Raw genomic sequence first — 72089 nt, forward strand, 5'->3', positions numbered from 1 at the left:
ATCATGCTTTATGTTACAAAATTTCAAAAACTTTGGATCATATTTGATATAGTTTTTTCCGGTTTGTAAACTCAGCTGTAGTACATTCGATAGTAGAAAAAACACTCTTTTTTTAGTGGTGATGCCGCATGATCGTGGTACAGATTTATCCTTTTCCCTTGTTTGATCTACTCCAGTTTCCTTTATTTTGCGGTGATGGAGGATGGATAGTTACTGTGGAAATGTTGTGAGATATAGCAATCAAAGTTCTGGGCTGGTTAGAGAAACACTCATTGTTTGAAACAAGTGAAGTGGTATGAGTTATAGTAGTCGAAGTTCTGGGCTGGTTAGTTACTGTGGAAGTGTTGTAAGATATAGTAGTCGAAGTTCTCAAAATATAGCATGTCAGAAAAAGATTCTAAAACCAGTGACATATCTATGGGCTGGTTAGGACAATGCTCATATTGTTTGAAAGTTTACTGTTTGATACTCGTTTTAATCTCAAGCGGGCTAGCCGATGGGTGCACTGTTGATAAAGAGAGCTAGAACGTAATAGAGCAGATATTGTTAGTAGTGTGCATGGGTTGAGGAGCTTCTCTGGGGAAGGGATGGACATCGAAACATCATCTTTGGAGACAACCTTAATCATTTCTTCGATTCATTTATATGCATTGTTGTCCGTAGCAACGCACATGCATTCTACTAGTAACCATTATGAAGCACTTATTAATTGTAATTTTTAGGAGAGGAAGTGACTAAGAAGGGTTTGAGAAAATTTGGCATGACCTTTGCTGAATATTGAACATATTTTGAGTACCAGAAATTTGATGAAACGAAAGTTAATCAATGTTTCAGCAAAATGTTGGCAGTCATTTTCAAAGTCCGTGCACTTGTCACATGTAAAAAAATTAGACAATATTGTCATACCAAATGAAATTCGGCATGCACTTTGCTTACAAAGTTGACGTATGGACTGACAGAAATTTGGGGAAACAGAAATGAATCAACGTTTCGCAAAAACTTTGTCACTCTTTTTCAAATCCCTATGAGTAACATGAAGCCCATGCACTTCTCGTATGTAATAAAATTCAAACATCATTGCCACTTGTGATATTTAGCGATGTTCCAAATATTCGGACACCTACCGGTACGAAAAAGAGCTATTTCATTTATCTAGTACTGATCCAACCGCTGTGCTGCTCGCTCTCTTATATGTTTTACAACTAGTTAATCTAGAAATTAATAAGATGCAAATTCTAAACCGTAGAGCGTGATTTAGTCATGGAGATATAGTATACCGTTGGCCGCTTTTCCAGCCGCGGACGTGACAACGGTCGAGGCAGAGGACGGCGGCGGTGATCGAGGTGGCGATCAAGGCGGAGGACGGGGCTGCGTGCGGTCGAGGCGGAAGACGGTGCGGCGACGGTCAAGGCGGACAAATCAATGGCGAGCAAATCCGGCGGCACTCGTGGCATCGGACACGTGGAAGGTGCCGACGGCTGGTCGGAGGGATGGTAGCGGCGGTCGAGGCACATGACGGCACAGAAGGAGGCAAGGGATAGGAAATGGCAGAGTGAAAGACGAAATGGTGGAAATGAAAAGTTTGGGGACGGTTGCTGGGTGGGCGCGGAAGGGGAAGTGTCCATCGAGAGCAATGTCGGGCAAGCACAAACACTCGCCACAACAAACATTTTGAAAATTTTGATTTTTAGGCGCGCTTGCCAAAATTTAGTTGTGGCGGGCGCCTGGCAGTGCACGCCACTGCTTAACGACAAGCCACTGGCGGGCAGTAGGTCGGTGCCCGCCACTACAGTTTCCATCCAGAGGGCATATTTGGAAGAGCCTAGCTGTGACAGGTTGCTGGCCAGTGTCCGCCACAGGCATGCCTGTAACTGTGATGGGCTTGACCAGATGCCTGCCACTGCTCTTTTGGAAAAGTAGCAGTGGTGGGTGACATGTCCTGCCCGCCACTATTTATAGTTCAACTATAGGCTTTTCCCAGTAGTGGATGTCAGGTGAAAAACTTGAGACTGAAGTCAGATCTAACCTTGGGGCCGCTTCCCCTGGCCCTGACTTTGGATCCTACGCAGGAGGTTGGCACAGAATCTGTTCCGAGGTCGATGTTAGATCCGATCTCGAGCCCACTCTCCCTATTTCCGGTGTGACACTAGGATCAGGCGGAAAATGAAAATCTCGTTCTAGACTAACTGATAGATCGGTTCCAGAAGCTTGCGACAACCCGATCTTGGTGTATGATTGGATCTGGGAGTTCCCAGAAAAAGTTGATGTTTTGACCCACCCACTGCCCATCTTGTTTCGAACGTCGAAGACCTAACCGACATCCTGGAAGGCACCGTGGATGAGACCAAGGACATGGATGAGGAGCTCGGCGAGTCTGCGGACCGCCTGCCAACAGCCACCACTCCATTGGACAATTGGACGGTGACCAAGACCTATGGCGTCTACATGGTCGACACGCCACGTTCCAAAGAAAACGATGGAACCAACAACAGCAACAATACCGGATGATGGCGCCAATGGCAACGACAACATCATGGATAGTGGCGGCGAGAACCCTGACGATCCTCCATGCGGCTAGGTACATGACCCTCAAAGCAACCTCAGTCCCAAAGAAGAGGATATATTAAATGAGTCGCTTAGTAGCCCGCAGCAAAACGTGTTAATGTAAAGCCTAGTCACGGAGGTGCTCATATGGATGGGTGTGAGAGTTCGTTCGTTCATAGCGGCCAGTGCATGTGCATATGTATGAGTGTCTGCGTCTGTACTGCCATAACCCCCCCCCCCTCCCCCCTATGTCACCAATTTCTTCTTCATGCATAAGTGAACTAGAAAGCCCTTTTGCGACAAATTAAAATAAACTAGTCGCGGTTATTTAATATTTTCTTTCAATCTATATTATGAACAAATATGATTTTCTAATAAGAACCACTATAACTAAGATTTTTTTTAAGCATATACATTTACAAACATGGAGATTTACAAAAGAAGTTATGCATATAAATTGGATGAAATCATTGTCTAACGCCATGAAATTAAAATGTTTTCCAGTTACATCTAATCACATTATATTGCTCAAAATTCAATATATGAAGATACAATCACGGTGAACAAATGCCCTAATCGTATGTTTGTTGGTCTCATTTGGGAAGGATGTAGATTGGCCAAACATGCTGCTTATTTTTCATATGCATATGGTGTGACCTTTTATACATGTAGTATCTATTTAAAATATGTTTAAACAACAAATTATCCAGATAGTGGAACAATTTGATGTTCTTTTCCCTGAATATTTTTCATGAATGCTCATATATCTTGAATGGAAATTTTGATACTCGAACAATAGAATAGTATAATTTTGATGTGACATCTTGTATTAAATGATGACACATATAAAACATGCCGGTAAACTTCTCTAAATTTCACTGTTAAAATATACATTCACATTTATAGCAACATAGAATTTCATGGAAAACTGTTTGATAACCTCGTAACTTTATAAGTTTTTGTGAACAATTATGTTACTAACATCAGATATCGAAGTAACATATTATTGATCGTGCCCATGTATGTAAAAAATGTCCATAAATATTAGCTGAAAAGATCATATTTTTCCATCTGTAGTAAATAATTAGCCTTTCGTCAAACTTCTCCTTAGAATGTATACATTTCATAAATTTATATATGCATTTATTCCCTTTTGAAAATATTTAATATTCGTAGTTTCTTCAACAAAACTTAGTTCTAGGAATTTGACAGTTAAATAGCAGATGTAGGCCTTGATAAAATTGTAGGGTTACGAAATGAATACACTATGAAACTTGATAAAACACACGTGTTGGCCTTTGGCAACATAAAAAATAAGACAATTGGAGCTGCTAGAAGTAGGTAAAAATGATTTACATGATTGATGAACTCTGTAGACATAATAAACCGATGGATTCCCTGAAAACCATAATAAACCATTAGAGGATGAAAGTGAAACAATATGGTAGTTTCATTTGTAGGGAACTACATATTTGCAATTTAAATTCAGCATCAAAATAATGTTGTGTCAGTTGCCAAAAATAATCTGCCTTCGTTAGGTGAAAGGTTCGTTCGAGCCAAGAGAAAAGGGAGATATTTATAAATCTCAGAATCAGTAGCCATGCAACAGGATACCAATAGGAAAAATGTGTGCTACCCAAAGGAAAATACTGACATATACCAGCTGAGCCACTTCTCACCCACATGTGAGAGAGCTTACTAAGGCACACATGAGTGGAAGTACGTTGAAACTCTATTGTCACAACATCAGAGTTCTATATCATGCTTCTTACGCTAAAGAGGTGCATGCAACGAATGTGTTCATATGTACCATTCCAGATCCGCTAGATTGGCAAACACACCATAAATAATATCAATCATGTTATTCCTACTGAAATTAAGAATGGCATAAGAGATTAACATAATTCATGTGATGTAAGATCAAAAGGAAGGAGGGAACCAAGTGCTTGTTAAGAAATTAGGTGTGACTTACTGCCGTCAAAACAAAACAAACTTCACCATGTCCCAGTTCACAAACTAATAGTGGTACATAAAAATATATCATCAGATAATTGAGTTTAGAATCATCTCCTAATGAAGTGATAATTGCACATGCCTGTGACACAGTTCGCAGGAAATTGTGCCTATACGTACATAAGCTAGAAGCAAATAACTCAAACTATTTACACATGATATATGTCCATGCACTCTGGTTTAAAAACCAAAAAAACAGAAGAGGTAATGCTAACGGAATGTGTTTTACTCCAAATATAAAAAGACCGGTGCTATAAAACAAACCTCCGGTTGGGTGAGCAGCAAGATTAACGGTATCCATTACTGGGAGGCTGATAAGAATAAACTTCTGAAGTTTGAAAAGATAACAACCATCATGTAGATAGCAAGCAAAGAAGCTGAACCATGCAATGCACTTCAGCAATAATTTTTCAATCATTGGTGCAGGTCCAATCATCTTTGGTAAATGAGTACTTTCCATTGAGAAGACGCTCACAGTTCCTCGAATGCTCCACGTTATTTTCCTGTCATACATGGCCACACACATATGCAACCAAGCACGTACGAAAAAGAAATTGTGTCCCCGCGCATGTGTGTGTGTGTGTGTGTGTGTGTGTGTGTTTTCCCGAACGGATCAAAGTGGTTATCTATGCATACCTGCGTCTCTTGGTGGAATTGATCCAGCAGCCTGGTAGCTTCTGTACATGCACGATTCTGCCATATATTTTCATCTCGTTCCAACACAGATCACGTAGAAAATAATCGGGCTAGTCTCAGACATGCGTATTGGCGGAAGGCACTCGCCTGCGAGTGCTCCACTGGTATCCTGCCATATAGGTTCATCTCCTCCCAAAACTGAACGGCTAGCACTAGTAGAAAAAGGGGCAATGGTCCAGGCCAGGTCAGCCCATTAGTCCCGGTTCAATCCAGAACCGGGACCAATGGGGGCATTGGACCCGGTTCGTGAGCCCCGGGGGCCTGCCGGGCCACGTGGGCCATTGGTCCTGGTTCGTCTGGACCTATTGGTTCCGGTTGGTGGGACGAACCGGGACCAATGCGCCTCGCTCCTGGCCCACCACCATTGGTCCCAGTTGGTGGCTTGAACTGGGACCAAAGGCTGCCCTTTAGTCCCGGTTCACGCCACCAACCGGGACTAAAGAGTAGGCCCTCGTTGCGGTCAGAGTTTAGTCCCACCTCGCCAACCGAAGGGAAATCAGACCGGTTTATAAGCCCCTCCCTCTCTCCCTTTGTTGAGCTCCTCTCAAAATGAAAATAGATGCCCTTATACAGGAAATTTAATCTAAATTCATATTGAATTTCTCTGAAATTAGTACAAATTTATTATGAATTTAGGTTGAATTTTCTCTATAAGCGCATCTATGCTCATTTCTGAGCAGTTTTTTATATAGTTCTTTTTCTGCTATATTTTTTATTATTATTTCTGAGTTATAATAAGTCATGAAAAATAAGCATCTATGCTCATTTTTTAGTTAAGTTAATCACAATTATTTTTTCTTCTATTTATTTCTGAATTGTAATAAGTCATTAAAAATAAGCATCTATGCTCATTTTTTAAGTAAAGTTAATCACAACTATTTTTGGTTCTATTTATTTCTGAGTAATTTCTTATATAGTTTTTTTTTCTTTTCTGCTATATTTATTTTTTTCTTTTTATTTCTGAGTTGTAATAAGTCATTAAAAATAAGCATCCATGCTCATTTTTTAGTTAAGTTAATCACAACTATTTTTTCTTCTATTTATTTCTGAATTGTAATAAGTCATTAAAAATAAGCATCTATGCTCATTTTTAAGTAAAGTTAATCACAACTATTTTTGCTTCTATTTATTTCTGAGTAGTTTTTTATATAGTTTTATTTCTTTTCTGCTATATTTATTTTTTTCTTTTTATTTCTGAATTGTAATAAATCATTAAAAATAAGCATCTATGCTTATTTTTTAGTTAAGTTAATCACAACTATTTTTTCTTCTATTTATTTCTGAATTGTAATAAGTCATTAAAAATAATCATCTATGCTCATTTTTTAAGTAAAGTTAATCAGAACTATTTTTGCTTCCATTCATTTCTGAGCAGTTTTTTATATAGTTTTTTTTCATTTCTGCTATATTTATTTTTTTTCTTTTTATTTCTGAGTTGCAATAAGTCATTAAAAATAAGCATCTATGCTCATTTTTTAGTTAAGTTAATCACAACTATTAAAAATAAGTCATTAAAAATAAAAAAGAGGCGCAATGCTCGTTAATTTGCTTCAAGCCTTTCGGAATAGTGTCAACTGCACTGCACATAGCTCTGTGCAGTCTACCCTATTCCTCAAGGCTTGAAGCTAACCAATGTGCAGGTGAGCATTGAGCCTCATCTTCATCGTCTCTGCACTCAGGGCTTATAAACAGCTGCGAGTGCCTCTCGCTTGGTGAGGTGGGACTAAAAAAACAGCTGCAGAAAGAATCCACTAAAAAACAGTTGCAGAAAGTAAAAAATTAGACGGGTCCATTGGTACCGGTTGGTGGCGCCAACCGGTACCAATGCCCCTCTTTGGTACCGGTTGGTGCCACCAACCTGTACTAATGCCCGCCTTTTGTCCCGGTTGGAGCCACCAACCGGGACCAAAGGTCCTTGTTTCCCGCCCTTTGGGCTGCCGAAAAGAGGCTTTTGGTCCCGGTTGGTGGCTCAAACCAGGACAAAAGGCGGGCATTGGTACCGGTTTGCCGTACGAACCGGGACCAAAGCCTTTGCTATATAAGTAGCACTGCCGCACCGCCCCGAGTTCGATCTCTCCCGACGCCGCGCGCCGTCCCCTACCGCCACCTCGCCGTCGCCGCCCCGCCCCGACGCCGTAGCCGCCCCGCCCCGACGCCGTCCCCTGCCTCCCCGACGCGCGCCGTCGCCGCCCCGCCCCGCTGCCGTCGCCGCCCGCCCTGCCGCCCCGACGCCGTCGCCGCCCCGCCCCGACGTCGCCGCCCGCCCTGCTGCACCTCGCCGTCGCCGTCGCCGGCCGTGAGCAACTTTATTTTATTTTTGTTAGATTTTTTTAGATTTTTTTGTTAGTTCATAGATTTATTTGTTAGATTAGATTTGTAGTAATTTAGATATGTAGTTCATATTGTGTAATTTAGATTGTATAATTAATTTGTTCATATTATGTTAGATTTTTTTGGATTTTTTTGTTAGTTCATAGATTTATTTGTTAGATTAGATGTGGTGTAATTTAAATATGTAGTTCATATTTTGTAATTTAGATTGTGTAATTAATTTGTTCATATTATGTTAGATTTTTTTTTCTGTTAGTAGATTTTTTTGTTAGATTTTGTTAGATTTTTTATGATTTTTGTTAGATTTTGTTAGATTTTTTTTAGATTTTTTTGTAGTTCATAGATTTTTTTGGTGGATGTGTAGTAATTTAGATGTGTAGTTCATAAATTTTTTATCGTATATATGCAAAGATCGAATATGTCAAATTTTTATGATTTTTTTGTTCATAGAATCTTTATGATTTTTTTCTGTTGTAATTTTGTTTATACAATTTTAATGATTTTTTTGTTCATAGTACGTATTTAGAAAAATGAAAAAATAAGAAGAGAAAGTGTTTAATATAATTAGTTAGAAAAATACTAGTTTATTTTTAGTAAGTACTACTTTATTTTATTTATAGTAAGTGCTTCATATATAGTTGAACTAGCTAGTTGATTTAATAAACTACTTTATTTTACTATATATCGAAGTAGTTGTATTAGTGATGCTATATTAGTGATAATATTCGACGATGTACGGACACCAAGAGATGATGTACTTTTGCTTATAATTATTGAATGCATGCTAATTTGAATATTACTTTATTTTATGATTTGGTTTTGCTTATTTTATGATTTGGTTTTGCTTATTGAATGCTCATATTGGATAAGTTCTCCTTCATTCCCGTGTGCTAGACAATTTGATGTAATAATGTACTCGGGAATGAAAGGAGGAGCTACGTACATCACCGATAGTCAACCCATGATTAATAATCTAGTTTAATATTTGAATTATGAACATAGGCCGGAAATGTCGTACTCGGACGACGAAAACCGCCCGGGGGAGTGCGACTGGTGCCACGACGACCGAGGTATCTGCGACAGGTTCATTGAGCTGGACGAAGATCGTCGCTTCAACTTTAAGCTCGAGGAGACCTTCGATGTTCATACGGTACGCAACCGACAACAATAGTTTTTTTTCGTAATTACTCATGACTTCAACTATTTTAATCATGACAATATTTTTCATCTTTTCCGATTCGACTAGCTTATCCCATGCTTTGCAAGACGCTATGTCTTGAAGAGGATGGGTTTTGAAGACCATGAAAGTTTCGAAACCAAAAAAATTTATCCTAAGTACCCATCATGGTGTGGATTTTCAAGTAAAGTTGTACAATGCTCAGAGTGTAACCCATTTTGGTTGCAAAAATTGGGAAGCACTTTGCAAGATGTATGGTCTTGATGAAGGTATGCTTGTCACCATGGATCTTGGTGATCCTACAATCGAGCAAGAGAGACCTTCAATTTGGGTCCTTGTGGATACACCTCCAATTCTTCCCCCATGTGAGCTTAACATAGTTATTAAGTAATTTATATTGTTTATTTCAAAATAGTTGACAACTTATCTCCATTGACAGCTTATTTTTATTCTTCAAAGAATGTGCGGAAGATGGTAGATAGAACCTACTACACCGAAGGCTCCGAATTAACTTATCAGGAGAAAAATCATCTGGTCGCATTTTGTATTGATCTTGAGAATTACAATATCTACAATCAAACTCCTCAACATTATGGTCAATACGTGCCACTAGTGCACGTGTTGAACTACGGTAACTACCATGGAGATACCCTGGTAAGATTTTTTTACAATTACGACATGCGTGATCTTTTTGCACACTTCTGAAACTAGTACATCATTGCTAACTACGAAGTTATTACTATGTTTTTCAACAAATAATCCCGAATGATTGTGTGCCTCATCTGATGTATACGCATGGTAGCCTTCATGTTTTGAACATACAACCAGGTCGTCCTACGAATCTCAACTATCCATACCGGTTTCTAAAAGAAGTGGAGACATAACAATCAAAGAATGGAAAAAATGTATGGATAGTCGTAAGGAGCTTCTTGGAAGCAACAAGCAGCGAAGGGCAAGAATTGGAGACAGGATGATCGCCATTCTTCATAATGGAGAGTCAGGGTCTATATTGTTTTATGCTATTTTACCTTAAGGGTGTTTAGGTCCTACCTGATACTGATGATCATGTGCTAAGAACAATTATGTAGGGTTGGGTTCGATGACTATGAGGATGATGATCGTATGACTTATTATTAATAACGAGTAGAAGTTATATGATGATGCATATGACTTGTTATTATATATGATGATGTATGATGCGCATGCATGAGCATGTTATTTCAGCGGGTGAAATGAACATAGCAGCAACGTTCATAAACCAAGGACGAAGATATAAGAGAGGACACTTCTCTGTATTAGCTAGCTAATAACAACCTAAAAATAACCCCCAAAACCCCTAAAGCAGCCACATTTGTAAAAAAAACATAAACTTTTGGTCCCGGTTAGAGCCACCAACCGGGACCAAAGGCCCCCCTGACTGGGCTCGGCGGACCGGCCACGTGGAGGCACATCTGTCCCGGTTCGAGTTTGAACCGGGACTAATGGGTGGAGGTATTAGTAACGACCCATTAGTCCCGGTTCATGAACCGGGACTAAAGGCCCTTACGAACCAGGACTAATGGGTATTTTTCTACCAGTGTAGGAAGTAATCTAGCTAGCCGCATACGTGCATATTGCCAAAAAGCACCCGGCTACGTAGTCCCAACCTGCTTGATTCAGCTTGAAAGTGATGACAGATTTTTTATCCATGGGAAGAGAGAAATGATGAATAATTTTCCCATGGAAGGAGAGATAATTGGATTTATTTTAATAATAGAAGGAATAAATCATGGATTATATTTAGAAACAGACCTGGAGTTGTACTATTGGCTCTAGATTGATATGTTTATTTTCTAATGGCGAGAGGCATAGGCCAGTGCTCTCTAGATAGATTGAGATTGAGTACGGTTACAACCATGAAAAGAGGCCTGGAGTTGTACGCTTTACCTAGGGGAGGCCGTGGAGCTGTAGATAGATTTAGATTGAGATTCAGTACGGTTAAAAATGTGAAAAGATGTGTGGAGTTGTACGCTTTAACTAGGAGTTTTTCTACTTGTATTTTTTGGTCGAGAAAATACTATGGGTCTTGGAAAGTTTTCTTGAGTTCTAGATTGATATGTTTATTTTCTAATGGTGAGAGGCATAGGCCAGTGCGCTGTAGATAGATTGAGATTGAGATTGAGATTGACAACCATGAAAAGAGGCCTGGAGTTGTACGCTTTCCCTAGGAGTGAGATTCTGTACGGTTAAAAACGTGAAAAGATGTGTGGAGTTGTACGCTTTAACTAGGAGTTTTTCTACTTGTATTTTTTGGTCGAGAAAATATTATGGGCCTTGGAAAGTTTTCTTTTGCACATGAATTTGTAGATTGATCTACACTGTAATAATTTGATCCCACTAGATGACGGCTCTTAATTCCTAATTGGTGTGCTAATTTCTTGGGAGTCTCTAATTAGCATAGGTATAGATATAGATAGATAAAGAGACAATGGACCCCCTTGTTTTGAACCCCTAATAGGTTGGAAGTTATCAGTTTCCTAATAATTATACCTGATAGTATATTGTACCAATGAGAAACTTCAAAAACTCCAATTCTCTTAGAATCCCAACCTTAACAAAATATTCCTCAAGAAAACCTACTCAACTCTGTCTTATGCCTTGCACAATATCCAACTTGTCCGCACATAAATCTTTCTTCCCCTTTCTCTTATTTTTTATCTTGTGTATGTACTCATAGGCAATAACCAAATTGTCTGTTATAAGTCTCTAGGGATGAAGGCACTTTCGGTTGGTGAAATAAGCTTTGGTAAAATTATATATACCTCTTGTAAGCCGCCACACGGGACAATTGATCAGTTGTAAATCCCTGGCGTTTGAAACCTCCCCCGATATAGTGAAGTTTGGCTGGCTGGCGCCCGTGGTTTTTTCCCCTTCGTGTTGGAGGGGTTTTCCACGTTAAAATCTCATGTCCCTTGCTTGTTTTCGTCCTTCATCATGTTCGATTGCGTGTCATATCTCTAAAGGAGTGTATGACTCGCAGAAATCTGTCCAGGGATTTTTCGTTCTTGCTAAATGCCTCCAGAGCATAGGCGCCAATCTTGGTGCAGCTGCTTTACATCCAGCAATGTAACCTAGTGAACTCTTTGTGCATGACATTGCTCCTCGAAATCTCCAAAGTATTGAGAGATTGCGCACCTGCAAAAGCAAACACTGTAGGGCTAGTAAGGTTTAACAAAGAAATTATTGATAGGGTAATCGGTAAACAAAGTATTATAAATATGATGCATAAACCATGTGCTAGTAGTCCCATAATTGGAATATAACAAAAATATTTCCAAATGGACAAATCATGCTCAATTAAGTACTATAATCGCGTCTATGAAATGAGTTTCTAACATCATCACAATCTGAAAATAGATCCGAGCCGGGAAGCACTACAGCATGGTAGGGATTGGAAATGGTTGGTAATATAATTTGAACATGTTCTTCTGCATGGATGTGCAGGATCTGGTACCATGTTCATAATATTTCTCACTATCGGAAAACAGTTAAGCCAGCAGAGCATTATTGTGCTAGCAACTTGAATAGACCACATAGCGAATTTGTCACAAGTACTACAAGTACAAAATGAATTTGTTAACTAAAAAGGAAAAATGTACCACTATACAGAGATTACAAAACTAAATTTCAACCTAAAATAGGAATTTCTTCGACATATAGAAGTTCTTTGCACGGACATAAAGATGCACAAAGTCACAAATACAGAACTTAGAATGGAATAAATTTATTTGCAACTCTGCAGCACATGTTAATTATTTTGACACAACAACCAGATTGGTAGGGAAGAGGATAAAGAGGGCATGGACACGGAGGGAGTCACCTCTGCATGGTGAGGGGGGGTGAATCTGGAAGCCGCCGACTAGGGAGGCGGATCCTGGAGTCGCCGATCAGGGAGGCGGATCTTGACATCACTGGCAAGAAGGGTGGCCCTCGACAACAGGGGGCGGGACGGCGCTCGACGGCGAGGTTGGCACCTCTATATTGGGATGGAGACGACATACCAAAACTTGACAGCCAGTACAGGGGAAGTGGCGGCGCTGGACTTGGGAGGTAGCGCCATCATGGGAGTGGGACGAGTACCATGATGCTGGGAAGACTTGATTGTGTTTTAGGTATTTTGACTGAACCCTCCCGATGAGAGCGCAAGTCGTGCGAAAAACACCGTGGCAGCGAAATATCCGCGAGCTTTTCACTCCCCAAACGAAAAAAACACGTGCCTCGGAAGCGAAAATTTCTTTGGGTCCCACATAATTGCTGATAGCCATGTACATATTCCTGAATTGTGCAAAGTGATTCGTGACCTGGATATACTAATGACACAATCATTCTACTCTGATCCTGAAGGTTATTCTCATTTCTGAAGATTATTACCGAGAACGTCAGGAACGTAACCACCATTTGCCTCGGCTTTAACATCCACGTCATAAACATGCACAAATTCCTGAAGGAGGCTTCGGGGCCATCACGAATGTATCTAAGCGTCACCAAATAGTTAGTTTAGAGTAGTGAATTAAGGTTGGTTAAATAATCTCTGGTAAAATCATCTTTCGGGTTTTAGCAATCATCTTTGGAATTAAGTCTGCTATGGTGTCATTGCACCCCCTCAGTTATCTGCCTCGAGTTTGTCACGTTGGGGGCTTCGTGTGTAATCTTTGGACCCACCAAATGCCAATATTTCTTGTAGAAAATTGCAAAAAACCGTCGGGCATGAGGCCTTGTAGAAAAATTTCATGAGTAGATGTAGTCATCATCTGAGTCATCAGTGCACTCCTCACTGACGCGATTCTCATAGCAGTCTCCACATGGGGGCCGAGGGTTTTTATCCCAAGATATTTCTCTTGTAAGAGCTTATCATCGACGTCCCAACAACCATGCAAAGCTAAGAACTTGAGGTCATGGCACTCGGAGGCGATCTTGACAACAACTCTAGTCTTAATGAGCATGTTTCCTATCTCGAGGTGGCAGAGCTTTGGCATTTTGCTGGGAGTAGCATGGGCCTCGTCATTCTTGCACACCTTCCCAGCGACATCTATAGGGTGCAGTACTCGCCAAAGTCTAACGGGGGTTTTGTAGTTCTTGCCAAATGCCTCTAGAGCACGGGCGCCAATTTTGGTGCAGCTGCATAAATCCAAGAATGTAACCGTGGGAAGTGTTCAAGATCTTCCACTATGCAGTCGCTGATCTCGCTTCTCATAATCTCCAAAGTGTTGAGAGATTGTGCACCTGCAAAAGCAAACACCGTAGGGTCAGTAAGGTTTATTAAAAAAATTGATTGGGTCATTGGTAAACAAAGTATTATCTATATGATGCATAACCCTTGTTCTAGTTGCATCCATGACTGGATTGTAACAAAAATATTTCAAATTGACACCGTGCTCAATAAAGTGCTATTAACTGCGGTTATGAAATGAGAGTCTAACATCATCCAATCAAAAAAAAGATCAGAGTCGGGAAGCACTAGAGCATTGTAGAGTTCAGAAATTGTCTGTAATATAATTTTGAACATGTTCTTCTTCACGGATGTGCAGGATCTAGTACCATGTTCGTAATATTTCTCACTATCGGAAAGCAGATTAAAGCCAGTGGAGCATTATTGTGCTAGGAACTTAAATAGACAACATAGAGAATTTATCACAAGTACTACATGCTTGATCAATGTCTCAATCAGCATCGTTTAAGTACTGTAGAAGGGAAAGAATAGGCTGACACAATGTATTGATCGGTGCACCAGGCACGTATATATGAGTACAGAAGGGGCCACAACCTCAACTATAAAGAGGAACTAGGAGGTGGGCCCAAGACACAATATACACGTACACAATATATTCAACACCCCCCCCCCCCCCCCCCGCAGTAGAAGCGGCGCCGGAGACGCAGAGACTGAAACGAAACTCCTCGAAGGTGGAAGTCGGCAGTGCCTTAGTCATCACATCGGCGAACTCTTGTGCAGTCGGAACATGGAGGACCCGAATACGTCCAAGGGCCACCTGCTCGCGCACAAAGTGAATGTCTAGCTCAATGTGCTTAGTCCGACGATGATGAACGGGGTTGGCGGAAAGGTACACCGCAGAAACGTTATCACAATAAACAACCGTAGCCTGGGAGACGTCATGATGCAACTCCTGAAGTAACTGTCGTAGCCAGGTGCACTCGGCGACGGCGTTAGCCACAGCTCGGTACTCAGACTCCATGCTAGAGCGCGAAACCATAGGTTGTTGCTTGGACGACCACGATACGAGTGAAGAACCGAGGTAAACGCAGTAGCCAGAGGTGGACCGACGGGTGTCGGGGCAGCCGACCCAGTCCGCGTCAGAGTAGGCCACCATCTCCAGAGAAGTGGACGCCGTGAGAGTAAGCCCAAGAGCCATCTTGCCGCGGATGTAACGGAGAATCCGCTTCACGAGGGTCCAATGGGAGTCATGAGGGGCGTGCATATGCAGACACACCTGCTGAACAGCGAACTGTAAATCCGGCCGGGTGAGAGTCAGATACTGAAGAGCACCAACAATGGACCAGCAGAACGGAGCATCCGACGCGGGAGAGCCCTCGAGAGCAGAAACCTTGGCCTTCGTGTCAACATGAGTAGCAACAGGGTGACAGTTGAGCATGCCGGCACGCTCAAGTAGCTTGTGTGCATACTTCTGTTGATGAAGAAAGAAGCCGTCGGGTCACCGAACGACCTCAATGCCAAGGAAATAATGTAGAGCGCCCAGGTCCTTGATGGCAAACTCATCACACAGCCGGAGAGTAATCTGCTGAAGAAGGGCTGCGGAGGAGGCCGTCAGGATGATGTCGTCGACGTAGAGGAGCAAATATGCAGTCGTGTCGCTGCGATGATAGACGAACAATGAGGCATCAAAGCGAGTGACGCTGAAGCCCAGTGTCTGAAGGAACCCGGCGATACGCTGGTACCAAGCGCGAGATGCTTGCTTGAGCCTGTAGAGAGACCGGGACAGCAAACACACATGCCCAGGAAGAGATGCATCGACGAAACCGGTCGGCTGCTCACAGTAAACCTGCTCCTCAAGATGGCTGTGAAGGAAGGCGTTGGAGACATCCATCTGATGAACTGGCCAGCCTCGGGAAACTGCCAGCTGGAGAACTGTGCGGATCATGACCGGTTTGACAATCGGGGCAAACGTCTCGGTGAAGTCGACTCCAGCGCGTTGGCGAAAACCACGGACCACCCATCAAGCCTTGTAGAGCTCAAGTGTACCATCCGAGCGGGTCTTATGGAGAAAGACCCACTTGCCGCTGATGACATTGGCGCGAGAAGGCCGAGGAACCAGTGTCCAGGGACGGTTCCGTTGAAGAGCGTCGAACTCTTCCTGTATCGCGGCAAGCCAGTGAGGATCACGAAGGGCTGCGCGAGCGGACGCAGGGATCGGTGATGGCTCAGTGGTGGAGGCGGTGAGAAGATACTCGTCGTTGGAGTACCGTAGACTCGGGTGATGAACGCCGGCTCGAGCCCGAGTGACAGGGCGATATGGCAACTCGGCGACTGGCGAGGCGGTCAGCGAGGCAGCCGGCGAGGCCGCCGGTGAGATGGCCGGTGAAGAAGAGTCGCCCAAGGCTGCCGAAGCGCCCGCGCCCGAGGCCGTAGAAGCGCCCGTGCCCGAGGCATAGGGGGCGGGCGAAGCGGGGGCGTCGCCTGAGGCACCTGAGGCGGCAGGGCCGACCGAGACAGCCGGCAACGGGGCGGCGCCTGAGGTAGCCTGTGAAGATACCGGCGACGGGGCTGCCGGCGAATATGCCAGCGAAGCAGCGGCTGCCGGCGAAGATGCTGCCGAGGCGGGCGATGCTGAGGCCCCTGAAGGAGTCGGCGAGGACATCGTGGAGGCGCGAGTCACGGCTCGTCCCACGACAGGAGGACCGCCGAAGCCCGGAGGTGGTCCAAGAATCGAGAGGGGCCGTCCACCTGGCGGGGTCGTTGGAGGGCCGCCGGTGGCCAGTGGCGACGGGGCGGCGGGAGGTACCTGCTGAAATGGAAACACCGTCTCATCAATGTAAACGTGCCGGGAGATGAATATACGATGTGAGACGGGATCGTAGCAGCGGTATCCTTTGGTGTTAGGTGGGTAGCCGAAGAAGATGCAAGCGACTGAATGAGGTGCAGTGGCGGCGAGGCTAGGATAGCAGAGACAACCAAAGATGCGAAGGCCATCATAAGATGGGGGCGCACCAAAGAGGAGATAGTGAGGGGCATAGTTCCAGCGTGGGCGACATGGGCGGATGTTAATGAGGAGGGTGGCAGTGGCGAGAGCGTCCGGCCAAAACCGGGGAGGCACGTTAGAGTGAAAGAGTAACGTGCGGACGCAGTCATTAAGAGTGCGAAGGATACGCTCGGCACGACCATTTTGTTGGGACGTGTAGGGGCAAGTGAGGCGGAAGATAGTGTCGTGGGAGGCTAGAAGGTTATGTACAGCGGCGTTGTCAAACTCTTTTCCGTTGTTAGTTTGTAAAGCAATGATAGGACGACCGAACTGTGTGGTGACGTAGGAATAAAATGCAGTGAGTGTGGCAAGAGCGTCGGAGTTGCGACGAAGAGGAAATGTCCACACATAATGAGAGAAATCATCTAAGATCACAAAATAGTATAGGTAGCCCGTGTTGCTTGCAACCGGGGATGTCCAAACATCACTATGCAATAACTGAAATGGAAAAGTGGAAATAGTGGTAGATGCGCTAAAGGGAAGATGAACGTGTTTGCCAAGACGACAAGCCTCACAAGTATGGTCGTCGATCTTATTGCATGAGAATGAAAAGCTCTTAAGTATTTGACGCAAAGTGGTGGAGTTCGGGTGTCCCAAACGAGCATCCCAAAGGTCGACACCTGCGGCGAGGGCGACTGGGGTGGTGGAGGCGGTGGTGGAGGAGTGCACCGGATAGAGCTCGTGAGGACTATTGCAACGGTGAAGGACCATCCGAGTACGGGTGTCCTTCACAGAAAAACCGACATCATCAAATTCAGCGGTAATGGGATTCTCACGGGCAAGACGACAAACAAATACAAGGTTCGTAACTAAATCAGGAGACACAAGAACATCAGACATAGTGATAGGTGAAGATGTGGAAGGAAACGAAGCACGACCAACATGTGTGATAGGTAAAGAGGAACCGTTGCCAACGGTGATGCAAGCACGAGGATGAACCGGAGTAGAGGAGGTGAGAGTATCAGGATGAGATGTCATGTGGGTGGTGGCGCCCGAGTCCATGTACCAAGCGCCGCCGGTGATGGGGCCGAGTGCAGGGCGGCCAAGTAAGTAGTGTCCCATGACGGTGAGACAGGCAGCGAGGCGAAGCCGCCGTAGGGCTGAACCGGGGCGGATGGAGCATGGCCCGGCCATCGGCATGGCGAGTAGAGCCGTAGGGCTGACACTGGCCGGCTGGTGCGGCACAACGTAGTAGGCCGGATGGCCAGCCGGAAAAACCTGCGGCGTGGTGTAGGGATCCAGCGCGTCCACGTACATGTAGCCGAAGAGAGATGACGCGGCAGAAGACATCGCAGCGGCGATGGTTATACCAGCGGAAGGCAAGGGACGGATGGAGTAGCAGCAGTGCGGAAACGAGAGAGGAGGGAGCGGCGGCTACCTGCGACGGCAGCGGCGGGTGGCGGCGGTGTCGGGTGAGGTGATGCGGGTGAGCGGGCAATCGCGCGAGGGCGGGCGAGCAAAGCGGCTTGCAGAATAGACTTGATCGGAAGCAGATAAACTAGAACATGCAGATATATGTATATGTGTGAAAGAACTTGGAATAGAAGGATCTGGTAGACGTGGCGTAGTAGTACTAGAGCTAGACTAGATGGATGGATTATGCTAATGATGATCAGCGGCGGCGGAGTAATTAGCAGTAAATAATGAGAACTAGTATAGAAGTGTTCCTTGCAGGCTACCAGACGAAGTAGAAGCTGGAGTACGGGCGATCGGAAAACCACCGTTGCCAGCCGGGCGTACGTGAGATCCTACTGAGCGGTGCTAGCGAGGCAGGACTTGGCGGGTGACGCGGAAGCTGGAGTACGGGCGACGCGGGAAGCAGCTACATGCGACGCGGGCGAGCTGGAGTACAGGCAACGCGAGCGGGCTGGGAGAGATAGGAGCGGCGGCCGGCGCGGGAGACGCGCGGGCGGCGGCTGGATGGCGGCGGCGCAGCAGAGGAGGCGCGCGCTGCGGCGGCGGTGGCGGAACGCTAGGGTTTAGAACCCGGAAACTGATACCATGTAAAAGGGAAAGAATAGGCTGTGCAGCACAATGTATTGATCGGTGCACACATGAGTGCAGAAGGGGCCACAACCTCAACTATACAAAGGAACTAGGAGGTCGGCCCAAGACACAATATACACGTACACAATATATTCAACAAGTACAAAATGAAATTCTTAACTAAAAAGGCAAAAATGTACCATTGTACACAGATTTGAAAACAAAATTTCAGCCTATATAGAAATTTCTTTGACATATAGAAGTTCTTTGCACGGACATAAAGATGCACAAAGTACAAAATATGAATAAATTTATTTGCAACTCCGCAGCACATGTCAATTATTTGACACAAAAACTGGATTGGGTAGGGAAGAGAAGAACGAGGGTATGTATGGGGAGGGAGTCACCTCTGCATGGCGAGGGAGGCGGATCTGGAAGTTGCTGACTAGAGAGGCGGATCTGGAAGTTGCCGACCACGAAGGCAGATTTGGAATTTGCCGAGCAATCAGACGGATCTAGACGTCGCCCGCAGGGACGGTGGCCCTTGACGGCAGGGGTAGGGGGCGCTCAATGCCGAAGTGGGACTAGATTGGGAGGGAGGCGACAGACAGAATAGGACGGACGGTACGGGGGAAGTGGCGGCGCTGGACGGGGGCGGTTGAGCCATCGTGGGAGCGGGACAAGTAGCATGATGGGGGCACAAATCATGCGAAAGACACCTCGAGAGCAAAATATTCGCGTGCTTGTCACACCCCAAATGAAAAAACCACGTGCCTCGGAAGCGAAAGTATCTTCGGGTCCTGCATAGGTATCTTCCTGACAGCCATGTACACGTTCCTGAATTTGTGCAAAGTGATTCGTGATTTGAATATACTACTGACGCAAACGTTCCACTCCATTCCTGAATGTTATTCTCATCCTTGAAGGTCATTATCGAGAACGTCAGGACCGTAACCACCTTTCGCCTCGGCTGAACATCCTCATCAGGAACAGGCACACATTCTTGAAGAGGCTTCGGGGCGATAACGAAGGTGTCTAAAGCATCACCAAAAACTTAGTTTCGGGTACTGAATTTGGGTTGGTAAAATTATCTCTAGTAAAATCATCTTTAGGTTTTTAGCAAGCATCTTTTGAATTATATCTACTACGGTGTCATTATACCACCTCTGTTATTTCCCTCTAGTTTGTCACGCTGGAGACTTCCTGTGTAATCTTTGGACGAACGAAATGCCAATATTTCTTGTAGAAGATTGCATACAAACCGTCATGGCCTACGGCTTTGAGATGTGAAAATAGTGCGCCTCACTTCATCCTCCATAGGTGAATCAGTTGTTCATTTAATTATTTAGAAACTCACAGGAGAATCTTTTCAAATAATCAAAGATCAGTTTTCTGATAGTGAGAAATGTTGCGACATGATACTAGATCCTACACGTTAGCGTGAAAGAACATGTTAAAAATTATATTACCAACCATTTCGGAATTCTACAATGTTCCGGTCCTTTTTGGCTCTAAACTATTTTCTCACTGCGATTGTGTTAGAAACTCAGTTTATAGCCATGGTTAATATCATTTAATCGAGCACGGTGCATCCATTCAGAAATATCATTGTAACATTCCAATTATCGGCCCTACAATAACAAGGGTCATGCATCATTTATATAATACTTTGTTTACCGATGACCCTATCCATAATATTTTGTTAAACCATACTGACCCAACCATGTTTATTTTTGCAAGTGCGCAATCTCTCAATACTTTAGAGATTTCGAGGAGTGAGATTAGCGACTGCGTAGTGGAAGATGTTGCACAAATACTGTCCAAGGTTACATTCCTGGATGTAAGCAGCTGCACATAGATTGGTGCCAGTGCTCTTGATGCATTTGGCAATAAATAGAAATCCCTCGTCAGACATGGCGAGTCATGCACCCCATAGATGTCCTTGCAAAGGTGTGACAGAATGACGAGGCCCATTCTATAGGAAGCAACATGCCAAAGCTCCGCCACCTCTAGATAGGATACATGCTCATTAAGACTAAGGTTGTCATCTAGATCGCCTCCCAGTGCCTTGACCTCAAGTTATTATTTCCACATTGTTGCCGGACGTCGAGGATAAGCTCTTGCAAGAGAAGTATCCTTGGCTGAAAAACCTCAGCGCGACTGCTATGAGAACCACATCTGCGACGAGTGCACCGATTACTTGGATGATGATTACATCTATTCATGGGACCAGTTCATGGATGGTGCAAACTTCGTAGATGCGGTTCTCATGACGTCCATGAAATTTTGCATGAGTAGATCTATTCATCATCCGAGTCACCAGTGCAATCCTCCCTGAAGCAGTTCTGATAGCAGTCGCCACATGGGCCCAAGGGTTTTAAGCGTAGGAAACTTATCTTGCAAGAGCTTATCATCGACATCCCAACAACCACGCCAATCTAAGCACTTGAGGTTATTGCACTCGGAGGCGATCTTGACAACAACTTAGTCTTAATGAGCATGTTTCATATCTCGAGGTGTCGGAGCTTTGGCATTTTGCTGGCAGAAGCATAGACCTCATCATTCTGGCAAACCTTCCCAACAACATCAATTGGGTGCACGACCCGCCGAAGTATGATGAGGGTTTTGCAGTTCTTGGGAAATGGCTACAGAGCATGGGCGCCAATCTTGGTGCAACTGCATACGTCCACGAATGTAACCTTGGGAAGTCTTTGTGTAAGATCTTGTCTGCAGTCACTGATCTCGCTCCTCGGAATCTCCAAAGTAAGATTGCACACCTGAAAAAGCAAACACCGTAGGGTCAGTAAGGTTTAACAAAAAAATGTTGATAGGGTCATTGGTAAACAAAGTATTATATATATGATGGATAACCATTGTTCTAGTAGTGCCCATAATTTGATCTAACAAAACTATCATCAAATGGATACATCCTTCTCAATTATGTGTTATTAACTGCGGCTGTGAAATGATTTTCTAACATCATTTCAATCTGAAAATAGGTCAGAGTCGGGAAGCACTAGAGCATTGTAGTGTTTGGAAATGGTTGGTAATATAATTTTGAACATGTTCTTCCGCACGGAAGTGCAGGATCTGGTACCATGTTCGTAATATTTCTCACTATCAGAAAACAGTTTAAGCTAGCAGAGCATTATTGTGCTAACAACTTGAATAGACCACATAGCAAATTTCTCACAAGTACTACAAGATTACTCAATGTATTAATTAACATCGGTTAAGTACGAACTGAACTTGTTAACTAAAAAGGCAAAATATACCACTGTACACAGATTAGAAAACTAAATTTCAACCTTAAATAGGAATTTCTTCAACATATAGAAGTGCTTTGCACTGACATAAAGATGCATAAAGTCACAAATTCAGAACTAAGAATGAAATAAATTTATTTGTAACCCGGTAACACATGGTAATAATTTGACACAACAACTAGATTGAGTAGGGAAGAGGAGAAAGAGGGCATGGATGGAGAGGGAGTCACCTCTGCACGGCGAGGGAGGCAGATATGGAAGTCGCCGACTAGGGAGGCGGATCTGGATGTCTCCAGCAAGGAGGGTGGCCATGAACGACAGAGGCAGGGGGCACTCGATGGTGAGGTGGGCACCTCTAGATTTGGAGGGAGGCGGCAGACCAAAACTAGAAGGCCGATATGGGGGGAGTGGCGGTGTTGGACGGTGGAGGTAGACCGATCGTGGGAGTGGGACTAGTAGCACAATGGGGGCACTACTTGATCATGTTTTAGGTATTTTGACCCAACCCTCCCGATGACAGCGCACGTTATGCGAAAAACACCTCGGGAAGCAAATATCAGTGTGCTTCTCACTTCCCAAATGAAAAAATCACGTGCCCCGGAAGTGAAAAAATCACGTGCCCCGGAAGCGAAATATCTTCGGGTCCCTCGTAGGTATCTTCCTGATAGCCATGTACACTGTCTTGAATTTGTGTAAAGTGATTTGTGACCTGGATATAGTACCGACGCAAATGTTCCATTCCGTTCCTGAAGGTTATTATGAAGAACCTCACGAACATACCACCTTTCGCCTTGGCTGAACATCCACGGCACGAACAGGCACACATTCCTGAAGGAGACTTCGGGGCCATCACAAACGTGCCTAATCATCACCAAAAAGTTAGTTTTGGGTAGTGAATTTGGGTTGGTCAAATAATCTCTGGTAAAATCATCTTTAGATTATTAGCAAGCATCTTCGGAATTAAGTCTACTATCGTGTCATTGTACCCCCTTTGTTATTTGCCTCGAGCTTGTCACGTTGGGGACTTCTTGTGTAATCTTTTGACCCTTCAAAAGCCAATATTTCTTGTAGAAAATTGCATGCAAACCATCCAGGCCTGCGACTTTGAGATGTGAAAATAGTGCGCATCACTTCATCCTCCATAAGTGAATCAGTTGTTCATTTAATTCTTTAGAAACTAACAGGAGAATGTTTTCAAGTAAACAAACATCTATTTTCAGATAGTGAGAAATGTTGCGAAGAAGGTACTAGATGCTACACATCAATGCAGAAGAACATGTTCAAAATTATATTACCAACCATTTCCAAACTCTATAATGCTCCAGTGCTTTTTGGCTCTAAACTATTTTCTCATTGCGATAGTGTTCGAAACTTAGTTCATAGATGTGGTTAATATCATTTAATTGATCAAGAGTCCATTTGGAGATATTTTTGTTACATTCAAATTATCGACCCTACTAGAATAAGGGTCATGCATCATTTATATAATACTTTGTTTACCAATGACCCTATCCACTATAATTTGTTAAACCATACTGACCCTACCATGTTTATTTTTGGAAGTGCGCGATCACTCAATACTTTCGAGATTCCAAGGAGTGAGATCAGCGACTGCATAGTGGAAGATGTTGCACAAAGACCGTCCAGGGTTACATTCCTCGATGTAAGCAGTTGCACCAAGATTGGTGCCCGTGCTCTGGATGCATTTGGCAAGAAATAGAAATCCCTCGTCAGACATCGGCAAGTCATGCACACCATAGATGTCGCTGGGAAGGTGTGCCAGAATCACGAGGCCCATGCTATTGTAAGCAACATGCCAAAGCTCTGCCACCTTGAGATAGGATACATGCTCATTAAGACTATGGTTGTCGTCAAGATCGCCTTCCAGCGCCTTGACCTCAAGTTCTTAGATCTGTGTGGTTGCTGGGACGTTGACGATACGCTCTTGCAACAGAATAGTCCTTGGCTGAAAAGCATCGGCCCCCGCATGGGCGACTGCTATGAGAACCACATCTGCGAGGAGTGCACTGATGACTCGGATGATGAATACTCATGACGTCCATGAACTTTTGCATGAGTAGATGTAGTCATAATCCGAGTCATCGGTGCAATCCTCCCTAAAGCGATTCTGATAGCAGTCACCACACAGCGGCCGATGGTTTTCAGCCCAGGAAACTATCTTGCAAGAGCTTATCTTCGACGTCCCGATAACCGCACAAATCTTAGAACTTGTGGTCATGGCACTCAGAGGCGATCTTCTAAATTACCTTAGTCTTAATGAGCATGTTTCCAATCTAGAGGTGGTGGAGCTTTGGAATATTGCTGGCAGTAGCATGGGCGTCCTCATTCTGGCAAACCTTCGCAACGACATCTAGAGGTTGCATGACTCACCGAAGTCTGACAAGGGTTTTGCAGTTCTTGCCAAATGGCTACATAGCACGGGCGCCAATCTTGGTGTAGCTGCATACGTCCAGGAATGTTACCTTGGGAACTCTTCGTGCAAGATCTTCTTCTATGCAGTCACTGATCTCGCTCCTCGGAATCTTCAAAGTATTGGGAGATTGTGCACCGGCAAAAGGAAACACTATAGAGTCAATAACGTTTAAAAAAATGTTGATAGGGTCATCAGTAAACAAAGTATTATATATATATGATGCATATACCTTGTTCTAGTAGCGTCCATAATTTGAATGTAACAAGAATATTACCAAATAGACACATCATGCTCAATTAAGTGTTATTAACTGCGGCTATGAAATGAGTTTCTAACATCATACCAATCAGCACATAGATCAAAGCCGGGAAGCACTAGAGCATTGTAGAGTTCGGAAAGCGTTGGTAATATAATTTTGAATATGTTCTTCTGCACAGATGTGAAGGATCTGGTACCATGTTCGTAATATTTCTCACTATCAGAAAACAAATTAAGCCAGCGGAGCATTATTGTGCTAGCAACTTGCATAGACCACACAACAAGTTTATCCCAAGTACTACAAGATTACTCAATGTCTCAATCACCATCGTTTAAGTACAAAATGAAACTGTTAACTAAAAAGGCAAAATGTACAACTGTACACATATTAGAAAACTAAATTTCAACCTTAAATAGCAATTTCTTCGACATATAGAAGTTCTTTGCATGGACTTTAAGATGCATAAAGTCACAAATTCAGAACTAAGAATGAAATAGATTTATTTGTAACTCTGCAACACATGGTAATTATTTGACACAACTACTAGATCGGGTAGGAATGAGGAGAAAGAGGGCATGGACGGGGAGGGAGTCACCTCAGCACGGTGAGGGAGGCGGATCTGGAAGTCGCCGACCAGGGAGGTGGATCTGGAAGTTGCCCACCAGGGAGGCGGGTCAGGACATTACCGGCAAGGAGGGTGGCCCTCGATGGCAGGGGCAGGGGGCGCTTGATGGCGAGGATGGCCGCGTTCGACGCACAACTGGGGCCGCGACAGGGATGGCAGCGTTCACCGCGTCCGATGCCGCCCGATGTGAACCCGCAACTACTAACTGCTACTCTCTCTTTCTCACTTTCTTTGTTTGTTGTGCTCAAACACACTAGTGAAACATATACTCATTGGTGTAGCATATACACGCCACACACATACGAGGAGGATTGGTAGTACTACTATTAAGCTCTTTGGCTGATGGAGTGGAATTACAACGGGAGGAGTGGTGCTGTTTATATAGCACTTACAAACCGACCTATGGTACGCATGTGCTGACGTCAAGTATCTAAATGACATCATGGCTTACGTTCTAGCCTATTTGCTTCACTGCTAAGACACGGCAGCTCTACTGGTAAAAGAAAAAAAAACTACTGCTGCTACCGCTGTGCGACACCTGACACCCGAAGATAATCCTGCCAACATGCATGCATCTAGTAATACTAGAGGGATTCGCGCGCCTTGGTGCGCGGGTTTTCGGTCATGTGTGAGCTGGTTTATTTTTCTTCCACGTACGGTTCTATCTGGTTTTATTTTTTACTGGTTCAGTCGTAAGTAGCTCCATTCAGTTTGGTTTTGCGATGTTGGTTCGGAGCTTGTGAGGACGTGTACCAAATCCGTGTGCCGCTGGTGAGGCTACATGTCTTAGGTCTGTTAGTGGGGCGGTTGGCTGGCCGTGCACGTGCGTGCTGACATGAGGTGTTGTTTTGGGATGCTCTTTCTCCTACAGAGCAGAGATGACACTTCCTCAGCGGGATTGTGGGCTGCCATTGGTCGCCGGCTCTTTGGTGGCTCATCTTGTCTCCTGAGATGCCACGTCCGCTCATTGTTTTTTTTCTTGTCATCGATTGATATATTTGCTCAGCGTATGCATTATTTCTTGCTATGTCGGTGAGTTGAGATTTTTATGTGCTCTTATCTCTGTAGGAAAGTGTTTTGGTCAGTGTTTCTCGCCGCTTGATATAGACACGGTGGTTGAGCACGGGGTAATTTCCTATGGCGGAGAAAGTGATGCCCCTGCCATGCCATCATGGTTGTAGGGTTGTTCTGGGTGTGAAAGGGCATGATACGCGAGCTTTCTGGGCCGAGGATTCGACTTTGTAGCTGAATCATGCGCTAGGCAAGTATGTTGCCTCTTACAAATTTAAAATAAAAACGTTTAGAAACTAAAGTCTTCCAATACATGTGAAAAACGAGGTAAGATCATGTGTACTTCCTCCGTTCCTAAATGTAAGTCTTTGTAGAGATTTCGCTATATGGACTACATACGAAGCAAAATGAGTGAATGTACACTCAAAATCCATCTATATACATCCGTATGTGATACATAGTGAAATCTCTACAAAGACTTATATTTAGGAACGGAGGGAGTAGTATATACTGTTAAACACGGACTGGCAATACGTACTGTATTAATGCATGCATAAAAGGGAAAATTATGACTTCATATGTAGCCATTATAATGTTGCTGAAACAAAATTTCCTGACAAACTGTTGTCCAGGAGAAGCCGACCGCAAGTGTCCACCTGAGTATCAGTTTGAGCTTGCTAAAAAAACAAACTGCAAAAATTCAATGATCGAAAAAAACTCTAGAGCTTCATGAAGGGAAATAAAAAAATGCACCAAGATTAGATAATCAAATGGGTATGTTTTACCTAGTGCTTGCTGTGCGATGCAACCATCCGCAGCTAAGGGCGACCTAGTCTATAGAAGAAGTTCAGAAAATATTGGCAAGACAATATAGCCTACACTGATGGAAAAAAAGATACAAATTGAAGGGATCAGCTAAGCAGATTGCACATTAAATGATGTGGTGTTGAACTAAAATGTAGACCATGCCAAAGTTGATCTATGCATTCTTCGATATAAAAAAACGGGGTTTGATCTGACTTCATCTCATATTTAGTCTCTCCCTGAGAGCGCACAGCAGAATGAAGCTACAATCCCAGGTTGACTTGACCAATCCAAAGCATAACATGGATTGTTAATAAAAGTCACTATTTTTCATTCAGATCTTCAGTAAAAATGCCCATCAAATAAAGGAAGTGAAGATCTTCCTTTTCACAAGAAGATAGGCTAAACCAATTCAGATTATAATTATTAAGTGAAGCTGGACGCATTTGGTTAAGATCAGAAAATACACACTATTGTAGCTGGAATTTTTTGGCCCTACAACAGAGCACGGAGCAAAGCTACCAATGACATCAGAAAATATTAAGGCTGGCCGGGTGTACCTGAACTTGACGCCTGAAGTGGCTGCCTACTAAAGGAGCAGTGCTATACGGACGATAAAACACAGACGATTCACGCACGACAGTGAAATCCAGCCACACATGCAGGTGTACAGGAGAGCAACGGCCGCTGGATACTTAGTCGTCTTCACATCGTGTACGCTTTTATCGTGTGTAGAGCAGTTTCGCTACTAAAGTAAGAGCACTAGGTGTAAGATTCCTCAAAAAGTTGACATTGTGCTCGGATGTCAATGCATTTTTTTAAACAGCCTTGTTGATGTGTTGCAAGTTCAAGATGGACCAATGTGGCAGTATCAAGAAGGAACTGCGGCAACTATAAAGCACTCACAAGTTGGTACAAAATGGATGATGAGAAGTTATATGCATTGCAAAGAATTAATGGCCTGTGCAAGATGCTTTTATTGGTTAATGCAGAAGGATATTTAGCTATATCAAGAAAAATAGAATAATATAGCAAAGGGCCTAAGAAAACATAAATGAATTGAGTACCGATTAGGAAATTGTGCCAATCTACTGCAAGAAATAAGTCAACAGGGTGATTCAAAAAAATGGAAGACGTAGTTACCAATTCTTATTTGTTGGTACATACTCGGTAGCAAATAAGTTATTAAATTTCAGTTACACCTGGGAATCAAAGTATATTTAGATCCTCCTGCAACAAACATGCTGGAAAACCATCTTTTATCAGAATATGGGATGAAGCATATTGTGGTTACTTTGAAAACAAAATGAAATGGCACTTGATCAGAAAATTTCTTACTCACTAAGTATGTATTGAGATCAACAAGCGTCAGACATCTGTTTATTTGTAGTCACTCTATTTTCTTAAAGGGTAGGATGAGGTGTTCATAGTGTGTTCCCTCAGTGTAGAACTGAAAATAATTACAATGGGACACCATTTTTTCATGCAAGATTTGCAATGTAGATGGTACTCAATGCTTTCCATGATTTAATTGATTGTCCAATTGTTTCTAAGCATGACTTCACTGTGCACATTGGTTCTTTAATACAACCCACTTGAAGGCATATAATGTGTGAAGGTACAAAATTACCATAATTAAATCGGATCATCGGCAGAAACTTACTGCTTTGGGCTCCCATAATAGTTGCTGCAGGCATTAGTTTGCAACATGAAAGTTTTAGCAATCATCTTTGGAATTAAGTCTACTATGGTGTCTTTGCACCCCCTCAGTTATCTGCCTCGAGTTTGTCACATCGGGGACTTCGTGCGTAATCTTTGGACCCACCAAATGCCAATATTTCTTGTAGAAAATTGCAACAAATCGTCGGGCCTGCGGCCTTGTAGAAAAGTTTCATGAGTAAATGTAGTCATCATCTGAGTAATCAGTGCACTCCTCACTGACGCTATTCTCATAGCAGTCTCCACATGGGGGCCGAGTGTTTTTATCCCAAGATATTTCTCTTGCAAGAGCTTATCATGGACGTCCCAACAACAACGCACATCTAAGAACTTGAGGTCATGGCACTCGGAGGCGATCTTGACAACAACTCTATTCTTAATGATCATGTTTCCTATCTTGAGGTGGCAGAGCTTTGTCATTTTGCTAGCAGTAGCATGGGCCTCGTCATTCTGGCACACCTTCCCAGCGACATCTATAGGGTGCAGTACTTGCCAAAGTCTGACGAGGGTTTTGCAGTTCTTGCCAAATGCCTCTAGAGCACGGGCGCCAATCTTGGTGTAGCTGCATAAATCCAGGAATGTCGGAAGTGTTCAAGATCCTCCACAATGCAGTCGCTGATCTCGCTTCTCATAATCTCGAAAGTGTTGAGAGATTGTGCACCTGCAAAAGCAAAAACTGTAGGGTCGGTAAGGTTTAATAAAAAAAATGTTGATTGGGTCATTGGTAAACAAAGTATTACATATATGATGCATAACCCTTGTTCTAGTTGCATCCATAATTGGATTGTAACAAAAATATTTCAAAATGGACCCACCATGCTCAATAAAGTGCTATTAACTGCGGTTATGAAATGAGAGTCTAACATCATCCCAATCAAAAACTAGATCAGAGTCGGGAATCACTAGAGCATTGTAGAGTTCAGAAATTGTTTGTAATATAATTTTGAACATGTTCTTCTTCAAGGATGTGCAAGATCTAGTACCATGTTCGTAATATTTCTCACTATCAGAAAGTAGATTAAATCCAGCGGAGCATTATTATGCTAGGAACTTGAATAGACAACATAGCGAATTTATCGCAAGTACTACAAGCTTAATCAATGTCTCAACCAGCATCGTTTAAGTACAAAATGAAATTCTTAACTAAAAAGGCAAAAATGTACCATTGTACACAGATTTGAAAACAAATTGCAGCCAACATAGAAATTTCTTTGACATATAGAAGTTCTTTGCGCGGACATAAGATGCCCAAAGTCACAAATTCAGAAGTAAATATGAAATAAGTTTATTTGCAACTCCGCAACACATGTTAATTATTTGACACAAAAACTAGATTGGGTAGGGAAGAGAAGAATGAGGGTATGTACGGGAAGGGAGTCACCTCTGCATGGCGAGGGAGGCGGATCTGGAAGTTGCTGACTAGAGTGGCGGATCTGGAAGTTGCCGCCAAGGGAGGCAGATTTGGAATTTGCCGAGCAATGAGACGGATCTAGACGTCGCCCGCAAGGAGGGTGTGTTGGGGAATGCAGTAATTTCAAAAAAAAATCCTACGATCACGCAAGATCTATCTAGATGATGCATATCAACGAGGGGAGAGTGTGTCCACCTACCCTCGTAGACCGAAAGCGGAAGCGTTATGTAACATGGTTGATGTAGTCGAACGTCTTTGCGATCCAACCGATCAAGTACCGAATGCACGGCACCTCCGCGATCTGCACACGTTCAGCTCGGTGACGTCCCTCGAACTCTAGATCCAGCTAAGGCCGAGGGAGAGTTCCTTCAGCATGACAACATGGTGACAGTGATGATGAAGCTACCCATTATGGATGTGCACAAGTTGATCCATATTTTTTTCTGATCTGATCTACGTAACGGTCTATATGTCAGGTTGTCTTGTGTCAAAGTATTGAAGAAATCCATGGCTTCATCATTAGCCGGAAGTAACCGGGGCATGACGGTACGAGGCTCTCTAATGTTATTTTGGAACGGAGTCCCGGATAGGATAATTCGCTTTTTGCTATGAAGTTCAGCAAAGGCCTTCCAAATATCGATATTCGGAAGGCTCTTGCTGAACTTCGTAACAAAAAGCGAATTATCCTATCTGGGACTCCGTTCCAAAATAAATTTGGAGAGATTCGTACCATCATGCCCCGGTTACTTATGGCTAATCATGAAGCCATGGTTTTCTTGAGTCCTTTGACACTAGACAACATGACATATAGAAGGGTAGATGAGATCGGGAAAAATATGGACCATTTTCTACACATCCAGAATGGCACCATTTTGTTAAATCCCTTGTTTGACATTCATGAGAGAGGCGGTTCGGACGTCGGACATTCATGAGAGAACTCTGGTAACTCTTCAACATGAGGGGGCACGTCGATAAACCCCCTCTCACACGACCAAACACTAGAAGCGTCGAGGCCACCCCAAACCCTAGAAGCGTTGCCGAGGGGTCGAGGGTCCTGATACGCCCATTTGCATCATGTTTTCCTACTGCTATTTATGTTGTTTTATTGTATAATAATGCTTTTTGGAGTAATTCTAATGCCTTTTCCCTCATAATATGCAAGGTATGCACCAAGGAGGAGAATTCCGGCAGCTGGAAATCTGGACCAGGAAAAGCTACTTCAAGCAACGTATTCTGCACAACTCCAAATGAGCTAAAACTTCCCGGGGAATTTTTATGGAATATTTAATAAATATTGAGCAAACAAGTACCAGATAAGGGTCACCAGGTGGGCACAACCCACCTGGGCACGCCAGGAGGCCCAGGCGCGCCTTGGTGGGTGCTGCCCTCCTCGGCCCACCTTCGGTGCCCATCTTCTGGTTTATATGTAATATAGACCTAGAAAAAATCAGAGGAGGACATTCGGGACGAAGCGCCACCGCCTCGAGGCGGAACATGGGAAGGAGCACTTTTGCCCTCCGGTGAAGCGATTCCGCCGGGGGAACTTCCCTCCCGGAGGGGGAAATCATCATCATCATCATCACCAACAACTATCCCATCTTGGGGAGGGCTATGTTCATCAACATCTTCATAGAACCAACTCCTCTCAAACCCTACTTCATCTCTTGTATTCAATCTTTGTATCAAAACTACAGATTGGTGCTTGTGGGTGACTAGTAGTATTGATTACATCTTGGAGTTGATTACTATATGGTTTATTTGGTGGAAGATTATATGTTCAGATCCATTATGCTATTTAATACCTATCTGATCTTGAGCATGTTTATCATTTCTGAGTAGTTACTTTCATTCTTGAGGTCACAGGAGAAATCATGTTGCAACTAATCATGTGAACTTGCTATGTGTTTGATATTTTGATGATATGTATGTTGCCATTCTTTTAGTGGTGTCATGTGAAGGTCGACTACATGACACTTCATCATATTTTGGGCCTAAGGGAATGCATTGTGGAGTAGTTATTAGATGGTGGGTTGCGAGAGTGACAAAAGCTTAAACCCTAGTTTATGCGCTATTCCGTAAGGGACCGATTGGATCCAAAAGTTTAATGCTATGATTAGAATTTATTCTTAATACTTTTCTCGTAGTTGAGGATCCTTGCAAGAGGGTTAATCATAAGTAGGAGGTTTGTTCATGTAAGAACAACACCTAATCACCGGTCCACCCAGATATCAAATTATCAAAATGCCGAACATGAATTAAGCCAACATGATGAAAGTGACTAGATGAAATTCCCGTGTACCCTCAAGAACACTTTGCTTATCATAAGAAACCATTTTGGCCTGTCCTTTACCTCAAAAGGATTGGGCTACCATGCTGCACTTTTGTTACTACTTTTGTTACTTGCTCATTACAAATTATCTTGCTAACAAACTACTCTGCTACTTACAATTTTACACTAGTAGAAAACAGGGCATATGTTCGGGCCAGGTAAGCCCATTAGTCCCGGTTCAGTCACGAACTGGGACCAATGGGTCCATTGGTTCCGATTCGTGAGGCCAGGGGGCCAGCCGTGCCTCGTGGGGGTATTGGTCCCGGTTCGTCTGGACCCTTTGGTCCCGGTTGGTGGGATGAACTAGGACCAATGGGCCTCGCTCCTGGCCCACCACCATTGGTACTGGTTGTTGGCTGGAACCGGGACCAAAGGGTGGCCTTTAGTCCCGGTTCATGCCACGAACAGGGACCAATGAGTTGCCTATATATACCCCTCGTCTGTGAGCAGAGCACTCCACTGCTCTGTTTTTTTGGCCAGCCATTGGAGAGCTTTGTGGTGCTCTAGCTCACCTCCTATGCACACGAGGTGTTCGATGGAATGCCCGAGCCACACTACTTAATCTTTCACCTCTCCAAGCTCGACCTCCAAGCTCCATTTTACTCAATATTTGTCTAGGTTTAGCGTCCGTCACGTCCCGTCCCCGTCTTCATCGCCGTCGATCGCCTGCGCCGATCTCGTCGCCGGCACAACTGTGGTGAGCCTCTTGTTCTTATGTTCTTTATGAAAGGAAAAAAATTCTTACTTGTATGTTTATATAGATAGTTGTATAATTTTCTTATTTTTATCATTGCTTCTTATTATTTAGTGCGATGGTTTTGGTATCCGCCCCCGTCGGCCCTCGTCCTGTCTATGATTCGGATGTGGTATATCTTATCTTCATAACTATTTGGTTCATTTATTGTTTATGACAACTATGCCGACCAACGTGACATAGATTTTATTTATCTAGGAGGTATGTGAACCGGAAATTCCAACTGACCCTATTGTCGAGAGGTTAAATTTAGTTGAAGAAGAAAATAATTTCTTGAAGGAAAAAATAAAAAAATTGAGGAGGAGAAGATGATATTGGAGTTGCATGTTTAGGATGTCGTTGATGATCACAAGATCAATATGGATGCAATGCACTTGAAGATTAGAAAGATCAAAAAATATGTCATTCATACCGAGGCTTGGTATCATTATGCCGTTGGATCAATTGTTACCTTGGTTGCGATTATGATCGCATTTGTTTTCACATTGAAATGTTTTACATAGTTTCAATGTATGCTTTAGTTAATTAGATGCTCTGGAGAGCTATATGTTGCTAGATGAGAACTATGTATATACTTTGGTTTTAATGTGATGATGAACTTCTATTAATTTGGTCACTTGATTATCTATTCATGATGTTCTGTAATGGTTTTTCACACACTTAATTATATATAATGCACGCAGATGAACCGGCAATGGATGTACGGTGACAGACATACCTCTGAGTATATTAAGGGCGTGCATGATTTTCTCGAAGTGGCTGAGGCAAACAAGCAGAATGGTTTTATGTGTTGTCCATTCCCTATCTGTGAGAATACGAAGTCTTAATCTAACCGAAAAACCCTTCACATCCACCAGCTTGAGAAGGGTTTCATGCCACACTATAATGTTTGGACCAAGCACGGAGAAATAGGGGTTATGATGGAAGACATCGAAGAAGAAGAGTACGATGACAACTATGTGCCCCATGAATATGGTGATGCTGCAATGGGGGAAGCTGTTGAAGATCAAGAGGAACCAGACGATGTGCCCGATGATGATCTCTGTTGGGTCATGTTGATGCGAGGAGTCAGTGCGAAAGTGAAAAGGAGAAGCTGAAGTTCGATCGCATGCTAGAGGATCACAAAAAAGGTTTGTACCCCAATTGCGAAGATGGCAACACAAAGCTCGGTACCGTACTGGAATTGCTATAGTGGAAGGCAGAGAATTGTGTGTCTGACAAAGGATTTGAGAAGCTACTGAAAATATTAAAGAAGAAGCTTCCAAAGGATAACAAATGGCCCGACAGTACGTATGCAGCAAATAAGGTTGTTTGCTCTCTAGGATTGGAGGTGTGGAACATACATGCATGCCCTAATGACTGCATCATGTACCATGGTGCGTACGAGGATTTGAACGCATGCCCGGTATGCGGTGCATTGTGGTATAAGATCAGACGAGATGACCCTGGTGATGTAGATGGTGAGTGCCCCCGGAAGAGGGTTCATGCCAAGGTGATATGGTATGCTCCTATAATACCACGGTTGAAACGCCTGTGCAGAAACAAAGAGCATACCAAGTCGATGCGATGGCACAGAGATGACCGTAAGAAAGACGGGAAGTTGAGATCACCCGCTGACAGGCCGCTGTGGAGAAAAATGGAGAGAAAGTACTGGGAGGAGTTTGCAGGTGACGCAAGGAACGTATGGTTTGGTTTAAGCATGGATGGCATTAATCCTTTCGGGGAGCAGAGTAGCAATCACAGCACCTGGCCCGTGACTCTATGTATATATAACCTTCCTCCTTGGTTGTGCATGAAGCAGAAGTTCATTATGATTTCGGTTCTCATCCAAGGCCCTAAGTAACCCGGCAACGACATTGATGTGTACCTAAGGCCATTAGTTGAAGAACTTTTACAGCTGTGGATTGGAAACGGTGTACATGTGTGGGATGAGCACAAACAGGAGGAATTTGACCTACATGCATTGTTGTTTGTCACCATCAATGATTGGACTGCTCTCAGTAACCTTTCATGACAGACAAACAAGGGATACCACGCATGCCTGCAGTGTTTCAATGACGCCGAAAGTATATACCTGGACAAATGCAGGAAGAATGTTTACCTGGAGCATCATCGATTCCTTCCGACCAACCATCAATGTCGAAAGAAAGGCCAGCACTTCAAAGGCGAGGCACATCACCGGAAGAAGCCCGCCATGCGTACCGGTGATCATGTACTTGCTATGGTCAATGATTTAAAAGTAATCTTCGGAAAGGGTCCTGGTGGACTATCTGTTCCGAGTGACGCTGCAGGACACGCACCCATGTGGAAGAAGAAATCTATATTATGGGACCTACCCTACTGGAAAGACCTAGAGGTCCACTCTTCAATCGACATGATGCACGTGACGAAGAGCCTTTGCGTGAACCTACTAGGATTCTTGGGCGTGTATGGGAAGATAAAAGATACAACGGAGGCACAGGAGGACCTGCAACATTTGCCCGAAAAAGACGACATGCCTCCAAAAAAGTATGAAGGTCCTGCCAGCTACGCTCTTACCAAAAAAGAGAAGGAAATATTCTTTGAATGACTGCTCAGTATGAAGGTCCCGTCTGGCTACTCGTCGAATATAAAGGGAATAATAAATATGGCAGAGAAAAAGTTCCAGAACCTAAAGTCTCATGACTGTCGCATGATTATGATGCAACTTCTTCTGGTTGCATTGAGGGGCCTTCTACCGGAAAATGTTTGATTAGCATTGTGAAGCTATGTTCATTCCTCAATGCAATCTTTGAGAAGGTGATCGATCTAGAAATCCTACCAAGGTTAAGGAGTGATGTGGCGCAATGTCTTGTCAGTTTCGAGCTGGTGTTCCCTCCATCCTTCTTCAATATCATGACGCACGTCCTAGTTCATCTAGTCGACGAGATTATTGTTCTGGGCCCTGTGTTTCTACACAACATGTTCCCCTTTGAGAGGTTCATGGGAATCCTAAAGAAATATGTTCGTAACCAGGTTAGGCCAGAAGGAAGCATCTCCATGGGCCATCAAACAGAGGATGTCATTGGGTTTTGTGTTGACTTCATTCCTGACCTTAAAAAGATAGGTCTCCCTTAATCGCGGTATGAGGGGAGACTGAGTGGAAAAGGCACGCTAGGAGGGTACTCAATAGTATGTAGGGACGGGCATTCTTGGTCTCAAGCACACAACACGGTTCTAAAGATTTCTACCTTGGTGACCCCGTATGTTGATGAACACAAGAACATTCTGCGCTCCAAGCACCCGGACCAGAGTGAGGACTGGATTACATGTGAACACATCAGGAGTTTCGGCAGTTGGTTCCAAACACGTCTCGGGTGTGACAACACTATTTCTGATGACCTGTACTCGTTGGCGAGGGAACCATCTTCGACTGTAATGACCTACAAAGGGTATGGGATAAATGGGAATACATTTTACACGATCGCCCAAGATCAAAAGAGCACCAACCAAAACAGTGGTATCCGCTTTGATGCAGCAACCAAGACGGGAAAGGTCACATATTATGGTTACATACTAGACATATGGGAATTTGACTATGGAAATGATATTAAGGTCCCTTTGTTTAAGTGCAAATGGGTCAATCTGTCAGGAGGCGGGGTACAGGTAGACCCACAGTACGGAATGACATTAGTGGATTTGAACAATCTGGGTTACACATATGAGCCATTTGTCCTAGCCAATGATGTGGCGCAGGTTTTCTATGTGAAGGACATGTCTACCAAACCGAGAAAAAGAAAAGATAAGGAATAGGATACATCATACGATGAGCCAAAGCACCACATAGTTCTTTCAGAAAAAGAGACATCGTGGGATTGGAGGGAAGACAGACGTGTCTGAAGATTATAAGAAGTTTCATGAAATTCCTCCCTTCAAAGTCAAGGCTGACCCAAGCATCATGTTAAACGATGAAGATTATCCATGATTACGGCGCAATAAGCAAAGTACACAAGCGAAGAAAAAGTGAAGACTTTTTATCAACAACTATTATGATGATGCCTTTGATGTAGAATATCACTGCAGTTACATTTGAACAAATGAAATCCCTTTGTAACAAATGAGTTTTCGTCCGAAACCCTGATACTTCGAAAGAGATTGTCCATTTTGCACATGAAGTGCATCTAGTTTTTGCCGTAACCCTCTCAACTTTTTAGCACATGCTATGTGGGTGAAATGATGATACCATGCCAACTTTCAACCTTTTCAGAGTTCATTTGTAGTGCTTTTCAATTTAAGGGTCATTTATTTCAAATAATGATCTAATAGCAAAAAGAATGAACTAATAGCAAAAGGAATGAACTAAAAGCAAAAGAATGAACTAATAGCAAAAAGAATGAACTAAAAATAATCAATTAAAAGCAAAAAGAATGAATTAATAGCAACCAAAATTATCAAAGTATTTTCTGTTCAACACATTAAAAGCAAATTGAATTTTATAAACCTCTATTATTTTGTGTTAGAAACTAAAATAACAAAATCTGTTTTTGAATACGATGATAAAACATAGTAACATTGAATAGCAGGAAAAAGAATCACTCAAAACTCTTTGTTTATAGTAAAGTTATTCAAAAACTAGTGATTCACACAAATTTCATAAAAAATTCAAATTTAAACTATTCAAATTGGAAAACAAATGGCACTAACCGAAAGTTTATATATTTTATTACCTAAAAGCAAAAGGAACTAAAAAATAAAGCAAGAAACAAAAGAAATAAATAATGCAAAAAACAGAAGAAAAAAACTGGGAAAAATTAAAAAATGCCACCTAATAGGCCACTACGTCCTGAATACGACTAGAAACCCTACCATGGGCCAGGATTCAGGCCCACAGAAGGCCCAGTAGGCCCATCAGGCATATCAGTGACAATTTGGCCTGTAAGCGTGCATTTGAGAGGAGCTCAAGAGGGATGCGGCAGTGGGGCTTATAAACCACTGCGCGCCCCTCTCAACTAGTGAGGTGGGACTAATGTTTTGGGCACGGGCAGCACGAGGCCTTTGGTCCCGGTTGGTGGCACCAGCCGGGACTAAAGGGGTGCATTGGTACCGGTTCGTGGCACCAACTGGTACCAATGCCACCCTTTAGTCCCGGTTGGTGCCACCAACTGGGACCAAAGGCCTCTGCTTCCCGCCCTTTGGGCTACTAAAAAGAGATCTTTGGTCCTGGTAGATGGCACCAACCGGGACTAAAGGGTGGCATTTGTCCCGGTTCTAGCCACCAACCGGGACCAATGCGTCGCCTACATAAACAGCACTTGTGAAATTTTCGTTTCAGCTCCTCGTTCTCCCGCCGCCAACGCCGCCCTCTGCCCCGTCGCCCGCGCCCGTCGCCGCTGTCACCGTCGCCCGCGCCCGTCACCGCTGCCCCGACCTCACCGCCTCGACGCCCCGCCGCCCACAGTGAGCCCCGCGCCCCTGCCCTGCCCCCTGCCGCCGCCGCCGTCGTAAGCTTTTTTTTCATGGATGTGTGGCTTTTTTTCATATATGTTGATGTAATTTTTTTTGCATATATGTTGATGTATTTTTTTTCTGCATATATATATATGATGTTTTTTTCATAGATAATCATATGAATTGTTTTGTTCATAGATGATCATATATATGATGTATGCATGGATGTGGATGGAATATGATGTTTTTTGTTCATAGAATATGATGTTTTTTTATTCATAGATTTTTTTTTGTTCATGAGAGAGGCGGCCAGGGATGTTGAGAAAGTTGTACTGTTTAGGGTTAGGGTCGTCGAGGAAGAAGGAAAATAAGGAAAAAGGATATAAGAGGAAGAAGGAAGAAGGAGAAGAAGAAGGAGAAGAAGAGGAGAAAAAAATAAGAAGAGGAAGTAGAAGAAAAACAAGGAGAACAAGAAGGAATAGAGGAGAAAAAGAAAAAATAGAAATATTTTCTTCTTCTCCTCTTTTCCTTCTTCTTCTCCTCTTTTTTTATTCTTCTTCTTCTTTTTTTTCTTCTTCTAGTCTCTTCTTCTTCTTCTTCTTCTTCTTCTTCTTCTTCTTCTATTTTTTATCGGGAACGAGGGTGTCGAGGATAGCTGAGCAGTCGAGGGTTGTGGGTCACCGAGCGGTCGAGGGTCATGAACTAGGGTAGAGGGTCGAGGGTCGCCGAGGGGTCGAGGGTCAAGAGTCAAGGGTCGTCGAGGGGTCGAGGGGTCGAGGGCTCGATGATCGAGGGTCGAGAGTCGAGGGTCGTCAAGGGACCGAGGGGTCGAGGGTTGAGAGTCGAGGGTCGCCGAGGGGTTGAGGGGTCAAGGGTTGCCGAGGGGTTGAGGGTCGAGGGTCGAGAGTCGAGGGTCATTGAGGGGTCGAGAGGTGGCCTAGTGTCAAAGTATTGAAGAAATCCATGGCTTCATCGTTAGCCGGAAGTAACCGGGGCATGATGGTATGAATTTCTCCAAAGTTGTTTTGGAATGGAGTCTCGGATATGATAATCCTCCTTTTCGTACGAATTTCAGCAAAGGCCTTCCAAATAGCGATATTCGGAAGGATCTTACCGTACTTTGTACCAAAAAGCGAATTATCCTATCTGGGACTCCGTTCCAAAACAACTTTGGAGAGCTTCGTACCATCATGCGCCTGTTACTATTGCCTAATCATGAAGACATGGTCTTGTTAGTCCTTAGACACTAGACAAACGTGACATGAGGGGGTCGAGGGTCGGGACTAGGGTAGAGGGTTGTGGATCATGGAGTGGTCGAGGGTCCTCAACTAGCTAGGGTCGACGGGTCGAGGATCGCTGAGGGGTCAAGGGGTCGAGGGTCGCCGAGGGGTCGAGGGTCGAGAGTCGAGGGTCGTCGACGGGTCGAGAGGTGGCCTAGTGTCAAAGTATTGAAGAAATCGATGGCTTCATAATTAGCCGGAAGTAACCGGGGCATGATGGTACGAATTTCTCCAAAGTTGTTTTGGCATGGAGTCCCGAATATGATAATCCACCTTTTGGTACGAATTTTAGCAAATGCCTTGCAAATAGCGATATTCGGAAGGCTCTTGCTGTACTTTGTACCAAAAAGGGAATTTTCCTATCTGGCACTCTGTTCCAAAACATCTTTGGAGAGCTTCGTACCATCAATGCGCCTGTTACTTTCGCGTAATCATGAAGACATGGTTTTGTTGAATCCTTTGACACTAGGCAAACGTGACATGAGGGGGTCGAGGGTCGGGAACTAGGGTAGAGGGTTCTGGATCGCCGAGCGGTCGAGGGTCGTCAACTAGCTAGGGTCTAGGGGTCGAGGGTCGTCAACTAGCTAGGGTCTAGGGGTCGAGGATCGCCGAGGGGTCGAGATGTGGCCTAGTTTCAAAGTATCGAAGAAATCCATGGCTTCATCATTAGCCGGAAGTAACTAGGGCATGATGATACGAATTTCTCCAAAGTTGTTCTGGAATGGAGTCCCGGATAGGATACCACCTTTTGGTATGAATTTCAGCAAAGGCCTTTCAAACAGGGATATTCGGAAGGATCTTGTTGTACTTTGTACCAAAAAGCAAATTATTCTATCTGAGACTCCGTTCACTACAAGAAATATGTCAATTTGTGACCTTCTATCAGTGACCCTGGAAGAATTGGTCAGATATCTACGACCATGTGAGACCAATTGGTCAAAAGCTGTTCGGGGGGCTCCAAACCCTAAACCATTGTGACCATTTTGGTTAGAAAGGTCGTAATTTCCATACACAAAATGGTCACAAAGCAAACAGTGCTGGTCCGCTGCCTTATTTCTAGTTGTTAATGACCAATATAGATGGTCATAGCCTTGTAGATTGTGGTGGGTTGTGATGACTAGGCGCCATCTCATCAGTTTTTGCCCTAGGTTGTGAAGCAACCTATATTTAGATGTGTCATCTCCATGTGTGAATTTTTGCCCTAGGTTGTGAAGCAACCTATATTTCTGTTATTCCAAAAATTCCCAAAAAAATATCATAAATTTTTTGGATCATATCTTCATCAAATATGTCAAAAACCTTCCTTGCCTAGTTCAAAAATAACTCAACAATATTCATTTTCCTATTTTGTTCAGAGCAGCACTTTGTGAAGGAAGTGTTATTTATATATTCTTGATTTCCCTAAAAATTTGTGAAGACGGTCTTCTTAGTAACGTATCATCCTCAGCCAAAATTCACGCCCATTAGCCATGTACATTTCCCGTAGCGCAAATCAAACACTTGGCTGCTTATTCATGTTTGAGCATCGATCGGTCTCCTCGTGAGAATCTTATGTTATAAGTTTCTTCGTAGCATCTACCTGGGGAGTGAACAACCCGCTAGACATGCCTAGGCCGCCCAGAACGCATGGCAACGCCACGGTCACGCGGTGACCACGCGGTGGGCATGCGAGCTTATGCGCTCTAGAGTTGGGGCCCTCAGCCACCGTCGAAACCTCGATGTCTCACCATCAAACCTTGTATTTCTGATTAAATAGATACTTATTTACCTAGAAATGATTTTTGGTAAGAGCAAACTATGAGGCACCTGCAGTTCAAATTTGACCCGCTTCCACCTGAATCAGCGGGAATTTGTCTTTTTCACCAGAGGTGGATCAAAACTTTTGACACCCAACCATTTTGTCAATTGTACATCATATATGGCTTAGTATTTTATAAAATTGATTAGGTCCAATTTTGCAACGAATATATGTTAGATCCTTCACAAAAAACTCATTTTGGGCCCTGCAAAAATGGAAAATGAATTTTTCGTCCAAAGAAAATGAAAACTTCCTTAGGCAACATTGTTTGTCATTCCAAGATGCACCCTTGTGCATGATATGAGGTCATTTGAACAAACTATGCCATGAATATGGCCATAAGATTGATCATTTGGGTTGAAAGCCATGAATCTTCACATATAATAGCTCATTTCTGAGAACACTTTTTTAAAATAATTACCGTATTATAAGTTTATTATTTTTCCTGGAAACTTGGTCACATATAATGACACAATGCGAAGGTTTTCCAATTTTTTTTATTTTTTTTTGAATTTTTTATGCCCGTTTCAAAATGCGGTCAAAACGGCGGGCTTGACCATTCCTATCTAGTGGTTGAATCTTGGAATTTTTTTGGTGTTTCTCTGATTATATAGATACTTATGTACCTATAAATGATTTTTGGAAAAAATAAATAGCAAACTATGAGGCAACTTCAGTTCAAATTTGACCCGTTTCCAACTGAATCGGCGGGAATTTGTCTTTTTCACCAGAGGTGGATCAAAACTTTCACCCAACCATTTGGACAACTGTGCATTATATATGTCCTAGTATTTTATAAAATTGATTAGGTCCAATTTTGCAACAAATATATGGTAGGTCCTTCACAAAAAAAACTCATTTCAGGCACTCGAAAAATGGAAAATGGTTTATTCGTCCAAATAAAATGAAAACTTCCTTAGGCAACATTGTTTGCCATTCCAATATGCACCCTTGTGCATAATATGAGATCATTTGAACAAACTATGCCATGAATGTGGCCATAAGATTGATCATTTGGCTTGAAAGCCATGAATCTTCACGCATGATAGCTCATTTCTGAGAACACTTTTTAAAATAATTTCCGTATTACAAGTTTATTATTTTTCCTGGAAACTTGGCCACATATAATGACACAATGCGAAGGTTTTCCAATTTTTTGATTTGTTTTGAATTTTTTATGCCCGTTTCAAAATGCGGTCAAAACGGCGGGCTTGACCATTCCTATCTAGTGGTTGAATCTTGGAATTTCTTTGGTGTTTCTCTGATTAAATAGATACTTATGTACCTAGAAATGATTTTTGGAAAAAATAAATAGCAAACTATGAGGCAACTTCAGTTCAAATTTGACCCGTTTCGAGCTGAATCGGCGGGAATTTGTCTTTTTCACCAGAGGTGGATCAAAACTTTTTACACCCAACCATTTGGTCAGTTGTGCTTTATATATGTCCTAGTATTTTATAAAATTGATTACGTCCAATTTTGTAACAAATATATGGTAGGTCCTTCACAAAAAAAACTCATTTCAGGCACTCGGAAAATGGAAAATGGTTTATTCGTCCAAATAAAATGAAAACTTCCTTAGGCAACATTGTTTGCCATTCCAATATGCACCCTTGTGCATAATATGAGATCATTTGAACAAACTATGCCATGAATGTGGCCACAAGATTGATCATTTGGCTTGAAAGCCATGAATCTTCACGCTTGATAGCTCATTTCCGAGAACACTTTTTAAAATAATTTCCGTATTACAAGTTTATTATTTTTCCTGGAAACTTGGTCACATATAATGACACAATGCGAAGGTTTTCCAATTTTTTGAATTTTTTTGAATTTTTTATGCCCGTTTCAAAATGCGGTCAAAACGGCGGGCTTGACCATTCCTAGCTAGTGGTTGAATCTTGGAAAACTTTTGATGTTTATCTGATTAAATAGATACTTATGTACCTAGAAATGATTTTTGGAAAAAATAAAAAGCAAACTATGAGACAGCAGCAGTTCAAATTTGACCCGCTTCCCGCTGAATCAGCAGAAATTTGTCTTTTTCACCAGAGGTGGATCGAATCTTTTGACACCCAACCATTTGGTCAATTGTGCATTAAATATGTCCTAGTATTTTAGAAAATTGATTTGGTCCAATTTTGCAATAATTATTTGGTAGGTCCTTCATAAAAATACCTCATTTGGGGCACTCAAAAAATAATTAAAAATAGCTAGAAAGATAAAAAATGCATGAAATTTTGTGATCATCCATAAAATGTGGTCTAACTTGAGTGATAAATCTAGTTGAGCCATTTTGCAAAATATTTACCTAGTTTAGTACTTAGAAACTATTTCAAATCATAAATTTTCTGAACCAATTAGGGCACTTCCCACGGATCACCCCAATGTAGCCGATCTGAACCGTCCACATCCGACGGATCCAACGGCTCTCACTCACCTCTTAGGTCTCTCTCTCCCCAACCGAAACCCTAGCAACCCGCTCTCCTTGCTCCATCCAGATCTCTCTCCCGTCGCCGCCTGTCTCCTCCTCCCTCGTCCTCGTCTCCTTGCCGCCGCCGTCACCTCCTCCCCGTCCCCGACCTCCTTCCGGGTTCCGGGATGCGCCCTGATTGAATCGATCCCTCCCATCTCCTCCCGATCCTGATCCAGTCCTCTCCCCGCCACTCCAACCCACCCACCGAACCGATCCCGCTACCACCCACCGAACGTATCCCGATTCTCCTCCGGTCAAGACCTTCTTCCCCCCGATTCCCCCCAATCCCAATGACACCGACAACATCCATCCATCCGCAGCTCTCCCTCTTGCCGTGGGGATGGATGAGGAGATCCCGCTCCCACCGAACCGATCCCGCTCCCACCCACCCATGGATGGATGTGGACGGGGCCAGGACGGCGCCGGCGCCGGATCTGCACCCACCTGCATCTCGGTGGGGCAACGCAACGGAGCGCGCGGCCGCGACACCGCCCTCACCGGGACGCCACCACCACGCGTCTGCGCCATGGAAGACGAGGAGGAGTGCCTCCCTCCGTCGTACGGTACGCCGCCATGGAAGGAGGTGGAGCTCCTCCCTTCTCCTCAACCACGCACACAGCAGGAGATCGGCAAGGGTGGGTACGAATCCCTTCTCCCCTATACTGGTCCTCTTCTTCTCCTCTAATATCTGAATCTCATTTTCTTCTTGCATCATGGAATCCAAGAGGGAGAGGAGGAGCTGCTCCGACCCACCCTACTGACGATCGACGCCGTGGAGGTGTCCCTCCTCCCCTTCCCTCCCATCCTCTACTTCTTCTTGATTAGATCTGATCTGATCCGTGAAGGGGGTTTGTGCAGGCTATCACCATGGTAAGCCGAGGTGCTGTGGGTGTCGAGGAAGACGATGGTTCGGGTGAGACAGTGAAGAGAAGATAGCGTGCAGAGGGGGAGGATGTCGGTTCCAGCTGCTTAGATTACTCAAGGGTAAAATCATCTAACATGTCCCAGTTTGGCTGCTTGGTCCACTCTAGCTCCATTCCGGCCTCGGTGTCCAGTGATTTAATTTGTGGTTGTGTAGTAGCATCAGCGCTGTGTGCTAATGTTTAGCACAGATGATGTACATACGGTGTGTCTTTTTCTTCAGTCATAGAAGTTAGAATAGCATCTTCACTGTAGTTCTACTTGCAACTCAACTAAACTGCAGCACAGTTCAAATATAACATATGACACTGATTCCGGCAATGGAGTCCAACATCAGGCTTGTGATAAGCTGGTTTGTTGTCTCTGTTGGATGGATAGCATTATCTTGTTCATGCAAATACTTGCTAGGCTTTACACTAATACATACTTTACATCTTCATGCAAATCCGATGTGAAACTGGTCATCTTGTTCATGCAAATCCAGACACTCTAATGCATTATCTTGTATTGTATTAGTATGATAAGTATGTGTTAGGTTTGTCCAGTCCATCAATGTTGGTAAATGTGTTGTGGTCTATGCATGTGTATAGAATATTTTTATTTTGTTGGTTGTTGCAACACTTGGATTATTTATTAATATAACCCAGCAGCGATGCTTCCATTTTAACACATGTACTAGTGTGCTAAAACTACTACTGTACCTGCTTCTTCTTAGCCTGAGTACTACATCAGGCTTGTATTAACTTGTGTTAATTGTATTAACTTATGGCCTAGTCACTGCAGTCATCTTGTGTAGTCTATCAGAATCCATTCTCTTGCTCTTTTTCTTGTACTGTATGTCATCCATTGTTCAAACCTGTTCGTAAGTTCTTGTAGTGTGTCGCTCTATTTAGAAGTGCAGTTTTATTTTAGGATTTGCTTCCTGTGTGGTACTGGATGGCTGAGTATTAAAACAATTTGGTTACTATCGAAAGCACTTTAATTCTCTGGAATTAAACTTTGACAAGCATGCATATATATGTGTCAATTTGTCTAGACTACATGATGGCATTCTATGATTCTGTTTAACAACTTCCTTATTATCTTCTTATTTCTCTTGTCCTTGTGCAGCAGGATTTGATTCTGTACAAGGGGTTCATCGTGCCAGGCTCCTCTTTTCTGATGCTTCCATGCAACGGTGGTGGCGATGGTGGTGTTTGGCATCGGCTACAAACCGCCATGTCATGTCAATCAAGTTAATTAGATGTTGCTCTTTTCATGTTCTGCTTCATACATACATGCATATGTGATGGCTCCCTGCCTCCCTGCCTGCTACATCTCCGCTTGCATAAATCAAAGAGAAGAAAGAAACACCCAGCTTAAAATAATTGTAATGAGCAGCACATGCCTTTCATTTTACAGGATGGTCATTGTATCATGATAACTGGATCATATCTATGCCACATACAAATCATTGAGCAGTGTTCCTGATGGCCTGTTACCTTGAATAATAATGTTGACTGGAGCATTTTGTTGCACGTTTGTGACTTCTTGCTTGAATCCCAAAGTTTCAGATCAACGTGGGGTTCAATGTTTTCTTTCCATTCTTATTGTCTGTCCTAGATCGTTCCCAGTTCACTGAATCAAGTTGCCTGACCTACCTATCAGGCTGGCTCACATAGTTGTATCTGTCATATCCTTTCTAGTTGGACATGCACAAGCTGTGTTTGTACATAAGCTCATTTGAAAATGACATACTAGTAGCAGAAAAGTTTAGTGCAATAGTTGTCTATCAACGTTTAGTGCCAGCAGCAAAATTCAGTTATGCACAAGCACCATTTGGCAGCAGCATAGGTATATAGCATTCATTTAGCGGCAGAAAAATCCAGTTCATTTTACTCTCTGCTCTCTTTGGCATTTACAGTCTTGGACTCCCTGGCTGCTCCTCCTCTGGCCAATAGTGAAGCACCCGACGAGGCCAGCAGCAAGGAAATGCGGCGGGATCGTGCTCCCGTGATCGTCTGAGGCGCCTGCTCTGCTGCTCAAGGTACGATTACCTGTTCATTCCATGGTCTTGATGTTTTTCTCCTACATGGTTCGGAAGGTGAATCTACCATTTGAGAAGTCAGACTACTGTGGATGTAGCATTAAGCCCCTGGATGTAGCTTTTTTTGCTTACAAAATGTGTGTGTTCTTTGAATTTGTTACAAAATCAGTGGTTTGAAGTATTCAGACATATAATCAACTGAATTTATTGGCAAACTAATTGACAAATCTGAAGATGCTTTGACAGTTGGTCAAGGAGCAAAGTGTGTGAGTAGGCCGCTAGTTTTCATTATCAGTAAATAGTTGGTTGCTGTGTAGGTTTTCGATGCTGTTGTGGTAGCCCCATCGGTGTTGCGTTGAATCTCATGCCAGCGCTGATGCGCCCGTGGCTTGATGTGCTATGATCTTTATTTGTGTAGGTTTTGTTTGATGATATGCTTAGATTATGATCATAAGCATGGTGGTTTGATGATGTTGAGGCCGGCTGTGAAATTGAACTGTCATTCATTACATGCTCTGTTAAACACTACTAGAAAAAGGGCTATAGATGGGATTGACACTAATGGCGCACCAGGCAGGCGGTGCGCCATTAGTATATACTAATGGCGCACCACACTCTGCTACTCCATTAGTGTTGAAACTACTAATGGCGCACCAGGCCCGAGGTGCGCCATTAGTATCAAAAAAAAATTGAACTAGTGCGCCTGTCCAAACATACTAATGGCGCATCCAGACCAGGTGCGCCATTACTAGTTGTAACTAGTAAGGCGCACCTCTCAGAAATTGCGCCACTAATATTGTTTTTTAATTATATTTTTTATTCCTTTTTTTGCAAAACTACTAATGGCGCACTTCTCCACCGTGCGCCATTACTAGTTTAAACTAGTAATGGCGCACTCTGGGGAAGTGCGCCATTAGTTTTTTTTTTTTTTGCAAAACTACTAATGGCGCACCACCAGAAGGTGCGCCATTAGTAACCTGGATTACTAATGGCGCATTTGTGGCTGGTGCGCCATTAGTAAGTGGGCAGCAACAAGATATTTTGGACAGCCTCTCCTACCCACACTCACTTTCCCCCCACTTCATTCACTCCACCGCCTCCTCCTTGTCTCGGGTGCCTCCTCTTTTTCACCTCATTTCCACCATAGATTCATTCAAATTAAGTGGTTTAATTACCTTGTTTTGATAGGCAAGTAAGGGGGGAAGCTATATTTATGTTGTTCTCCCTACAACAATGTGCACATGCACTTTTTATGGCCTAGCTAGCTAGATCTATGTATGTTCGTGGTGTTGCATATGTTTGTGGTGTTGCATATGTGTTTGTGTTTGGAGGTGTACCGGTATTTGAAATGAGATAGTTGCCAATATTTTGCTGGAATGTTGATTCATTTCCGTTTCGGCGAGAATTTTGGCATTAAGCATTCTTTTTGGTCCTATTTTTAGGGAAAGTCATGCCAAAATTTTTCTTGGTTCTAATATCGTTTTGCTCTACCCCGCAGGCGACCATGGTCCGCACGATGACCGAAGGCATCGTGAATAGGTTTTTGAGGTCCGCGAAGGCCGAGATGCTTCAAAAGAACAAGACGGAGATAAGATGTCCGTGTCGAAGATGCAAGCTGAAGAGCCTTATTGCGGACCCGGATTCCGGGCAGGTGCGGGACCACCTGCTCTTGCGTGGTTTCATGAATGGCTATCGGTGGCAAGGTGATGAAGATGACTACGAAGTCATCCATGGGGGCCGGGCAAGAAATGAGGAAGGGCAGCAAGAGAACCACCGCGGCTCGGGCGGGCGAGAAGACGAAGAATCCCCAGGAGATGATCACGACAGTGATGCTGTACACAGTCATCATGTAGAAGATGCAGGACATGATGATGAGGAAGATGCCGGAGCAGACGACGGGCATGATCATGAAGATGATGATGCCGGCGGAGCAGACGACGTTGGACCATCGATGGGCTGGGTGCAGGACCCTCATATTCAAGAGCTGCTTCTCAAGCAGACGGATAACGCAAGAGCTGTCGCCCGAGAGAAAGCCAAGATGGATCAACTTGAGTTAGACGCGGTTACTCCATTGTATGAAGGATGCAGGCCCGAGGATACCCGCCTGAAAGTAACGCTCATGGCTCTGGAAATGAAGGTAAAACACAAAATGACCGACGCATGCTTCGACGAGAACATGTCATTCTGGCACGAACATCTTCCCAAGGGGAACAAGTGCCCGACCAGTTTGGAGGAGGCGAAGAAAATCGTGTGTCCTCTCGATTTACCGCACGTGAAATACCATGTGTGCATGAACAATTGCATCATTTATCGGGACGAGCACGCGGAGTCTACCATATGTCCGGTGTGCGGCGTCACTCGATACAAGAAGAGGAAGAAAGCTCCTCAAAAAGTGGTGTGGTACTTTTCGATCACTCCTCGTCTGCAGCGGTATTTCGCGGACCCTAAGGTAGCAAAGCTCCTGCGTTGGCACGCGGATAGGGAGGAGAAGAAGCAAGAAGATGACGAAAATGATCCGGAGATAGATAAAAAAGACAAGATGCTGAGTCACCCTAAGGATGCGAGCCAGTGGCAAGCGTTGAACTTCGAATACCCAGAATTTGGGAACGATCCAAGGAACATTGTGCTGGGCGCGAGCACCGATGGAGCCAATCCGTTTGGCAGCCAGAGAAGCACACATAGCACCTGGCATGTGTTTGTGTGGATGTACAACCTTCCCCCCTGGTTGTGCATGAAGAGGAAGTACATTCACATGAGTATGCTAATTGAAGGGCCGAAACAACCAGGGAACGACATCAATCTGTATCTGGGGCTGCTGAAAGAGGAGCTTGACACGCTGTGGAAAACGCCAGCCAATACGTGGGACGCCGTAGAGAAAGAATATTTCCCTATGAGAGCCGCACTGCTCACGACAGTGCGCGACTATCTCGGTTACGGATATCTCGCGGGGCAGGTAGTCCACGGATTTTCTGGATGCGTAAGGTGCATGGATGACACAACATATCGCCAGCTAGATAGAGATCCCGGGTCTTCGAAAACCATGTTCATGGGACATCGAAGGTGGCTTCGCGATGATGACCCGTGGAGGAAATGCAAAGATCTGTTCGATGGTGAAACCGAACCCCGAAAACGCCCGTGTACGAGGAGCGGCGAGGAAATAGACAAGCTGTTGAAAAATTGGAAAGACTGCCCATTACCGGGAAAGAAGCAAAAGGCGCCAGAGCCGGGAAAGAAGCGAAAGGCGCCAGAACCGCTGCTGAAGGTATGGAAAACGAGGTCTGTTTTCTGGGACATGCCGTACTGGAAGATCCACCGTGTGCGTCACAGCCTTGATGTCATGCATATCACGAAGAACGTGTGCGAGAGTCTGCTTGGTACCCTGCTCAACATGCCAGAGAGGACCAAAGATGGGCCGAAAGCAAGGGCAGACTTGAAATCAATGGGCATCAGGCAGGAGCTTCACGCTAATGATGATGATGATGATGATGATGATGAGGCGAAGCAGGACACAGAAAGTCGTCGCAAAGGCAAAAAGGCCAAGAAGACCGGAAATGACTACCCTCCCGCGTGCTTCACTCTAAGTCAGGAGGAGATCGAGCAGTTTTTCACCTGCCTCCTAGGAGTAAAACTTCCTTACGGTTACGCGGGGAAGATAAGTAGATACCTAGACCCAGCGAAGCAGAAGTTCAGCGGGATGAAGTCTCACGACTGTCACGTGCTGATGACGCAGATACTTCCAGTTGCAATCTGTGGGATCATGGACGCGCACGTCCGTGAAACGCTATTTGGCCTATGCAACTTTTTTGACGTCATCTCTCGGAAGTCGATTGGCGTGAGGCAACTCAGAAGGCTACAGGAAGAGATCGTGGTGATACTATGCGAGCTTGAGATGTACTTCCCGCCCGCATTCTTCGACGTTATGGTGCATCTGCTGTTCCATATCGTGGAGGATATCATCCAACTCGGGCCGACGTTCCTGCACAGCATGATGCCATTCGAAAGGATGAATGGTGTCATGAAAGGATACGTTCGGAACATGTCACGTACAGAGGGAAGTATAGCCAGGGGCTTTCTGACCGAAGAGTGCATCTCCTACTGCACGAATTATCTAGGCATTGAGAACCCCGTTGGTCTGCCCGTCAACAGGCACCTCGGCAGGCTCGCTGGATGGGGTCACTATGAGGGTCGCCGCGAAATGCATGTCGACTTCGAGGGTCGACTCGCCGACTTTGAAAGAGCAAACCTAGTCGCGCTACAACACATAGACGTGGTCGATCCTTGGGTGGTAGAGCACAAAACCTTTATTGAGAAGACGTACAATGACCGAGGCCAACAGAGGACGGACGGAGATATACTCAAAGAGCACAACTCATGTTTCACACGTTGGTTCAAGCAGAAGCTTCTGTCGTACCCTTTACATGAAGATTCTTCCGCGGAAGAACAACTCATATTCACCTTGTCACAGGGCGCCGAGCACAACCTGATGACCTATGAGGTGTATGATATCAACGGCTACACATTCTACACCGAGGACAAGGACATGAAGAGCGATGTTTATCAGAACTCCGGGGTAACGATGGAATCCTACACCGGTAAGGACAAGGACAGATACTACGGAAGGATCGAGGAGATCTGGGAGCTGAGCTACGCTGGAGAGAAGGTGCCGATGTTCCGTGTCAGATGGGCCAAGAGCGTCCAAAAAGAAGACCGATATTTCACCACCATGGTTATACCCGAAGCCAAATCCAAGACCGCGGGTGCAAACGTCACCGCGAAAAATGAGCCATGGGTACTGGCTTCCCAAGTGGACCAATGCTTCCTCATTACCGACCCGCCAAAGCCCAGTCGTGTTGTCGTGAGGAGAGGAAAAAGGAAGATCATCGGAATGGATGGAGTAGCCAATGAGCAAGACTTCGACAAGTACGGCGACCCGAGGATCGAACATGACGATGATGATGAAGTAGCAGCATACACCACAAGAAGAAGCAGGACCACCCTACCTAAAGGACGTCCGTTCCACAGAAGAACTCCATTTGCGAAAAAGAAGGACAAGAAGATTGTGAACAGATAGCTAGCTAAGATCGATTGTATTTAAATCGTAGCCTTCATTTCTCGATTGTATTTCATGGGCACTTTTTGAACTATCATGAATATTTTTAAATTTCATGGACACTCGATCTCGATCCCCCTCCATCTCGATCGCTATCCCACTTCGCCAGATCCGGTCTCCCTCGCCGCCGAGCACCCCCCGGTCCACCGGCCGCCGCCGCCGACCCCCCGCACCCCTCCCCTACTCAAAATTATTACTGTCTTATAAAAAAATATTACTGTTATGATTTAAACAAGTTTGAACATATTTAAACATAAATAAGTATCAAACAACATTTTAAATGCATAAAAAATTGTGGAGCCTGGGAATCGAACCCAGGACCTCCTGGTGTGAGAACTGGCTGCTGACTAGTCGAGCTAGTAGAGGGAACTTGGTGTAGATCAGGTCAGGTGGGAGATAACCTGTTGGCTCGAGCAGAAATCAAAAAAAATACTAATGGCGCACCAGGGTGAGGTGCGCCATTAGTGTGGATATACTTATGGCGCACCGAGGGGTGGTGCGCCATTAGTATTGTCCCCCCATCCATATTTTTCCTCCCCGGCCCTCGATCCCCTTCTCGCCCTCGCCCTCGATCCCCTTCCCCTCTCCTCTCCTCTCCCGACGCCGCTGCCCCGCCGCCTCGACGCCGCCCCGACGCCGCAATGCCGCCCCGACGCCCTGACGCCGCGAGACGCCGCGACGCCGCCCTCTCCTCTCCTGACACCGCCGCCCCGCCTCTTTCCCCGCGGAGAAGGAGGAGGAAGAGGTGGCCCGGACGCCGCCCCGTCGTCCTCGTCTCCGCCCCACAAGGTCTCCTCCCCTTCGCTCGCCCATCTCCTCCTCTCTGCGCCGCCGCCGCGATTTGCTCTAGTCCTTGATGCAGTCGATGCCCTCACGCAGGTGCACGAGGGATCCGAGGCCACCACTCAGGCACGGCATAGTGGATCTCACGAATTCCACCAGCCACGCATGATCAAGCCACGCTGCAGGATCAAGTTCTAGCGCTGGTAAAGCGACGACTTTTCCTTCCCGCCTTCCAAGCTTGCAGCACTTTAAATTTCCCATGGCTAGCTCGTTTGGTTTGATTTGGTCTGGGGTTTCTCATATCCATGTGTAGTTTGTAGGATTCAGTTCACTGGGACACTCATGGACGGAATGGAGGAAACATATGCCCCTTCTTTTTAGATTCGTTTTCAGATTTCTTGTAGTTGTGTGATGAATGGATAGCATTGATCACTAGAATATTCAGAAAGCACATATAAAATGATACCATTTCGACAATTTGCATGCAGCCAGTCCTTTTTGCTTGGAATCGTCCACTTGGTTTGATCTTTCAGCATGCTTTGCCGTTAAAAATGCGCATGTATGGTTCAGCTAGACATTCTCACCAGAAACATGCATGCACTCCCCTCTCACCACTTCCAAATATGATTCTGCATGAGAACAATTTGTGTTTGTTATCCATCTCTATATGCTGCTCTCTCTACCCTAGGCCAAACCACTGAATTACAATGTTTTCCCCCCTTGATGTACCAATCGTGAATTGATGCCATGGTCTGCTCAACGAGTATTCTCGTGATACATTATGGTCTATAAGTAGGATCCTGACATCCCGTGCCACTATGAGAATATGTGATTATATTAGTTTGATAGCATTTTGGTAGGATGACCATTAGTTGGGTGTTAGTCTTTCAAAATAATTAATTGGGTGTTTATGGGTGAAGATATTCTTTTTTGTTGTTGGTTAGCTTGGCTGGCTGTTGTACACACATGTTTATTACATGCTTTGCTTATTTAATGTATAACTGGATTAATTGGTAATAAGTCGTCGCTTTACCACGTATGGTTTCGTTTGCTGAATTTACACAAGCCACGTATAACTGGACTGTGCAACTGATAATCTAGTAACTCTGTGGTATGTACTAATATTATTGTGATCTCCTGAACCCAAGTATGCTATTTGTCTGCGATATGTGATTGTATCTGATGTACTAATGTCTGATTGTCTCTGCCTGCTGGTTGGATTGTATTAGCCACACAATTCCATTTTTCTCCTTTCATTTCACTTGATGTCACAACTATTCTTCTTCATGTGTTGTGCAAAGTTGGCCATGGAAAATGCCAGTTGGTCAGTTTGTTATGGCTTGGTTTGTTATAAACTTCATTGCAAGAGAATTCATCCAAAACACAAATTGCTTTAAGATATAAACACAACATGCTTCTGTTTTTTGCTTGATTGCTGTTGTGACATGTGATCAAGGTAGAGACAGCAAGATATGTTCTGGCCATGAATCAAACCAGATATGTTCTGGCTTCTGCTTTGGTTTGTAAAGTATAGAATATCATGTAGTTCAACATCTTCTGTTGATTGCTACTCACAAGGATGAAATTGGAAATTGCACCTGCAACTTGTAGGCAAATTATCTCATTCTTATGGTATGCATGAACTTGTCCCTCCAGCTCATGATAGGAGTAGGACTCTGCTGTACAACACAGATGATGGAAATGCGATTATTTAAAAAAAATCACTTTCTATTATCTTCCACTTTAGTGCATGAAAAAAGATAATCATTGAAATTATGCACTATACAACAGAATGAACTTACTCATTATGTCAGATTTTGTAAACCTTTTAATTGAATTGTTTCTCATACTTGCTGCAGAGAGGTGAGGCTAAACTTCTAACGGAAGATTGGGAAGGTGCGGTTGAGGATCTGAAAGAGGCTGCCCAGAAATCCCCACGGGTGAATTTTATGCAATTTTGCTTTGTTCTCCTGAGTATAGTATATCACAACTCTCCTGAGTATATCTTTTTTTCTTCTTTTGGTCCAACTGAAGGAGCCTAAGCTCCCAGTCTGTCAGAGCATGCTAATTTGAATTTCCTTTTAAAACCTGCATCTTGCTGTATTTGATTTACTCTCTGATGATGAGCTTCTGTTGGCGTGCATCTTGTTATTCCCATTTCCATTAGGCTGAATACAGTTATGTATAATACGGGGTGCAACTTGTGGTTAAAAGTTAACTCTCTGGCTGAGGTTACACGCACAGTAGGAACTCTGCTGTCATGCTCTGTTTCCTGTCCATGTCCCCTTTATTATCTTTGAAATTCCAAAATAAGGATCACGCATCTCCAGTGGATAGTTTTACTTGCAAGCTTGGTTTATGGCTCGTGTGAACAACTGAAAGTGTAGACTTATTTTCACTAACTTACCTCACTAACTAATGGTGGCTGCCTAATGATGACAGACTAAGTTTCTGATTTATTTTCTTATAAAAGTGTAGATTCATTGGTAGCAATTGTTTTCAGTGTCTCATGTTGCAGATTGTCTACTTTTTTGCCTTGTCCACCCGAGAGGCCGTTGATTTTGCTGGAATGTCGATTAACATCCGTTCTGGCAAATTCGGGTACTCCATATGTCCTATTTTCAGCAAAGGTCATGCTGAAATTTTCCGTGAATTTTAGCATGACTTTGCTAAAAATAGGACATATGGGGTACTTGTGACTAATGCATGGGCCGGGGTATCTTAGTAGTTAATTAAGTAGGATCAAGTGGCCCTTTATTCTAGCTGCATTAAACCATAGGCGGCAATAGAGCCAAGTGATTAGGCCCAACTTAGAATTCTCCTTCCCAGCTTAGCTTTTAGGATGCCTCGATGTCGACAAACCATTAATTATACAACCTTTGCTTTTATGGTGCCTCGGTGTCGATAAAAACCGAAATGATGAAAGCTTAGGCTTTTAGGGTGCCTCGGCGTCGAAAAACCCTCAATGATAAAAGCTTAGCTTTTAGGATGCCTCGGTGTCGACAAACCCTAAATAATGAGACCATGATCTTGTTCCTTGATAATAACCAACTTTTTGACCAAACTTTGTTCCTATTTAGAGAGAAACATGGCCAACAACGATGAGGCCGGGGGTTCGGGCGGCAAGGCATTCTGGGAGCTATCCAAAGAGATGGAGGAACAACCTCACTTGTATGAGGACGCCGCCTTCCCCACCGATCCTGAGACCACTGATGGTGCCGCCGAGTATGACCCCACTGATGCCACCACTGATGGTGCCACCAAGGATGCCACCACTGATGATGGCGGCGCACGTACAGATGACAGCCAACAGAAGAGGCAACGGAAGGACCGGCGCCCGACCGTGCTCCGCACCCTCAAGGAGGAAGTTACTGAAGTGGACTCCGACGGGAATCCAACGGTGCCCGAACGAATAGTCAAGGGGTACTCGCTTCAGCTCGGGTGCATTCTCCGGAGCACCGTCTCGATCAACACCGAGAACCTGAGGCATCCTGACCGAGGGAATTTGCGCAACCTCCTCTTCACGAAGCTGCACGAACAATACAAGTTCCCCGCTGCTTTTGAAAACACAAGCCTCAAAGGGAATAAAGTGAACAATGCTGCCCTCACGAAGATGAGCAAGGCCCTGTCTACTTGGAAAAGCAATGTGAAGAGAATGATCGAGAAAGGTGAGAGTTATGAGAAGATCAAGGAGAAAAATCCTTCGATCACCGAAGATGACTACAACGACTTCAAGATCAATTGCTCGAGCACCGCAAACTCCCAATCAAGTTAGTGGGGGAAAGAAATGCGGGAGCTGAACTTAGGGGAACACAAACTCGGTCCCGGCGGTTACAGAGTGGCAGAGCCTATACGGGACAAGGAGGACGCGGAGTGTGCCGAGCAAGGCCTACCGCCCCGCTTCGAGAAATACAGCGGTAACAAGCAGACCAGGAACTTTGTCAGGGCCCGGTACAAGGAGGACCCAATAACAAAGGAGCTTACCACGGATCCGAAGACCAGGGCGCTTGAGCTTGTTCTGGTAAGGAATACACCCCCGCGTAATTAGCTCCATATGGTTGCATTCTAATTAATGAAGCCAAATTTCTAAATGGTTCACATTCCTTCCGTAGGCAACTGAAAGCAGTAGCGCGGGGTCGACTACGAGCAACCCTTGGGACACTACTCTAAATAGGGTGTTGAATGTAATGAAGAACAAGGATAAGCTCAGTAAGCCGACGTCAGCTGGTCGTGTGGCCGGCAAAGGCTTGTCCACAAAATGGGGGTCATACTATACCGCTGGTGTGCGGAAGGAGAAAAAGACCAGCTCGGAAAGCCAGGCGCGCGAGGTTCAAGAACTCAAGGCACAGGTGGCGCGGATTCCAGAGATTGTCCAAGAGCAAGTGGAACAACGACTCGGAGCGACGATCACCGCCATTGTCTAACTTGATCCAGGGGTTGAGTGCGTGGATTGCTGGCGGCCAACAGGGGCCGCCCCCGATTCCTAGCTTCACGGCCAGCAACTCGCAGAATGCGATGGCGGGGCCATTGGTGTCTCCGGCGGAGGTGGCATTGGTGTCTCCGACGCCGGCACGGGAGCTTAATGCACCCAGCTGTACGCCGTCCGGCACCTCTGCAGCAAGCGGCCCCTCCGTCAACTGCACGCCCGCCGTTGGCGGTGCCTCGACATTATGCGAGCTCGACGCCATCATCACGGTAACTAATTAAGCCTCTCTCGGCCGAGGACTTCATCTCCTTGCCTTTGACTGGGCATCCCTGACGCCCTACATGTTTTCGCAGGGCGCCGCCGACGTTCCGTGCACTCTCCTGCACTTCATGAACAACGAGTTGGTCGATGTCGCCAAGGGCCAAATCGTTCAACCGGGCAACCCCTTGTTCCACGGTACCCAGATGCCACCCAACTTGTTTAGGGTTCAACTGGTTCCGGTGCTGCCAGGCTGCGACGAGTTGTTACCTCCGATTCGACCCGTCGGGCCGACGATGATGATGTGATGACCCTCAGCGCCTGCCTGAGCTTGCCCCTGCTTTGGCCGAAGAGCCAGATTCGTTTGGGGGCGGGGGACACCACCCCAAAGACAACACCGCCAGTCGTGCCGGCGCCAAGTCGGCCCCATGGCAAGACCGCTGCAACGGTGCCGGACATCCCTATGCCACTGGATCCAAACATGCATATGGCACAGGATCAGAACGACTATGATGACGATACATTTGGCAACGTCGATCAGTACTTTGCGGAACATGGGTACGATGGCGACTTCATGGGGGCTCCTTCTCAAGAACCCAACCCAACAAAAGACGTGCACGATCTAGCTGGTACCGCCGAGAAGCCAAGTTGCAACAGGCGTCGTCTGCCGTTCAGCTCTCAGGAGACGCCTCCAGCTACCGACTTCACCGAGCCTCAGATAGGTGAGGTGCGAAATATTATCAGCCCAAACACACTCAAGAAGGCGGTCTGTGAGCAGAAATCGGTCCCATTACAGGAGAAGAAGAAGGCACGCAAAAGAAAGACTAACAAGGGTGCGAGCCAACCGGCACCGAGTACGATCCGTGCTCAGGACGGGCCACCTTCACCTGAGGATATCTCGAGGAGGGTGCATGTGGCGGGTAGGGCGATGCTACCGACAAATATGCTCAATGCTGCAACCGGTGCTATGCGGAGTCTGCATGACAGTGTTCTTTCTTTGGAGAAGCGGCATCTCAGAGAGAAGGACGTGGCATACCCAGTTTTCGCGGCCAAGGTGCCAGAGGGCAAGGGCTTTGTGGATAACTCCATCGGGCGTACGATCGTCCTGCGGTTTGATGACATCCACGCTATGATGAACCTTCATCCGCTGCACTACATCTTCGTTCGGCTATTTTCGCTGAGTATGGAGATGCGGATCATTCGCGACAAGACCCCGGACATCGTGATAGTCGACCCCTTCTACATGCGTGCCAAGATCTTGGGCAGCGCTGGGGACCGGCAAGTCGCGAGTTCTTACCTCGAAGGCGTCATTCTGGCAAACCAAGATAAGGATAACTTCCTCGTGCCTTACTTTCCCGAGTAAGTCCTCCCCTCAACCGGCCCGTAACATTTGAATTCTTAGATTTTGACCGTTTTTCTTTTAACATTCCGTGTTTTCTGCAGTGACACACATTGCACGCTCATCCTCCTAAGCCCCAAATATTCCATGGCCACGTATTTCGACTCGGACCATCAGTCGAACGTAGACTACACAAATGTCAAGAAGGTTCTTGATGATGTTCTCCCCGGCTACGCCAAATCTGGAGGCACCTTCACCAAGCCTATTCGTAAGTACGGAAAGCACGTGTTCTCCCACAATACGACATTCATCTGCATCAAGCAGCCGCCTGGCGGTTAGAAGGGTGCCTACTACGCCATCCATCACATGCGGGCGATCATACGGGACCATCATCAACTTCTGCTACCGAGTAAACTCAAAGATTGGGCAAAGAGCGTGTCGGCAATCCAGGACGCGGACCTCCGACAAGAATTCTTTCGCATCCAGTCGGAGTTTGCGGAAATCATCCATCAAGATGTCCTTCATACCTCGGGGCAGTTCTACCTCAGAAATCAACCTTTCAACAGTGACATCGACACAATGCTACAAATGCAGGCTAACAACGCCCGTTCTTTCATGACTCCCACGACAGACGGCGGCTTCATCCATGCTCCGGTCCCTTGAGTTGAGTCGAAAGCAGTGATGTTGTGTCTAGTTCTGAAACATCAATTGGCTCATGTTGTAATTAAACTTTAATGAACTTGTAGTATGTCTCTTTGGTTTCGAGAGTCGTTCAACTTAGATGTAATCGATGCTATTAATGTCTTGCTTTTCTCTTGCGATCGTTCTGTTGCATACTTATATATTGCTTATGTATTGTCTGTGAATTGGTACTAACGTTTCGTTTGGCTAGTGCATAGCGATGCCGACATATGTCGTGTACAAGGGTAAGGTTCCCGGAGTCTACGACGACTGGGAGGAGTGTCGGAGACAGGTTCACCGATTCAGCGGTAACAGTTACAAAGGGTACACCACTAGGGCCGAGGCCGAATCTAGATACGCCCGCTATCTAGCGGGAGAGGGGAGGGAGCGTTGGAGGAACCGGATGAAGACGAGTTTCATCGTGATGATGCTCATCGTGATGACCGCAGCTCTCTTCTATGTGATGGTAGTTTAGATGATCGATATCGACTTGTAATGTGAAGACAAACTCGCTACTCGCGGTCTCAAGACTTGTAATATAATGTTCTATCTTTGTTCGGTCTTTTCAATTCGGAGACTAATATGATGAATTGTATTCAGAGACTAATCTTCTATTGTATTCGATGAATCTGTTGTTGATGTGTGTTGTCTATATTTTGTCCAATTATACATTTTGTAACTTGTGCAAAAAACAGAAAATAAAAAAATAAAAAAAACGTAATATTCATACTAATGGCGCATCACACCATGGTGCGCCATTAGTATGCCAAAGGATACTAATGGCGCATCATTAGAGAGTGCGCCATTAGTATGCCGAAGTTACTAATGGCGCATCTTGCAGTTGTGCGCCATTAGTATGCCAAAGCACCTGGGTATACATGGCCCCCTGGGAGGCATACTAATGGCGCACTGTTGTATATACTAATGGCGCATCAAGTGGTGCGCCATTAGTATACCAGATACTAATGGCGTGGCACTAATGGCGCACCACTGATGCGCCATTAATGGCCAAATTAGGTGCGCCATTAGTAGGCCTTTTCCTAGTAGTGAAACCATGATATAGTTGCTGGAACTGAGCTTCTATTTGGGGATAATCTACTGGTTATACCAAAAAAATTCATGACATTTTGTTCTGCTTATTCTGCTAAGGTTGTTTGCAATGGTTATACATATGTTACACAATTTTTGCTGCTGGCTCACAATCAATTTTTGCAGCTTTAGAGATGGTAACATGGTGCTGCACTCTCAGGATCATCTTATGACACACAATCAATTTTTGGTGTGCTCAAATTTTTAATTTTAGTGATAAGGAAAGATCCCACCTAGTTTGCTGGCTCTCTCACTTGAGTTGGTTTAACAGTAGTGGCCTCCTGACTTGTAGTTGGGTGCTGGCTGGGAGAAAAAATTTATATGCCTGGATAATGAACTTGCACTAAATGGACACAAATAAAGGAGCTGAGTATTAAATTAACTTGTACTAACTGGAAACAATATTCTGTATGGTGTACATAAATATCAAGTTGATAGCTAATCTGTAGCAAATATTCTGTATGTACATAAATATTCTATATGTTGCGTGTAACTGTTTTACTTGGTTCCTCTTTTACAGGAGCTCCAATCCTAAGAAAGTTGGAAGTGCGAAGACGTGAAGCAAAGAGCGAAGCTGTGAAGTGCGACTCAGCAAAGAGTTGTCTGTTCTATTTGACTGTAATATTGTAATATTGTAATAGCTGGTATACCTGGGTTGTAATAGTCTACAGAAATAGTAATACACTAATTTAGTGTTATTTGATGAATTTCATATGTTCTCTTATTTGTTTGGAATATTTGATTATGAATGTGATTTGATAGTGTGTGACATGTAACCTGACCAGTGCAACCCACTTGTAAAATAATATAACTAGTTCGTAACTTTCTGATGTGTGGGATAAATATATGAGATTAACATGACTAGTGGGACCAGCTCCAAAATATATTTTCCAAAAATATATAATTAATAGACTGTAAAAGGCCAAAGCCCAGAAATAAAAAGGCTGAAATATTGGGCTTGGCCCATGTAGCCCAACAGAATTCATAGGAAAAATAATAATAGAAATATGAAATTTGTTGGGCTAGGCCCATGTAGAAAACCGAATTGGACCGGGCTGAATCTTGTGCCACATCAGCTTGCCACGCTGGATGCCTACATGGACTGGGGAGGTTGCTAGTGACCAAAACGCCACAGTAGACATATTTTGGTCATAAACGTCCACGACCATTCCAGAAGAAAGGTCGCTATAGTCAGTTTACGACGGCCAGCTTTTGACCTTCTTTTTTTGGTCACAAGAAGGTCACAAATGGAAAGCAGTGACCATTCAGTGACCAATAGTGGTGGTCACAAGTTGACATATTTCTTGTAGTGGTTCCAAAACAACTTTGGAGAGCTTCGTACTATCATGCGCCTGTTACTTTCGCCTAATGATGAAGACATGGTTTTGTTGAATCCTTTGACACAAATGTCGGACAATCATGAGAGAGAGGCGGTCGATATACCCCCTCTCCGATAACTTCGACATGACAGGTGGTCGATATGCCCCCTCCCCGATAACATTTTTTTCTATGTATATGTCGTCGTTGTCGATATACCCCGTCCCCGGTAACTTCGATATATCCACCTCTCATGTTTGTATATTAATTGCCATGTTGTAATATTTGCAGAAACTATGGATCATCAAAGAGACTTCGATCAAGAAGAGATATTGGAGGACATAATCCATGGCGGAGGTGATGTAGTCTTGTCATTTCTCAACGACATAGAAGAAGGTCTGCAAGGTGAGGAAGCAGGCTGCAGTGATCAAACAATAATGGAGGAGGGTCATGATCATGATGGTGGCTCCAACGACCGTGATGACGGCTCCGGTGACCGAACGGAGTCGGAAACAGCTATTGCAAAGTCCGGCGAGGTATATAAAAATATATTAATTAAGCCTGTGCTCACTAGTTAATTGATGCATTAATTGTTTTGGTATGTACATATATTAACTCTTCTTTCTTCTTTGATGTAGCCCTCCAAATCAAGCAATACTTCAGTAAGGAAACGAGGCCCGAAGAAAAAGTTGCGCTCGGATGAAAGGTTCACGATCACAGAAATCGCGCGCGATGGCCAACCGATTAAACCCCTTCGGACCAAGGAAGCATTTTCAGCTCACTGTGGGGTTCTTTTAGGGACATGATCCTGATCAGCATCGAGCTATGGAATGAGCCTAAGAAGGAAGAGCTTCTTCAAGTTTCTTTTGTCGAAGATAGACAGAAAGAAGATCTTTGGAAAGCGCTGAAGGTAAATTTCACCCTACCGGAAGAGGAGGATTCGGAAAATCCTGTTATAGAGCCATTGATTAAGTCATATGCTCTCAAGAATATGGCAGATCTATTCAGGAGGTGGAAGAATGAGTTGAAAACAACGTATGTCGACCAAGACAAGGCTCTACAATTCACCGGCTGATTTGAGAAGATAAGAGATCACTGGCCCGCATATGTGGCCAACAAGACATCGAAGAGGAGTAAGAAGATGTCAGCAACTAACTAGATAAATGCTAGAAAGAAGGAGCATTTCCATCGCATGGGGTCAGGTGGCTACCTCAAAGCCCGACAGTTCTGGGACAAGGCTGAGCATGACCTGATTGCTAAAGGGGTCGAACTAGAGACATTGCACTGGCCAGACCATTGTTGGACTTGGTTCTTCGGGCTCCTGGAACATTGGACACTGAAACAGGGAAGTGCTGCTGGACGGACGACCAACGTGCAACACTCGTCACGAAGCTTCGAAAAGCAATCAACGAAGTGCGAGAAGGGAAGTTCGTTCCCGACAGAGAGAACGACGAGCTCACAAGGGCCCTCTGGAATCCTGAGCACCCTGGACGAATATGAGGCACGCCAGACTCCGTTGCGTGGAAGGTTTGGTTTCCCAATGCAGGCGGTTACAAGACCCAAGAGAGGAGGAGGAAAGTGGAGCAGAGCAAACTGCAGGAGCTTAAGGCAAGGGTAAGAAAGCTAGAGGAACGAGATGTTCAGAACCAGCAGCTGCGAAATCCTCCGCAAGCTACCCCAGAAGCTACCCCGCCATCTCAGCGGAGAAGCAGCGTGGCTTCCACCAACGTCATTTAGCAGCCTGACTTGACGGGTCCTAGCTACCCCGTGGATTTTATCACGGATTCACACCAGTGCCACCTTATGACGCAATGGCTTCAGCTCAAAGTCAAGGCGGTTCTCGGCTCTGTGTTCCCTCCTTCACCCAGAGCAACTTTTCACTGTAGTCCGATTCCACAAGGCTATGTTGTTGTGATGGTGGACGAAATAACAGAGGGATTTGAGGAGCTCCAGCTTCACCACCCTACAGGTGATGGGGAGTGTCGGTGTCAAAACCGGCGGATCTCGGGTAGGGGGTCCCAAACTGTGCGTCTATGCGGATGGTAACAGGAGACAAGGGACACGATGTTTTTACCTAGGTTTGAGCCCTCTCGATGGAGGTAAAACCCTACTCCTGCTTGATTAATATTGATGGTATGGGTAGTACAAGAGTTGATCTACCACGAGATCAGAGAGGCTAAACCCTAGAAGCTAGCCTATGGTATGATTGTTGTTCGTCCTACGGAATAAACTCTCCGGTTTATATAGACACCGGAGAGGGCTAGGGTTAAACAGAGTCGGTTACAATGGGAGGAGATCTACATATCGTATCGCCAAGCTTGCCTTCCACGCCAAGGAAAGTCCTATCCGGACACGGGACGAAGTCTTCAATCTTGTATGTTCATAGTCCGGGAGTCTGGCCAAAGGTCATAGTCCGGCCATCCGGACACCCCCTAATCCAGGACTCCCTCAGTAGCCCCTGAACCAGGCTTCAATGACGACGAGTCCGGCGCGCAAATTTTCTTCGGCATTGCAAGGCGGATTCCTCCTCCGAATACTTCATAGAAGATGTTGAACACAAGGATAGTGCCCGGCTCTGTAAAATAGTTTCCACATACCACCATAGAGAGAATAATATTCGCACGAATCTAATCTGCTGACGCATTCCGCAACGTGACATCATGCCACAGCCAAGCCTTTATTCGTTTTACTATCCCACCTCAGCGTGTTTAGCGAGGCAGTTTCCTTGGCACATCCTGTCAAAGCAGAGATTGTATCCCCTTATTCCGGGATTCTCATCAATACGGGCGTGGGTAACCCAACCGCGCCATTAATCGCTGCGCTTGGGAAATAAGCGAGTTTTATCAGGCTGGTGGGGGCTCATAGTTTCGGCCGCCCATATAAGGGGATAAGGATTCACCCTTTCCATCTATGCCTTCTTCCTCCTTCGCTTATCCATTCCTGCGCACTCGAGCTCCAGCGCCCAGTCCGCACTTCCCACCTCAACCTTCTCCAACCATGTCCGGAGCAGGAGGTAGATGGATGGCCTCCACCGTCACGGAGGGACACATCAAAGAGTTGAGGAAGGCCGGATACTTGTCTAACGACATCGTGCACCGGCTTCCAGATGAGGGGCAACTCATCCCCACCCCTAGGCCCCATGAGAGGGTCGTGTTCCTCCCCCATTTCCTCTGCGGACTGGGCTTTCCTCTTCACCCATTCGTCTAGGGGCTCATGTTCTAGTATGGACTGGACTTCCACGATTTGGCCCCGAACTTCATCCTCAACATCTCGGCGTTCATCGTCGTGTGTGAGGTCTTCCTCCGCATCCAGCCCCACTTCGGCTTATGGCTGAAGACCTTCAATGTCAAGCCGAAGGTTGTGGGCGGCCGACAAACAGAGTGCGGAGGCGCCATGGTGGGCAAGATAGCCAACGTTACATGGCTCGAGGGCGCCTTCATGGAAACCATCAAAAGGTGGCAATCGGGGTGGTTCTACATCACCGAGCCGCGTGACCCTGAATGGGCAGCGGCCCCCGAATTCCGATCTGGCATCCCCAAACGGCTCACCTCATGGAAGGAGATGGTCCTGTCGTGGGGTAATTCGGCAGAGGTGACCGGACTTCAAACCTGCGTCAAAGACCTGATCGACAGGAAGGTTATACTCGTCACCGTAGTCCAGGTCATGCTCTTCCGGCGGATCCTCCCGTGTCAACGACGGGCTTTCAATCTATGGGAATTCGACCCGGCCCAGCACCAAACTTTGTCCAGGCTCTTCGTCACAACGCACGAAGATGCCTGGAAGGTGCTTTTCAAGAGCTCTGAGGTTCACCCTCCCATTACCAAGGATCACAGATTCTGCGCGAAGCGTCAAGCCAGCGCGGTAAGCTCAATTTACCCATCACGGGGTATTTTTTTCATAGTTTGACTCTATGCGGGATCTAAACACCCATCCCTTTAACAGGACTGGCAGAAGAAGGCCGGACAGATCAACTGTCCAGCTCCTTTGCCCGAAGACCCAGCGGACGCCCGTTTGACAAAGCTGCTGGTTCTGGCACCCCACGTGGTGTCGGAGAAGAAGGCCAAGAAGAAGGCCACGAGGACTCGAAAGAGTTCCCGACGCCTGGTGGTGTCGGACTCATCACGCAATGACCCCGAGACGCCCTCCTCCTCTGAAGACGAGGAGGAGGAAGAAGAAGCCTCTCCCCCTCCAGCGGGGGGAGGAAAGAAAAGGAAGGCCGCCGAAACTGGGGAGGCCGGAGGGTCCAAGAAGGGGAAGACCCTTCTTCCGGACTACGCCTCCGACGCCGACGACGGCGGAGGGGAATGGCCATCTAGGGTCAAGCCCCTGGCAAAATCGTAAGTATCCAGATACTAGAATAACTTATGACGTTCCTCGATTGTACAGTACCTTCTGACGCCGAATTCAATTATGCAGTCCACCCATGGCTCAGCTCGGCGATTCGTCGAGCGTCTCCCTGGACACGTCGGATGTGAATAGCGCTTCACTCCCAATGGCTACCTCCCCCGCCCAACGGACGATGCCGAGGTGGAGTCCCAAGAGGGGCTAAGCCAAGAGGAGGTGGTCCTGGAGGCGCCGCAAGGCGACCTCCCGGACCCCGGGCCCAAAGGGGACATAGCCCCAAAGGGATCTAAGTCCGGCCCTGGGCCGGACACCGCTCCGGAAACTTCAGTGATTCCGGAGTTCGGCAGGCGGCCCCCTCTCAAGAAGGGCAAGCCTACGACGCCGGCGGCCTCCGTCCAACCGGAGGCGACGGACAACTTGCTGCAGGTGCTTAATGGCGCCTCCATCGACGAAGAGCACCGCACTGTTATGAGTGTGGTGATCCAGAAGGTTCAGTCCGCCAAGAGCGGACTGACGGAAGCATGTACCAGTCTTCTAACTGGTTTCGAGGTATGTATTTAAAACATGTAAAAATGTTACCACATAGACAGTAGCCCCTGATACTCAGTGTGGCGTTCAGAAAGAAAAGCCGGACTGAGGATCTAAAAAGATATACGCAGGAGTCTAACATAAATATGTCAATATGGGAATGCAGGCTGCGCTGCTGACCTCTGCCGCACTAACTGCGGAGGTTGATGCATTGAAGCAGAGCCTTGAGCGGTCCGAGAACGAGCTCGGCCTTGCCAAGAAGCAGCTCGAGGACAAAGAAGGTACGTAGTACCTTATGTAATTGTATATATAAAAACCTGGTTGCAAATGATGACAGGACCAATGTGAATATTACAGGGGCCACAACCGAGGTGGCGACCCTGAAGGAAGCGCTTTCCAAGGCCGAAGACAATGCGGCCATGGAGTGCTCAGAGCGAGAGAATCAAGAGGCGCAGGTGGCGGAGGTGCGGCAAGAGCTCGATGCTCTTGTGAAAAAACATGAGAGGTTAGAGCTTGACTCGAAGACTTGAGAGTCCGAGCTTGCCTCGGCACTTGAAAGCGCCAAATCTGCCAAGGCCGAAGCCCAAAAAGCCCTCCAGGAAATTGAGCCGATGAAAAGGATTGCGGCGGGTAAGGCATTCTTTATGCAAAGCAAGCACGCGAAAGTAAATTACCTGTTACTTACCCGAATCCGGAGCTCTCCAGAAGCTTTCGCAGATCTGCCCCGCAGTGTATCCGACGCTGCCGCATTCTACCGTGCCGAGGAAGGGAGCTCGACGGAGAAGGTGTTCTAGTCCCAGTATGCTGAGGACGAACGCCCGGTGCCCCTGAGCGACCAGCTGAAGCAGCTGGTCGAGCTTCATAAGGCAGCCGAACAACCCATGAAGGACCTCATAGGCCGGCTGTGGCCTGGGGAGGTCATGCCTTTGAGCTACTTTGGGTTGGTGCAGCGGCTGGTGGATGCCTGTCCCCGGCTTGAAGTCATCAAGCGCTCCGTATGCATCGAAGGCGCCCGTAGGGCTTTTGCCCGTGCTAAAGTGCACTGGGGCAAGCTGGATGCTAAGAAGCTGGTGACAGAAGGGCCACCGGAGGGGAAGGAGCATCGCAGGCCCGAGATGTATTATGAGGGCATCCTGAAGGGTGCCCGTCGTGTGGCGGATGAATGTACAAGGGATGTAATTTTTGAGCAAACTCGCTCGTATTTGTCCTGTGCGAAGAAAACTTGTTCACACTAAGCAACGCTTTTTGAATTTAAAATATTACCTTCTGTGCGGCCGTTTATTAAATCTGAGAGATGCAAGTCGTCGGCTTCTACCCCCATGCCACAAGTGCTGGGGTGTTCGGGATAAACCCGAGCGCTCTTGTTCCCATTTTTGGGTCCATCGAGGATGCGCTCAGCACAATGAACAAGGCCATCGGACTTATAATGATTTATCACTCTCACTTAGCCAAGCCCCTAGTATTCATAAGACCGAGTTTGGGGCGCTATCCATGCCTAGGCTGGACAAAGCCAGCTCCTCGCTCTAAGCGGCATAAGTCTTGAAGGACTCGAAAAACCTCTCGAACAACGACCGGTCTCTCGCCCTATCATGACGGTCAGTTTTAGCTTTCTCTACTGAGGTGTTAACCCAGCTCAACTGGGGCACAATCGCAGTAGTTCTCCCAGCGCTACCTTAGCCGACATAGCGGAGCGTAAGGTACCAAAACATGGGAGCCGGGCAAACCCAGCTATTGACCCAAGACATGATTCGGAGCCGATGCATATAGTGCTATAAGTTCGGGGTGCCGCACTCATGATAGTGTTCGGTCTTCTCACACCGTATTATGGGGTACTTAAGCCCCTGGTGTATTGGCCGTACCAAAGTGTATGGTTGCATAATGTCATGGCTGAACATATTTATATAAAAATAAATGAATGCAATAATAGACAAGAGCTATGTATTGTTTATTAAAAGAGGCTACTACGAGAGTCGGCCGATACAAATAGTGCAATACGCAAGAGATGGTATTATTGGACATCTCCCCCTCCAGGGGCAAGCTACGAGACTTTAAGTAAGACAGGTATTTAGCTTGTTATAGAGACCACATGGACATTTGACGTGGCTTGTTGTCTCCCTAGCTGGTGCATCGTGTGTTCGGCGATTGTATTGTCGGACAGGCATTCCGAATAGTGGAGTCCTGAAAGCATGTAAAAAAAGAAGAAATGGCAAAATCGGGAGCCCCTGGTGTGGTTGAGCCGCATTCTGGGCGTGCCGTGGTTGTGCCCCTCCCCTTATGCCCATGGTATTTCTAGAGCGTAATTATGTACGCGTGGTACTGCTATCGCAATCTCGCGAGGGCTGGGGTTGGGGCCGCACTGCTATGCTTGCTCCGGACGTGCCATCCGGTTTTGTTGTAGGTTACTTCGGGCGCGCTTGACGTTGTCCAGACGTTTAATAGCCGGATTGGAGAATTGCCTTGAGAGGCTACTTTGTACTTCCGCCGCCAGGGCCACCGTGTGCTCCTCTGTTCGGAGAGAGCGTTCGGTGTTTCCATTGACCGTAATGACTCCGCGAGGGCCTGGCATCTTGAGCTTGAGATATGCATAGTGCGGCACCGCATTAAATTTTGCGAATGCGGTTCATCCGAGCAGGGCGTGATAGCCACTGCGGAACGGGACTATCTCGAAGATTAACTCTTCGCTTCGGAAATTATCTGGGGATCCGAAGACCACTTCGAGTGTAACTGAGCCTGTACAGCTGGCTTCTACACCTGGTATGACGCCTTTAATGGTCGTCTTTGTGGGTTTAATCCTTGAGGGATCTATACCCATTTTTCGCACTGTATCCTGATAAAGCAGGTTCAGGCTGCTGCCGCCGTCCATGAGGACTCTAGTGAGGTGAAATCCGTCAATGATTGGATCTAGCACCAATGCGGCGAATCCGCCATGACGAATGCTAGTGGGGGTGGTCCCTTCGATCAAGAGTGATCGGGCAGGAGGACCATGGGTTGAACTTTGGGGCGACTGGCTCCAACGCATAGACGTCATTGAGAGCACGCTTCCGTTCCCTTTTGGGGATATGGGTTGTGTATATCATGTTCACCGTCCGCACTTGTGGGGGGAAGCCCTTTTGTCCTCTGTTGTTCGGCGGCCGGGGCTCCTCCTCCTTGTCATCGCTATGTAGCCCCTTATCTCTATTTTCAGCATTTAACTTTCCTGCCTGCTTGAACACCCAACAATCCCTGTTGGTGTGATTGGCTGGTTGTTCGGGAGTGCCGTGTATCTGGCACGAGCGATCAAGTATCCGGTCTAAACTGGATGGGCCCGAAGGATTTATTTTGAATGGCTTCTTCCGCTGACCGGGTTTAGAGCCTCTGAATGCGGTGATTGTGCTTGTTACAACGTGACCTGCCATTGTTGTCCTTGGTATCTGAGTTACCAGGGCTCTTGGTCATGTTATTGCTACGAGCTAGCCAGCTGTCTTCTCCCGCGCAAAAGCGGGTCATGAGTGTCAAGAGGGCTGCCATAGATTTCGATTTTTCCTGTCCTAGGTGTCAGGCAAGCCATTCGTCTCGGATGTTATGCCTGAAGGCTGCAAGGGCCTCTGCGTCCGGACAATCAACTATTTGATTTTTCTTGGTTAGGAACCGCGTCCAGAATTGTCTGGCCAATTCCTCTCACTGCTGAATTATGTGGCTTAGGTCATCGGCATCTGGTGGTCGCACATAAGTGCCCTGGAAGTTGTCAAGGAATGCGGATTCCAGGTCCTCCCAGCAACTAATTGACTCTGCTGGCAGGCTGTTAAGCCAATGCCGAGCTGGTCCTTTAAGCTTGAGCGGGAGGTATTTGATGGCGTGTAGATCATCACCATGGGCCATGTGGATATGAAGGAGATAATCCTCGATCCATACCGCAGGATCTGTTGTGCCATCGTATGATTCAATGTTTATGGGTTTAGAACCCTCGGGGATTTGATGATCCATTACTTCGTCTGTGAAGCATAGTGGGTGTGCGGCGCCTCTGTACTGGGCTATATCACGACGTAGCTCAGATGACCTTTGTCTGTTATGTTCGGCCTGGCCGTATTTGCCATATCCGGCGTGACGGTTATCGTCACGTGACATGGGGCGCCCACACGATCCGTAGATTGATCTTGTTTGCCTTGCCTTGTCCTCCAATATGTCTCGCGGGTCTGGTGCGTTTCCCCGTGCCCTGGTATTTTTTGAGCGGCGCCGGGTGCGGCTTGAGTTGAGGGCCGAGAGGCCTCTCTGTCGCGGCCACGGGGTGGCTAATCGGCCGCATCATACGCTGGTGATATAGGTTTAGTTGCTTCCTCCTCTAGTTGGGGTAGCAGCCTGCGCTTTGGGTAGCTCTTGGAGGTGCGCTCGAGTTTGTACTCTTCGGCCGCCAGGACTTCAGTCCATCTGTCGGCTAGCAAATCTTGGTCAGCTCTAAGCTGCTGCAGTTTTCTTTTGAGGCTATTTGCTGTGGCCATAAGCCTGCGTTTGAAACGCTCTTGTTCGGTGGGATCCTCAGGCACGACTAATTCGTCGTCGTCGAGGCTTGCCTCATCTTCGGAGGGAGGCATATAATTGTCGTCCTCGACCTCCCTGTCTGCCGCTCTCTCATGAGGGCTGGCTTCTCCGTCCTCCTGCGCTGAATCCTACTGGAGGGGGTTGTCTTCGGCACTGTCCGGGGTGTTGTTATCTCCAGTGC

The 72089-nt window shown here is 45.4% G+C and overlaps 1 pseudogene across 1 annotated transcript; it reads right to left on the minus strand.

Annotated features, from left to right (window-relative positions):
* Nucleotides 1–19876: 19876 nt before the first annotated feature.
* Nucleotides 19877–31940, minus strand: LOC123067957 (F-box protein FBW2-like; annotated as a pseudogene). The gene is made up of 4 exons (XR_006431557.1): nucleotides 31928–31940; nucleotides 29359–29778; nucleotides 22496–24406; nucleotides 19877–21776 (listed from the first exon to the last, which is right to left on the minus strand). The product of XR_006431557.1 is annotated as an F-box protein FBW2-like (transcript).
* Between the last annotated feature and the right edge of the window lie 40149 nt (nucleotides 31941–72089).

The sequence above is a fragment of the Triticum aestivum genome, chromosome 3B, assembly GCF_018294505.1.
Source record: "Triticum aestivum cultivar Chinese Spring chromosome 3B, IWGSC CS RefSeq v2.1, whole genome shotgun sequence".
In the NCBI taxonomy this organism is placed as follows: domain Eukaryota; kingdom Viridiplantae; phylum Streptophyta; class Magnoliopsida; order Poales; family Poaceae; genus Triticum; species Triticum aestivum.